This window comes from Rattus rattus, chromosome 11 (genome assembly GCF_011064425.1).
Source record: "Rattus rattus isolate New Zealand chromosome 11, Rrattus_CSIRO_v1, whole genome shotgun sequence".
Taxonomy (NCBI): Eukaryota; Metazoa; Chordata; class Mammalia; order Rodentia; family Muridae; genus Rattus; species Rattus rattus.
This window is the reverse complement of record NC_046164.1, coordinates 12,484,244-12,556,332: the sequence shown is the minus strand read 5'-3', so window position 1 is coordinate 12,556,332 and position 72,089 is coordinate 12,484,244. Positions and strand designations below refer to the sequence as shown.

General features: G+C 43.0%; 1 non-coding gene across 1 annotated transcript; it reads left to right on the top strand.

Moving 5' to 3' along the window:
* Nucleotides 1–37,365: 37,365 nt before the first annotated feature.
* Nucleotides 37,366–37,484, top strand: LOC116912919. Its single transcript, XR_004389492.1, has one exon. It is a non-coding gene; the product is annotated as a 5S ribosomal RNA (ribosomal RNA).
* The last annotated feature ends 34,605 nt before the right edge of the window (nucleotides 37,485–72,089 follow it).

Genomic DNA, 72,089 nt, shown 5'->3' with positions numbered 1-72,089 from the left:
TCACTTCTCATTAGAGCCTCCCCCACCATTCGAGGCTTCTGCCTCTGTTCTGCCCACCTGTTGATTCTGATGGCAGTGGCCAGTCATTTTCCGGAATGAGCTGGAAAGCAGGTACTTGGAGATATTCTTTTACCGATCTTCCATTACCTCGTTACTTCTTCAGGGCCTCTGGGCTGTGGTGCCCATGAGAACTGAATTGTCCTGCCTCCATTTTCTTTTAGTCATTAAACGATCTCCAATATGCTACAAAATATGTTACTTTTTCGTTCTGCGTCAAGTTGGTAAGTGGAGCTTTTGTTGTTGCTTTTCTATGCACTTATCGCTGCTTCAGAGGGTTACAGAGCCAGATATCTGAGTGCCGGCTGAGTGTACGTTATTTTTATTTGATTCAATTTCATTCATTTTACTAATGTGTGTTTCTCTTTCAAAATATTTGACACTAACTGCATTTAAGCAACTGTAACTATTCTCAGTATGTCAGTATTTCTCTATTCTCATTTGTGTGTGTATGTAAACATGTGTGCGTATAAGTGTGTATATATTATGTGTAATGTATGTACACACACACACACATATATATATACATACATATATATATGTAAATATATATATATATATATGACATTCAATTCTGAAGCTTCAAATCTGACCAGTTAAAAACTACTAATTTTGTCCCTTCTCACGGAGTATTGGCCTAAGAATATGTATTTAATCTTACATACAATCTTAGACTAATATCATGTGGGATTGAAGGACATCATTGATAATTCCCTCTTTGTGGTCTTCCCAAGAGGCCGCCTGCCCCTCTGTCTGATTAAACAGCTGACTAGATGTTTATAGTGATTTTAGGAACTTAGAGGCTGGCATCCGACCTTCTTTTTGTAGCTGTAACAGTTTAAGTCCCAGCCTAGAGACAGACAGAAGACAACTCAAAAGGTTCAGACTTGAGACAGTCAAGAAACAGAGAGGTTGAGTAGAGAGCTGGGAGAATCACAAAGGAATCTGAAAGCTTGGATACTAGCAGCAATGGCAGACATCACACTCCAATAGTCAAGCCCTGGGGTGCAGCTACACGCACAACCATAGAACAGAAACCTCATGAAAATAGAAGTTTGAGCTGAAAAGTCGAGACCCAGCCATGGGGAGGATAAGAAGCAGTTCTCTACCTTCTCCGCCCTCAGCCTCAATCCTGCCATATCTCTCAGTGGAATCTGGGCAATGACTTCTCGGAGAACAGAGAGAGGACAATGAGCAGGGAAAATGGATCTTTCAGAGCCTGGCTTAGCGGACACCGGCCAGCGAGCTAGTCATTGGTTGGACGAGAGTTGAATCTGCAGACCGTGCAGCTGTCCAACTTCCCCCCCACTCAATGCTGGCTGGCCCAGAACTTAGACCCAAGGTTTCCATGTCCTGACCTTTCCAGGTAGACATCACAAGAGTCAGCCTGTACTCTCTGACCCTCAAACCTTGGCTCACAGGGAAAACATTTTCCCAAGGCCGCTTTCACATCTGTTATTTTTGGCAATCTTAGTGGCCTTGGTAACCAAGCATCAGTGCTATAGCATCTGGTAAGGATGCGAGTAAGGTACCACCTCAAACTGATCTGCATGCTTCCCAGAACTTCCAGATACTTAGGATCAAGACTTTCAATAATGACTGGTGCAGGACGCACGCCTACGGGCAGGTTATGCATGCAGGAGTTTTGCTAGCATTTATATCTGCACAACACATGCACCAGGAGTTCTGATGGTGTTGGATTCCCTGGGACTAGAGCCTCCATGTGGGTGCAGTGAACTGAACCTGGATCCTGTGGAAGAACAACGAATGCTCCCAACCATCTCTCCAGCCACATCAAATTCAAAAATATATTTTTAAATACTCTATCTTTACTTATTCATTACTTATTTGTTTTATTGTTATTTTAATGTGTTTTATTTGCATATTTTATTTATTTATTTGCCATTGTTATTTATCTTAAATAAAGCGTTAAAAGTATAAGAGAAATTTTTTAAAAAATAAGGTATCTTGAATTTCCAAGTATAAAAGCCCATATACAACTTCATGACTGAGATAGTCCATCAGTTTCGCACATTACAGCATGTCCAGCATGCCACATTCTTCACACACACACACACACACACACACACACACACACACACATATGCAAATCTACAAACATATAAACCATACAAATACACAAGTATACACTGTCTACAAGACTAAATGGATTGTATCCTAGAATCAGCTAGGGCCTTGTGCATGTCAGACAGGCGGCTTCTGTTTTGTGATAGCATCTCTCTACATGTGAGCAAGGCTATTTGTGAATGTGTTTATTGTATGCTGGCCTCCAATTCCTTGTTCTCTCCGCACCACTGCTTCCTGTGTGCTATGATAACAGGCGTGCACCATCATGCCCGGCTACCGATTTCACTTTTTAATTAGAAAGCCTCACAGAGCAGCAGTGAATGTGCCATCTCTCAGAACGTCCCTAGCTGTGAGAAGCCCTGGTGCGAACACAAGCTGCAGGTTCCATACCCACGCCGTGTGGTCTGACGTGGTTTATTGCTCCGCCGGTAGCACCACTCTGCCTTTCTCACGCCCATCACATCAGCAGCCCGTGTGACATCTAGTGCTTAGCACTCTGAGGGAGTGTTTACACACAGGAGTTTCTGGGTTTTAAACAATCGGATTCAGCAGATTCAACTTGAAGGCGAGGCAGCAGGCTGTGTTAAAGCAAGAGGGTTTCTGCTTTCCAATTCAGTCTGTTCCCTGAATCACCCTCGTGTGAAAGAAGTCAGAGGCAAGAGTTAGAGGGTTTCCAGAAGAACATCAACTCCTCCTACACCAAAGCTAGCAATGGAGAGTCTAAATATATTTCAGTATTTATACAAGCACTCGCATATCCCTTATTCTTTTATACAATTATGGTCAATATTCCCATCTTTAAAGAAAAATTAAGATAATAACTTTACATATGAATGGGCCTGTTGTACCCTGAAATACTATATTCTTATGGCTAAAGAGAAGAAGAAATAAAAAATAGGCATATAGAAATGCAGAAAATAAAACCAGTGGACTGAAGACCCAAGCCTCTTTGAGGCCAAAATGGTATTGTTTAGGAGCCAGAGAGACAGCTTTGCAGTTAAGAAGACAGACTTTCTTGCAGAAGACAGGACTTGGTACCCAGACTGCACATTGAAGTGTGTGGATCCTAAGACTCTGTGGGAGTTGATGCTCTCTTTTGCTTTCAGTGGGCACCGGAGCACACATGGTACATACCTCCACATACATACACATAAACATACTCACAGAAACACAGAAACACACATATACACACACATATACACACACACACACACATACTAAACATATACACACACATACACCCACAAAGACACACATACATTCACACAGAAACACACACAAATACACATACAAAGCAACATACACATATACATACACACAAAAACACACATTCATACATACATATACACAAAAACACATATATGCAGAAACACAGACATACACAGACACCACAGAAACACAGCCATAAACAAACACACACACAGACACATTTATTCCCAGAGAAACACACACACATACACACACACAAAGACACAGACACATTCACACAGGAACACTTACATGTACACACACAAAGGCAAACAAACACAGGTACACATGAGAGAGAGAGAGAGAGAGAGAGAGAGAGAGAGAGAGAGAGAGAGAGAGAGATCCACACAAACACAAATTAAAAACAAATCTTAAAAGAACGAAGTGGCCTCTCCTTTCCTTCTGTGTCCATAGACATTGTAACCAGGAAAGTAGCAAAGGCTTTGGACCTGGCAGTGAGCCAAGCAGTTTCCTCCTCCTCCTTAAAACTTCCGTCACCTGAAGTAACTCAGTCTGTCTGGGTTCTAGAATCTCGGTCCATAAAACAAAACATCTCTGAAGGCAAATGGTGTAAATACTACTAAAAATATAAGATGACCAACTGTTGGGCAGCAAATGTCTTCATTGCCACATGTGGGTTGCATCACTAACTATTATGCCTTATTATCTGTGTTACTCAAACAAATACCTCTGTTTCCACTTGAATTAAATGTGGCTGTCTTGGTTAGTTTCTGTTAACTTGACACAAGCTAGAGTCATTTGAAAAAAGAGAACCTCAACTGAGAGAATGTGCCTACTAGGTTAGCCTATGGGGCAGTTTCTAGAATGATTGATGTGAGTGAGCTCAGCCCACTGTGGGCGGGGCCACACTCAGGTAGGTAGTGCTGGGGTGTATAAGAAAGCAGTCTGAATCGACAAATGGGATCTCCAAAACTACAAAGCTTGTAAGGCAAAGGACACTGTGGTCAGGACAAACGGCAACCAACAGATTGGGAAAAGATCTTTACCAATCCTACAACAGATAGAGGCCTTATATCCAAAAATATACAAAGAACTCAAAAAGTTAGACCAAGAGGGAGACAAATAACCCTATTAAAAATGGGGTTCAGAGCTAAACAAAGAATTCACAGCTGAGGAATGCCGAATGGCTGAGAAACACCTAAAGAAATGTTCAACATCTTTAGTCATCAGGGAAATGCAAATCAAAACAACCCTGAGATTTCACCTCACACCAGTGAGAATGGCTAAGATCAAAAACTCAGGTGACAGCAAATGCTGGCGAGGATGCGGAGAAAGAGGAACACTCCTCCATTGTTGGTGGGGTTGCAGACTGGTACAACCATTCTGGAAATCAGTCTGGAGGTTCCTCAGAAAATTGGACATTGAACTGCCTGAGGATCCAGCTATACCTCTCTTGGGCATATACCCAAAAGATGCCCCAACATATAAAAAAGACACGTGCTCCACTATGTTCATCGCAGCCTTATTTATAATAGCCAGAAGCTGGAAAGAACCCAGATGCCCTTCAACAGAGGAATGGATACAGAAAATGTGGTACATCTACACAATGGAATATTACTCAGCTATCAAAAACAACGACTTTATGAAATTGTGAGGCAAATGGTTGGACCTGGAAAATATCATCCTGAGTGAGCTAACCCAATCACAGAAAGACATACATGGTATGCACTCACTGATAAGTGGCTATTAGCCCAAATGCTTGAATTACCCTAGTTGCCTAGAACAAATGAAACTCAAGACGGATGATCAAAATGAATGCTTCACTCCTTCTTTAAAAGGGGAACAAGAATACCCTTGGCAGGGAAGAGAGAGGCAAAGATTAAAACAGAGACTGAAGGAACACCCATTCAGAGCCTGCCCCACATGTGGCCCATACATATACAGCCACCCAATTAGACAAGATGGATGAAGCAAAGAAGTGCAGACCGACAGGAGCCGGATGTAGATCGATCCTGAGAGACACAGCCAGAATACAGCAAATACAGAGGCGAATGCCAGCAGCAAACCACTGAACTGAGAACGGGACCCCTGTTGAAGGAATCAGAGAAAGAACTGGAAGAGCTTGAAGGGGCTTGAGACCCCATATGTACAACAATGCCAAGCAACCAGAGCTTCCAGGGACTAAGCCACTACCTAAAGACTATATATGGACTGACCCTGGACTCTGACCTCAGAGGGTAGCAATGAATATCCTAGTAAGAGCACCAGTGGAAGGGGAAGCCCTGGGTCCTGCTAAGACTGAACCCCAGTGAACTAGACTGTCGGGGAGGGGCGGCAATGGGGGAGGGGTGGGGAGGGAAACACCCATAAGGAAGGGGGGAGGGAAGGGGTGGTTGCCCGGAAACCGGGAAAGGGAATAACACTCGAAATATATATAAGAAATACTCAAGTTAATAAAAAAAAATAAATAAAAATAAATAAATAAATAAATAAATAAATAAAAAAAAGAAGGCAGTCTGAGGCAGCCATGTGGAGCACACAGTAAGTAGTGTTTCTCCACAGTCTATGCTTCAGTTCCTGCCCTGACTTCCCGAGATTGGAGACTATAATGTGTAATTGTAAAATAAACTCTTTTTTCCAATTTGTTTTTTGGTCATCGTGCTTTATCACAGCATTAGAAACCCTAAATAAGAAACCCAGAGATCCTCTGCACTTGAGTATTTAATCCCAGCCAACAAATCGATCGTGCAGGAAGCCCCTTCATGTGGTTATTCAAATATGAGAGAGAATATGTGTACGACAGTATGGTTAACATGTTTATTATTTTAAAGACCAGTCACATGCCATTAAAGTCTGACACAATTATCTTATAGGATGACAGCCTGTAATAGATAAAGATAAAGGGATGAACAGTCCAGTATATACTGAAAAAAAAATGGAAGCTGAGGGGTTGGAGAGATGGCTCAATGGTTAGGAGCCCTTGCTGCTCTTGCAAAAGACCCAGGTATGGTTCCCAGCACCCGCATGGCAACTCCAAGCATCTGTAACTCCAGTTCCAGCAGAACTAACACTCTCTGACCTACAGGAGCACCAGTAACAGGTGTGGTGAATGTGCACACATTCAGGCATTCATTACACACACACACACACACACACACACACACACACACACGGAATAGATTCTAAAATTATCAAAAAATGGAAGCTTAAAGAATACGTACAAGCCTTAGAATATTGAATCAGCAGGCCTTTATTTCTACTATTGGAAAACACAAGGAAGCGGCCTGCTGTCTATATCTGTTCTCTACTTTATCTCAAACGACTAGCTCAGGCTAGCCCTTCTTCAAACATGAAGTAGCACACATATTTTATAGGTCCCAGTCAATTTCCAGATGTGGAGATCACTTCCGGACAAAGCCCCTGGAGAAGACACCCTCCCATATGGATCTAGCTCTTAGCTGGCTTTGTGTAAATTTTCCTGGCCTGGCCAACTCCTCTCTCGCTTCACAGAACCTTAGGGAACTTTATGAATTAATTGAAAAAAAGCCATCAGCAGGGATTTGAGAAGATGGCCGATCTCTGATTCGCAGGTGGCAGGCCATTACTCCCCAGTGGGGGCTTCTGGAATAGAAGTCAGCCTGTTCACGTTTTCACTGTGTCCACTGCTGTCACTAATGAGACAGGTATCTTCGGGGCAATGCCAGTGAGCTCACATACAAGCACGACCTTACTCATCTTTAAAGCACATTTGTACATTTCTCTGATGGCTCCAAGACGCTGAGTTTTAAGCACAATTCCTTCGTGCTTAATATATTTCTGGTGGCTCCCAAATTAGCTTTTAAGCCAACCATTGGGGGCTATTTTTGGTTCGCTGGACCATTAATTTCCAAATCCAAAACGAAATCCTCTGAGAGAAGAGATCAAAAAATGTGTCCTTTAAGTTACACAAAGAACCGGAAATTCCCTACAGGAAATTAATACTCTAATTATAAACTTTCTGGTTGAGAAAGTTTTCAAAAGCTTTGTCTCTTTTGTGAAGTCGAAGCCACTGGTTTGGCTTCGTTTCATTTTTCCTCCATTCAAAACATATGGGAATATTCCCAAAACATCGGAGCAGCTGGCCCCCTCAAAACCAACTGTTCTCATGCTCCTGGCACTGCAGAAGAGCTCCAGCCTGCTGCCCAACAGTCATGGCCGCTTCCGAATGGTGTGGCAGTGTTCAGGGTGGCGTGTTCTCCTGCCTAAATTACAGCTTTGAGGCCGTACTGGAAAGAGGGGTCAACCACAGTTGATAGCTAAGTGTAGCAGTACCTCTCCCCTTTTCTTTCCAATTTAGCCCATTTAAATGTTTAAAAGACATCGAGGAGATTATCTCGTGGCCATGGGTATTCACCTTGTCACGACCGACGTTCTCAGTTTACCTTTAAGACTGACATCCTATTAAAGGCACAGCCTTTCTGGAAGCTACTTCGTGTATTTTCTCCTAGTACTTCTGGCAGAACACGGTAAGGTAAGCACACGGTAAGGAGGGAAAGGAGATAACTGAGGCTGCCGTCAAATGCAGCCAGAGTTCATAATCCTAAATCCGGTTTGACCCCGGGAGGAAAGCTGTGGTTTGACATTCGAGTCTAAGGTATCTTGGTCTCGTAGCTACAGGACCACGTCAAATGTCAAATGTTCTCTTGATCACTCAACTTTCCTGCACAAAGTTGACAAACTTCCCAGGCACGGTGTCCACAGTTCGACACAGAGGCTACAAGAGCAACTAAAGATTTAAGGGTAATGAATCTACACGGTGAGTCCTGTTCCATAATGCTGGCAGGAGTGTTAGCCAGAATAAGACAGTACATAAACTGTCCATGGTCACCTAATTAGTACAATCCACAGGATGCCAAAATGCTTACTACTGATCAGAAAGTTTCTTTATCAGATTCACCAGTCTAATTTGGCAATAAACCTTACTCCATTTTCTTTGGTGAGCCGTGTAAGCCAACTTGCAAAGAAGGTAATTTTCAGTTCCTATTGTGTAGCTGAAAGAATTGAGTACTTCACAGGTGCGACTTGCTTTAATACGATGTATTCTTCTATTCCTCTCTCTAGGGCCCTCATGACCCTCCTTTACTTTCTTGATCTCTGTAGTTTCTCCTTGCCGAAGACAGCCTGTACTGCAGGCACAGGACTTGGAATATTCAAGCTGGATCTGACCTGAATGCCTCACCTCTGGGGAGCTTTTCTTATATTAGCATTCAGAATACCAAAAGGTTCTATTCAGGCTGCAATAGGAGGGAAACAATCAATAGTGCTACCCTACCCATGATACCTGTGGTCCACAGCCATGACTGTCACGGCAAAACAGCCTTAATTGTACAACAGTGGCGCCCGTGTCTTGGCAATAACCAACGGCTCTCTGGTTGGGCTTAGGGTTCATTCAACAGTAGGGAAATCATGCTTGCTACTTGAAACCTAGCCAATGACCAACTACCAAGGCTAGTGAGGTCATGAATCTTAGAGGAGAGCCTCCAACCACAGGTTTACTAGATCAATATAATTGCTAACTGCATTCTAAATACTTATCCTTATATTTGTGCTGTAAATAAAGTCCGTCTTCGCCTCTCACTAAAGAAGCGTCTCTTTGCAGCAGAGACTACCACAGAAAACCACAGCTGTCACAACGCAGAGAGCAATGTATTGCTGAGGCTCAGCCCCACTAGAGGCGTCTACAGCATACGTTTCTGCAGCTGAGGCTCAGGATGTCAAGGACGAAGAGAAGGAAAGATTGTCATAGCCAGTGGAATGGGAAGTCTGCTGCGTGTCCTAGAAAGGACACAGAAGCCACACCCACAAAGCCCAGATAGCGTCAACACTAAGAGAAGGAGGAACTCTCCAGGGACCCCAGCCCTAGACAGAGAAGAACAGGCAATGAAAACTGCCTCTGAAAGAGGGAGAATTATTCTTCCCCAAGGATAAAGCCCCTAATTGTCTAGCCAATACCAGTGGCTGGCTGTGAAGCCTACAGTCGACTCTAGACAGTTCAGGGGTTGCGCTTATATGGATATATGTGGGTAACAACAATAATGAAAGAGAAAGAGACCATGAACTTGAGAAGGAGCTAGGGGAGGGAATGAGAGGAACTGGAGGAAGAGGATGTCAGAGGGTTTGAGGGAGGAGAAGGAAGCAAAAATGATGTAATTGTATTTTAGTTAAAATTTAAAAGTTATTTTGAAACGTTCACATTCTTATGTGAATGTACAAATGTCCCCAGGTCTTGTGTGTTAATCAATCATGTGCCTTGTGCCAACAGAGCACAGAGGACAATGTCCGATCACCCTCAAGTGGAGTGACAGATCCAAGCTGGCATTTGGATGATGGGTACTGAACCCAGGTCCTCTGCAAGAGCAGTATACACGCCTGTGCCCTCTCTCCACCCCAGTGACCCACTTCTGACTGGCAAGTGGATGATAGACAAGAGGAGCAGGAAGGAGAAGGCTTCTCCTTCCAGGATCACACATCTAACTCCGGAAGACACAGATCTCACCCTGGTGAGCCCAGCTCTCTACTCCTTTCCATTTCTCCCAAGTGTTAGTGTCCTAGGACTACAGCAAGAAACACCACACGGTGGGTTCCTTAAATGACTGAAATTTATTCCTTCACAGCTCTGAGTGAGAGACCCAAGATGAAGATATCAGCTGGTGTATCTTCCCCTGGGGCTCACAAGCTGGCTTGCAGATGGCCACCTCTAGCTGTGTGCTTGCACGGCCATGTGCCTTGGTGTCTTTCAAGTGTCCTTTTGTCTTCGTGTAACAAGGCAATGGCCTGGACTATGGCACCCATGAATGGCCCCCTTTAACTTAATTACTTACAAATATCGTCACACTCTGAAGATGTGGGGGTAAGTTTACCTAACCCAATGGAAGAATCTCACAGGACACAGGACATTTTGGTGTCCTCCTTCTCCAATGACATGTAAATCTTCAATATGTCCCAACACTCAGAATAACAGACACCCCACATCCTGTTAGAGTCCAAAAGTGTTGTTGTTGTTGATGATGATGGTGATGATGATGATAATGATGATGATATGGTGGTTATTACTGATATTATAATACAATTACAGTATTTCTCACTTTCCACTCCTCCATCCGAACCTTTCCTGACAGCTTTTCAAAAAAGGTCTCATGTAGATCAGACTGACCTCAAACTCCTAATGTAACCCTGAACTTCTCATCCTCCTACCCCTACCCTCCCAAATGCTGGGATATTTTGATCATGCTGCCTCTCTTTTTAAACTTCTTTAGAAATGTCCTCAGATTAAAAATAATTATGTTTTTAAAAATAAGCATTTAGAATTTCTATTATTGAATCAAATATTTCTGTATCCATCTTTCTCGGGGTTTCTATTCCTGCACAAACATCATGACCAAGAAGCAAGTTGGGGAGGAAAGGGTTTATTCAGCTTACACTTCCATGTTGCTGCTCATCACCAAAGAAAGTCAGGACAGGAACTCAAACAGGGCAGGAATCTGGAGGCAGGAACTGATGCAGAGGCCATGGAGGGGTGCTGCTTACTGGCTTACTTCCCCTGGCTTGCTCAGCTTGCTTTCCTATAGAACCCAGGACCACCTGCTCAGGGATGGCCCCACCCACAATGGGCTGGGCCCTCCCCCCTTGATCACTAATTGAGAAAATGCCTTACAGCTGGGTCTCATGGAGGCATTTCCTCAAGGAAGGCTCCTTTCTCTGTGATAACTCCAGCTTGAGTCAAGTTGGCACACAGAACCAGCCAGTCCAGCCTCCTAATGTAATGCTCCACCGAGTTGGGTACTAAACAGGACTCACTTAGTTTGTTCAGCATGCTGAAGGCTGAGAATCATAAGAGCATAAAAGCTCTGTCTAGATTTCAAGAAGAGCTGTTTAATCACATAAAAGAATGGACTAGGAGATGGGAAACAGTTTATTCCAGCGCTAGGAAGGTTTACTCCTTGTTGCAGAAATGCTTAAATCTGCCAGTTTGGAAAGATGATAGAATTGCCCTCACTCCAAGAAGAGATGTGTCCCAACCCATAGCAACTGAGACCAGCCTGTCGATACCTTTAGAGAGCTCACAGATGGCCCTTGAGTGGCAGGAACATGAAAACCAACATGAATTAAAGTTAGAACAACTTAAGCAACAGGAGGAGGGAGGGAGGGAGGGAGGAAGGGAGGGAGGGAAGAGGGAGGAAGGGAGGGAGGGAGGGGAGAGAGAGAGAGAGAGAGAGAGAGAGAGAGAGAGAGAGAGAGAGAGAGAGAGGTGTTGGGGGCTTCTGTTCTGTACGCAGCCAATGTTTCCATTTAAGGAGATAAAATCTGATGTTCCTGTTGTCCAGACAGACAACAAAGGGAGAGAGATAAGCCAATGCTAAGAGGGTTAAAAGAAACAGGGCAGAGGAAAACAGAAGGACTAAGGCAAGGTACTCTGAGTGAACAGCTGAGAGAGGAAAGGCAGACAGCAGTCCCGTCACCCAAAGAGTCCGGATTGCTCTTGTGAACTGAGAGGACAGACTTCCAAGAACGTCTCCAAAGCACTCCATGAGTAAGTCTCCACAGAGCATTTCTTCCACAGTCTTGGTTTTGGTTATTTATTTTAAACCCTTGAATAAGAAAAAAAAAAGTTCCTTTTGTTGTTTGGTTCCCTTTTAAGACAAAATTTTCCCAGCAAAATTGCCCTGAAGACAAGGCTTGCTTTGAGACGCACTGTCTGTGAGGTGGTCTATTTTAAGCCATGATATTATGATATTAGCAGGTTGTTACTCAGAGCTCCATTGATGAATGTGTCTGTGTCATGGCAGACACAAAGCAACAGTGTTTCCCCCTCATCCTCTCTCTCTGCCCTCTTTCTGCTCAGGAAGTCTGAGCACACAGCCTACTACAAAGACGGGATGCAACATTATTTCAGTCTCCCAAATGCTGCACTGATCCCAGGCCTTTGTAGCTCAGTGTGGAAAACACTCACAGACTGTTTCAGCAGTTGGTCTGGAGGACAAAGCCCTTGGTAGCCACGGTTAGGTTGAAAGTGGACTCTCAACGGCAAAGAACTGACCAGGTTTAGTATCTTCTGAAGAAAAAAACCTGCCTATGTGACCTTGAACTTCTCTCTCCAAAGGCAGCCTCTGCTTTCCAAATGAATATGTATCACTCACAATAGATTTTGTTTCATCTTTTTACAAGTGTGACAAAAGTAATCAAAATGTTGTTTTATGAGAGAAACAACCCATTGTAACTAAGTATAGTGTTGAATGATGATGATGATGTTCAGAGGAAGGATTTTAAAACATACGGCCCCAAGGACCGTAAGATGCTAATATTTTTTGACACGAGAACTATACCTTTAGAAACCTGACATAATAGAATAAATATTTATTCATTTCAGTACCATTTATAATATACATAAACCAAAGAATGACTAAGTTGGGGTAAATACATATGGTATCATATCTAGTTATTAAAGTGTTTGAAGACTATTAACTAAAGCAAACCTCAGGGCCTATGTACAGCACAGCTTCAAGTGTTTAGCATCTTCGGACTCCTTTATTCCTTAAACCAATGTCATTCCACAAAAGCATTATTATTTTCTATTTTATGAGTCTGTTGGTTATGACCCCGACAACCTCTTAGAGAAAAGCTGAACCCAGATCCCCGGATGGGTCCATTTCTATCTGAAGAATTTAAAATAGAAATCACACCCATGCCTTTGCACTGACTTCTGGATGTTTTCTCCTGGCCTTTGGCATCTTGTAGCTTATCCAAGTGTTATCTCCATATTCATTTCCACATAATATCTTCTGTCCGAACCACCCCACCCCCTTTAAAGGATAGCAGTCTCACTGGATGGAAGCCTACCTTTACCAGGATTGCCTCGTCCTAACTAACGACCCCTTCAGGAGTCCCTACTACTGCTCCAGCAGGTGGCAGAAATTAGCATCGTGTACACAGTGCTGGTTTCTCGGGCACGTAGGATAGAAGCAGTTATGGGATCGCAGAGACTTCTACCCAGATTCTACAGGAAAGCATGTGATGTCCAGGCAAATACCCACATATACCCTGCTACCAGGGTCAAAACTCCTGCAGAGCCTCTAAGAATACTCCTCCAGAAACGGTGAAGGTGGCCCCTAAGTTGAAATGCAGACTCTAGGATGTCAAAGATGAAGAACTTAGGACGCCCACCAAGAAACTCTGCAGGTACCAAGCAGAGCTAGCCCCAGAGAAAGCCCTTCAGGAAGCCTATAAAGCAAACAGACATAAATGTGTGCATCTTAGTTTATAGGATCAAATGGGGGTCATAGGTAAGTGTTACAAGAACCACACTCGTGTGTGTGTGTGTGTGTGTGTGTGTGTGCATGTATGTGTGTGTTAGAGAGAGAGAGAGAGAGAGAGAGAGAGAGAGATGTGTTTCCTTTGTTTAACATCTCCTTATTATGTAATAAAAGCAAGAAATCAAGTATCAAAAGTAAAGCAGGGGGTTGGGGATTTAGCTCAGCGGTAGAGCGCTTGCCTAGCGAGCGCAAGGCCCTGGGTTCGGTCCCCAGCTCCGATAAAAAAAAAAAAAAAAAAGTAAATCAGATCCAGAAGGCTCCATGAAAAGGCAGTAATCAGGAGTTTAAAAATGATGACACGTTTAGCCGCATGGCCCAAATTATTATCACATCAGTGAGAAAAGGTAATACTCTATACTCATTCTATAGCAAACCACAAATAAAATGCAGCTTACGTCTATTCAGGCTGCCTCGTCTCGTGGCGCGGGTGGCAGGCACCGCTACAATGAGTAAGTATGAGATGGAGAAGGGAGAAAATGGAGCGGTGTGTGCACTGTGCACTGGGGACAGACAGCAGAGCCCGGTGAGAGAGGACTGGGTCTACATATTGTCATTGCCCGGTAGGGTTGCAGGGGTGATGTGAAGCAGCCTGTAGCTTACAGAAATGCAGACTCAGCACCAGAAAACACCGATGCACACTGGCTGCAGGATCATTCTGACTCTGGGGAAGAGGACTGAGATGAGGGGTTGTTCACTTCCTGGATTGGACCTCCTCAAAGGACTACTGTGGTCCTTGATGCCACCAGAGGCCACCTTAGTGTCTGTGGTCTAAGCTGCTAGCCCAGACTACCATGGAGTCTAAGATCCACGTGGGCATACTCGGTCTGTGCTGCTGACGGAAGCCGTGGGGTGTCCTTGGGCTTGGCTGCCTCAGAGGCCATGTTGAAGTGATTGGCCTGTGCCACACCATCTGGGGCTGTACTGGTGTCCCTGGAGCATGCTGCCACTGAGAGCCACAAGTGGGTCAGTGGTCCTGGTACTACCTGGTGTTACAGTGTACTTGATCACACTAGGAGAATGTGCACTAGAAAAACCTGTTTCTCCTTGAGGTGTCTCAGCCCTAGAACACATCTTTCATCCAAGAGCTTTCTGTTTGCTGTAAATAAGATTAAATAAAGCCAACCATATGTCAGGAGGCAGAGCAGGCAACCAGTTGACCAGGAATGAACATAGAAAGAAAATCATAGAGCGAGAGGAAGTCAGGAGGATGGATAGAGAGACCCACAGGAAGTAGAAAGGAGGGTCAATCAGTTGGAAGGGTTTTTAAGACAGCATGGAGGAGGGGAAACGGCTCTTCCTTCTAGAATGTCGGTTGAGAAGGAAGGTCAGCTGGGTGGTTTCTCTACCTCTCTGAACTAGTAGGCTTGTACCCCAGCATCTGGCCCCTGAGCCTTCATTTGGTAAAATCAAACGATTAGAATAAAAAAAAAATGGTGGTCTGTAATGGTGTCTGTGGCCCATGGTATTGCCTAAGGCCATGCATATATCCATGCACAGTGCCTCAGCCAAAATCCATGTTGATGACTGAGAGCTGAGCTGCAGACCAGGAGCCATATTGAAATGAGTGGTCCATGTGGTCACCTGGGGCTGGCTGATGTCCCTGGGCCACACTGCTACTGAGGACCATGTGTGGGTCAGTGGACCTGATTTGGCCAGAGGGCTGGGTTGATATCCGTGGCCTATGATACTACCTAAGGCCATGTGGATGTCTATATTCTATGCCACGGCCTGACTGTGGTCTGTTATGACATAGAACACAGACATCCACATGGCCTGAAGCCTGTTGGTGCCTATGAGCTGTGCTGCTGCTGAGGACCAGGATGACGAGAGTGGCCGTGCTGTGATGTGGCCCACACACATGTTCACTCTGCCGTTCTGTGATTGGACACATGGGAGACAATGAGAAGAAAAAAGAAGCATCATGAGGACGATTTCACCCCCACAGGACCCCACAGGAGATGGGTGCTTGGAGCCAACCATCAGACACAGCTCAGTGAACCTGGTGGGGGAGCAGGCAGAAGGACTGAAAGATTGGAGGAGGATTGCAACCACATTAGAAGAACAACATAGGCTGGCCTGAGCACCCAGTTCTCCCTGAGTCTAAACCACCAACCAAGGAGGGTACCTGGAGGGATCCATGGCTCCAGATACATATGTAGCCGAGGATAGCCTTGCCTGACAACAAAGGGAGGGGAGACCCTTGGTCCCAGGGAGGCTTGATGCTCCAGCTTAGGGAGATGCTGGAGTGGTGGGGCAGAAGAGTATGGGTGGGTGGGGGAGCACTCTCATACAGGCAAAGAGGGAGGGCAGATATGGGATGGGGGGTTGATGGAGGGGGTAACTGGGAAGTAGGATATTATTTGAGATATAAACAAATGGAATAATTAATAAGAAATTTTTAATTAAAAATAAAAATAAAAAAGGGTTTCAGGAACCACTGGACACTATTTGAAAACTGTTGATCTAGGGCGTTGACCGTGGAGTGAGAACCAGTATCAGTCGCTTTTCTATTGCAGTGATAAAATACCCCGACCAAGGCAACTCCCAGAAGAAGGAGCTTACGTGCGCTTACAGTCCCGAATGTCATTCAGAGAAGCATGACAGACTTGTGGAGCCACAGGCTTGGTGGCTGAAGGGGGAAGCTGAGAGCTCACATCCTGAGCTGTAGCCACGAAGCAGAGAGCAAGCTAAAAACAACAGAGGTCTTCAAACTTTCAAAGCCCGAGGCCATCTCTCCCAAACCTTCCCATATAGCACTGACTAGGAACCGAGTACTGAAGTGCCCCCAGACTGTAGGGGGCGCTTTATCCAAACCCCTACAGCACCTAAATTAGAAAAGAGGAGAAAAATCACTGGAGGGCAGAATTTCAAGACGCTGAGATCTGAGAGCAACAGAAGTCCCAACAGTGGCAGCAGGAACTGCACCAGTGTTTAAAAAGCTTCAGGGTGGGGGGAAGCAAGCCACGGGCAGCACAAAGAGCAAGGAAGGATAAAGCCTTCCTTTTGAAGTCGTGAAACTTGAACAAGTCCAGTAGTATCCTGATTAATAAAAGTCAGGAGAACTGGTTAACCACTCTTCACAGAGCCTTCAATACCATTTCAAGAGAGAACTTAACCACTCCTGCTCCCTCCTTGGTACGATTTCAGCTCCTCTGCAGTTAATGTATTCATTGTTAAGTAATTCATTGCAACTATGTTACCACCAGCCAATCCAGACCACAATAGCTACCCCAGCATCCATTGCTTTGAGACTCTGTAAACCCTGTCCTGTGGTACAACAAACCAGCGATGCAGGCTTTAGAACCCTGAAGAAACAGCCAATAGTTTATGACATCTAGAAAGTGATTGACTCGTCTGGTTTTATTCTTTGCCAGCTATTAGTAGCAAAGGTCAGAAAACAACAATAAGTCAGTGGAAACCTCAAATGGTCTTACATCTCTCTTTTATAGACAAACGAGACCCAGTGTCCCCAGGAATGTGCTGACCAGAAATCAAAGTGACATCTTTGGCTGAGCTACAGAGACAGAAAACCGGGAACTTCGACTCTACCCGTAGGGGCCACGTTTAGGAAGGTTTAAAAAATAAATCACATCTAAGTCCCAGGTCTAAAACCTCAAAAGCAATTACCCTTGCTCAGTCCTGGCATTTCGGAAAAGAGCTAAGGGCAGCATGGGGAGGAAGAGACTGGGACAAACTAGAGGTATCCAGAGGCCCCCTGCCTTTGCCAGTGAGAACATTACTTAGCAACGAGGAGAACGATTTGTCAAGCTGATGTTCACATTCCCAGAGTAATTAATTTTCGTCCACACCATTGAGCATGAAGAATTAGAAGGTACATGAAGCAGAGCGCTGTAAATGTTCTTAGGTGAGAACTAAGGAGCCCTTGACAATGTAGGTATTACTTAACACTCACTGACTAGCCAGGGATGGGCAGGGTGTTAACCATAGCAATGTGGTTATGTGCCACAGAGCCCCAGCCAAGGTAGGGTAAGCAGGAGCCCCGTGCTCTGCCCCTGCAACTTAAATTCTGGCGGTCGTTTGGGAGATGCTTTATTTTGGCAGCTGCTGTTCTGCCATAAGAGCAAACTCAGCAGATGTTTGACGGATCGCATGCCTCTGGGATATCTTCACTGACTCACGATGCCTGTGAGAGGGTGTTAGAGCTCAGGTGAGAATATGATGATTTCAAAATGTGCAAACCCCACCTCTATCCCCCCCACCCCACCCCAGCTCCGAGCTTGTTGCCCTCACTGCAGAATTCGGAAGGGATGAGAAGATGTCATTTCTTTTACCCCAACAGGAGGAAGAAAACGTACCAAGATGTCTGTGGGTAACAGGAAGCTAAGGATAGTGCCAGCTATTAAATCCATGCTCTGCATGAACTCCTGTGGGCTCCCAAGTGCGCCGTGTGGTGCCAGTTCCTCTCTGCTGGCAGTGTCATAGTGTGCACGGAATTTCTGCTTCCGACTTTGGTATAACAGACGTGTCTCACAGATGCATGGCACCGAGAGTACCACATGCTGATGCCCCGTCAGGAGGGGGAAACAGTATCAAAACACAAACACAGCCATGTGCAAAATCAACCCAAAGGAGCAAGGCCGATGCTCTGTGCTTCAGACCTCTCTCTAGAACTTCAAAGAAAGCAACCCCCATGTGTGCTTGCTACTCGGTATGACCACAGAATCTAATGACAGATGTGGAAAGTTCTTTTTATCTATGCTAACTATCTCTGCTTTTGAGACTGGTGTTTCAGCCAAAGTATGTCTAGACGGCCCACTGGTAGAGTGTGCATAGCTGTGCCCTTTCAAACGGATTCAAAGGGTGCACTCTGAAAGTCCTCCAGCTGTCAAGCCCATCCCACTCCCTCTACCTAACTTCAAATATATCATCCTCTTAGGGCTTTCAGGTCGATCTCTCTTGATTCGTAAGATGAAGAATTGCAGTTCAATTGATGGCTTAAGACTTCCTCTACGAAGGTAGTACGCTATGGCCACTGAACTAGGTTCGCTTTGAGCTCTTGACTCCACTGGTTCTCTGATAGAAGAGAGTGAAGGTTTGAATATGGAATGTCCCGAAGGATCCATGTGCTCACAGCTTGTTCCCCATCTGGTGACAGTGTTGAGTGGTGAACAGACTGAGCAGTGCCAACTTCATTGATGGGTTCATGGGTGGATAGGCACTTAGGAGGCAGGACATAGAGTGAGTCCCAGGGAGTGGACATTTGAAAGACATATTCTGGTCCTGAAGACCAATTCTTCCCTCTCCTCTCCTCCCCATTCCCTTCTCCTTTTTCTTCTCAATCCCCCTTTTCCTTTTTTCCCTTTAATCTCTCTCCTCCCCTTTAACCTCCTTCCCCTTTAATCTCTCTCCTCCCCTTTAATCTCCTCCCCTTTAATCTCCTCCCCTTTAATCTCCTCCCCTTTAATCTCCTCCCCCTTTTCCTCCTCCTATTTATTCCTTTCTCTCCCCACTCCCCCATTTCCCCAGGTCTCCATGAGGGGTATATGCTCTCTCTCCACACATTTCTGCCCTAGGATGTTGAGCCTCACTACAGGCCCAAAGCAATGGAGTTAGCCAAGTATGGATTACAACCTCTGAAACCACAAGTCACAGAAACCTGCTCACAAGTCATTTCCTCATATTGTGTCACAGTTACAGAGCACTGTCTGGCACAGGTCTACTTGTGGGAACTTTTCCATGCAATATTTGGACGGTTAATTGTTAAACAAGTTATTTTATCTATTTTATTTATATCAAGTTCACAACCCCGTAGATTTGGTTCTGATGCTAGCCGTAGTTAAATGATGGTGCTTTAGATGGTCTTACTAATTCAGAATAACTCTTTTAACTTTTTTATTTTTTGCGGGAGAAAATAGGTCGTGTCAATGTGGACCCAAAAAGTAGTGATGAGTAATGCAGCAGACCATGAGACCCTTGAACATCAAAGGTGACCCCTTATGGCATTTATCCACGGAAATGGTTTATTCTAGATTTAAATAAGATGAGTAATCTGGATCTTTGCTGCTTAGGAGAGGAATAGGAAGAGAGATTCAGCCCCCATCAGCCAGAATGTTTTGTCCAGCCTGGTAGAGAAGCCTCAGCACTGGTGATTTTTATGACTGTTCCACTTTCTTTCCATATTTGTTATCTCGTTCCTTTTTCACCACAGACACGTGACATCAGGACAGGGCAGACAGCTGTTTCCATCACCTATGACAAACGAAACTGAGGCAAAGATTCGTAGGGAGCCACGGCTTTGCCGTGAAAAATTGGAACGCAGACAGACACTGACTGACTACAGCACAGTCAGGACCAATGCATTTGCTACCCTAGAGGACAGCTCGTAACTCGTCAATCTTGCCACTATTGACGTCTGGACCATGAGTGCCTTTCCTTAGGGCTGCCCCGTGTATGAAAGGATCCCTACCAGCACTGCTGTCCTCCGTCCACCAGCCAGAACAACTGCTCTCTCTTCTCCTAACAACCTGAATTACCTCCTCACACTGTCAAGTATCCCTTGTGGAGTGTATCTGCCCCCGGCTGAGTCTCTGATCCTGATGCCATTTTGGAAACGTCGTATGACTTCCCTGCTCTCAGTAGCCAGAAAAGCATTTGGTGAGGCAGTCTTTTACCATCTCCAGCATAAGGGAGGGACGCCCTTTGACATACGAAATGATTAGAGCATCAATATTTTGTTTGCCTTCTTTTCTTATGGTGGGACTAAAATGCTCATTACTTCTTCCTATAAGGTTGCTGGGACACAGATAATTCTTGTCCAAGGTGACTCTGTTACTGAAATACATTGCCATCCTTGCCTCTCATTTTCCTGAGCTGGTCTAGCAGGCTAAGGAACAAAACTTGGGTCTGTCATGCATGGTTGCAGAAGAAGTACAAAAGCACTCACCTGAGTCTACAAACAATCAATGAAGTTCAATTCATGCCCCAAACCTACGGTCCCTGAACTGGCATATGGTCACATTGATCAACAAAGAATTGCTCCCCAAAGTCACCTAAAGATACCATTTGGGTGGGAAGTGCTTTTGGATTATGTTCAAAGGAGGAGAGAGAAATGGCGAGCAAAAGTGGAGATGCTGGAGGGATAGAAACGCCATGCCAGTCTGGCACGGACAACACCATCCATCCGGCGGTGTCCCTGACATAATCAGTTCACAGACAGCCGTGCTTTGTACATGTGAGTGCAACTCAGTCACCAAGAGGCTTCAGCTCCTCAGAAAGGAAGGAGGGTGGGAGAAAGAACTACAACTTGTCCAACCCAGATCCAAAAGAAGACTTGAAGAACACTGACACGTTCTATAGATGCTACATCTACACACAAGAGGGACAGAAACCTTGTCACAGCCAAGAACCAGGTAACTGGGAGTCCACAGGGAATACTCGGCCGCCTCCTTACCTCAAGATCAACGACTCCACACACAGGACAAGGACAGTTCCCCTTATGTCCACACACTGCAGCCAGAGACAGGATTACACATCAAACTGCAGATAAACCTGTTTTCCGTCTTAGACTTCACTAACCGTGGTAGATAAAAAGCCTTGGGGGTCCCTATCCCAAAGAAAGGGGAATGTTAACAGGATACTGTTCCCAACCATTCTGGAGAAAGTCAGAACACTTCCTGTCTTTATTCCATATGCTGTGCCACTGGACAACTGACACCCATGAATCAATTCTTAAGCTCTTACATTTTTAAAAATTATGAGTTAAAACTACATAAATGGGCATAAGCCCCTTTCCTTCCTTCTTTCCTTCCTTCCTTCCTTTTCTTTCTTTTTTCCTTCTTCTTCTTCTCCCTGCCCCTCCTCCTTCCTCCTCCTGATCCCCTCCTCTCTCTCTCCCCCTCCCCCTTTCCTTCCTCCCCCCTCCCCCTTTTCTTCCTCCCCTGCCCCTGCCCCTTTCCCTCCTCTCCTCCCCTATCCCTTTGTCCTCCTCCTCCTCTCCTCCTCCTCTTCTTCTTCTCCTCCTCCCATCATCCTCCTCCTCCTCTTCTCCTCCTCCTCCTCCTCCTCCTCCTCTTCCTCCTCCTCCTCCTCCTCCTCCTCCTCCTCCTCCTCCTCCTCCTCCTCCTCCTCCCCTCCTCCTCCTCCTCCTCCTCCTCCTCTTCTTCTTCTTCTTCTTCTTCTTCTTCTTCTTCTTCTTCTTCTTCTTCTTCTTCTTCTCTTTTTCCCCACTAAATGGCTATGCATTCCTCCTAAGGGCTTCTAATTGTGAGCATTTACTATTTTATCAGAATTTGGGGAGTTGGGACTAGTAAGCCTTTGTTACTAGGGTATGGTAACCAATTCTTTGACATGTAATCATTAGAATAATCCTCCAAATTAGAACCTTATTCAGACTGAAACAATTCAAAATTCCCTTAAAATTGCCCTCCTGTTTTATCTCAATGTACCTTCTTCCAGGCTGCAGGGGAAAATCCAGATATTTTATGCAGAGCCAACCAAGCTATCTTTTAAATTTCTTTTGCAGAGGGCTTTTTCATTATCCACAAGAAAACAGGAGCTTGCAGAACACGTTTCCTATATTTTTAATGAGGCTCGGCCTTAGCAACCCCCTGACAAGGAAGCTGATTTCCTGTGTGCCCTGCTGCTGCTGGCTAATCCCATCTGATTCTTCTGAGAAAGAACCCCTAATGACCCGCAAAGCAATGCTCACACGTACCAACCCTACAGCTCACCGCTGTCCTCACCATCTGCAGCAGGTGTCTGCCGCACAGCGCAGAGGGGAGGGCATTCTCTTCGTTTCAGGGAAATTCTCCATATCTTAAAAATGTAAAAGAGAGATAGAAATCTACACTCTTATGTTTCTGTTACCTTAGCCTATTCATGCCTCTGTAAAGGCCAGAGACTCACTAAATTATTTAGTAGCCCAAATGAAAAGAAAAAAGACACAGGTAAGAGGTTCAGTCAAAAGCTTTGGGGTATAAAATAATTCAGTCCCCTGAGCTCCGTAGTCTGAGAATATTTCTGTTCTCAACTGAGACTCTCAATGGCTGCTTTTCTATTTACTCGTGCTGACTTCAACAAATCATTTACTTATCCACTCATCTGTTTACATCTGAATACACAGGTTGCTAATTGTCTACGTAATCTATTGTTTGTGTAAAAGAGAATTCCAGTTTTGTTGGGGAGGGGGGGAAGCTAGGCATTTGACTAGAAACTACAATTCCCAACATGCCCTTGTGGTCGGTGTGAACTGTTATCATATGATTAGGTTCTGACCAATGAGATTCAATCATGAGCAGCTGGGTTGCCAGGCAGCTGTTGCCAGCTTCCTGTTTATGCTAATTTCACTGAAAGTTTTGAATAGTGGTGATTCGAAGAGAGGAGTTGATGTCAAAGTTGAAAAACCAGAGAGGGAAAAAGAAAAGTACGTGTCTGAAAACTGTATAAATCATATCATTTCTACTAACTTTTCAGACGTGTTTATATAAAATTTAACCGTCAACAAGATGACATTAGAGAAAGAGGCTAACTCTCCATCGTGGTTTCAGTGACACTCCTCCGAGGTATGGAGAGCAAAAGCTGGAGACCAAGACATTAGAAAGACAAAGGTCAGCTGATGGTTAATGTAATGGCGAGTCTCAGGAGAGGAAAGAATGGTGCGCTGGAATTTGCTAAGGAAGCTATCAACACTGAAGGGTAACGTTCGTTAGGTGCTGTACGCACAAATGAGACCATCCACGCGACTTTTTCACACATTTAAAACTACTCAAATGAAAAATTGACAATTACACAGTTTTAGTGACCCTTTCAATTATGAGATACAAATTAATAGACTAATCAAAGGTAAGAGGGGGAAGGGCAATACTGTGTGTTCAGCAGAAGGGAGGTTGATACCCCAGTTAAAGGGTGAGCTCCTCTAGTCAGTTTCCTCCTTGTTATACCCAGCGCTTCACAAGATATTTTTCCACTGTGAGTGAGTGTGTGTGTGTGTACACGTGCGTGTGTGTACACTATCCGGTCTTTCTGCTCCTAGCTCCTCATTTAAGTAGGATTTCCAGTTCCAAGAACTGGGCAACTCCAGGCTTCAGAAACTGCCCAGCCACCTGGTCTGAGGCAAAGACTATGGGTCAGCAGCAGTTTCTAGACTTCCCCAGCAGCAGTTTCCAGCCCCCCCCATACCCTCCGTAATGGAATGTCCCTAGAGATGGAGCAAGATAAAGGTCACCTACCCCCAGAATCCCCTAATGTGCTTTAAATCAGGTTGCAAGCTCACTTGGTTATCTCTCTATATCGGTAATGGGAGACCCCAGCATGCTGGACTTCTGCAGAATAAAACACTCTTTGTGTTTATGTACTATCTGAGTCTGGGGTGTCATTGTTCCATAAATCGTGGGCCCATTCAATATAAGTAAATAAAACTAAGTTAAATTCAAAATATATGTCTCATGAATGTGGAAGGAAGGGTGAATATGTAAATACTGACAACTACATGAACAACAAAACATTATGCGGGATTTCTTAGCTGAATCACATTCCAATTTTATGTGCTCACTGTAGATACAGATAGGGCTAAAACTGTCCTACACAACATTTACTACTCCTGCACGGAGAACTAGAAATGTACTACTCCGGCAAGGTGTCTTCTAGGTCGGTCTCTCACCAACTGCTGTTTCTAGAAAGTCTTTGTCAAATGCTCCCGACACTCGACACAGCAGACACCTGGCCCACATTCCCACGTGGGAAAGGGCAGAATCTATTCATCCTCATCTTGCGTTAGTGACAGACAGTCTTGTGGGCTTATAGGCATCCCAAAGGAGCTGGGAAATACCATCCTGGCTGAGCACTTGTTCGACAAGCACACTAGAAGGGAGACCACAACTCCGTTTTTGTTCTCCCTAAGGTAAGTTGGGAGTTTTGTTCGGTTTATCTCAGGTTAGAATAACTCCATTGGCTTAAAGTGTTGCTGGACCCATAAGAGACAAAAAGGGGAGAGGGAGACCAGTGAGAGACGTTAAAGCAGGACAGAAGGTAGCTGGGGGTCTGAGGCTGAGCAAAGTGTAAGAGAATCTCACGGGAAACTGATTACCTTGTATACAATGACAAGATTATTTTAAATCTTTTTTTTTTTAAAAAAGATTTTATAGATTCAAAAAATACTCAAATATGGATTACATTCTAGAGACTGGATTTACAGCTCTTCCAAAGGTCCCCAGTTCAGGTCATGTGTCGGGATGCTCACGACGGCCTGTAATTGCAGTTTCAAGGGGTCTGGTTCCTTCCCGGGCATGTGAGGAAATACACATGAGTGCAGCATACACTGCACAGATACAGGGATAGATACAGGAATAAAATAGCATTAAAAAATTACATTCCGTCCCAGTCATACCAATTAAAAGGCACAGCATCTAACAGTTCGTTAGCCTCTTCTTTCTGTGTTAGTGAAGTGAAATTCTTAAGAAACAGTTGCGGATCTGGGTGAACAAAAGTAACACTTTGGAGTCGTTACTTTACTAAGCTGCCAAAGTGGTTGTTTCTTACGCTAATTGGGCGTGAATGTTTATCAAGGGATGAGAGGTAATTATCAGCCTATTCATTTTGGTATTTCAGGTAGAAGCTTCCAGAAACAGAACACTAAAGTACAAAGAGCGGCGACTACTTAAAGTCTCCCAATAGAAAAGCAAGGCTTGCTGGGTGAAAGGGTATATGAAATAAAACTTTGCTTGAACTTCTGAGTTAAGTTCAGCTATGGCACTCATCCAAGGTTACTGCTCAGTCAATTGAAAACGAAACCCAATGTTTATATATTGGCAAACCACTATTCCAAACTCAAGGGGTGGGGGAATCCCTAGGCATTGCGTTCTTAGAGCCAATGAAATAAACTGAGGGAAAACTGGGAGTGGCTTTGTGCCAAAATCCCTCTTGGGCTGGGTATCACAGAGAGAACGGCTTGATGTTCTCAGATAAAATGAGAAGAAGGTTTGTTAACAAACACACCCACAGCTTTAAATACATTAATGACATTTGGAAAATCATCTTTATAAAGTTTAGGGAATTTTTTTATAAAATTCAGAAATTTTAGGAATTAGGTTTAGAAGTTAGAAAAATGTTTAATAGTTCAAGGAAATTTATAGATAATAGTTTCCATCCTGTGTCAGATAAAAAAAAAATCAAAGAAAATTTAAGAACCCTTTAACAATGGAATGGTGACTCTGGGAAGAAAATTCCCCTTCTAGTCATCAAAATGGTAGGCAGACACAGGTCATGAACTGTATGCCTATCAATAAATTCCTTTCTTATGGAACTGAATGTTTGTTTCTTTGATTTTCCTGTCTTTCTCTTACCAAATTATGTTCCTCCCTAAATCTTGGAGTAGTGTCTTCATCAAACATAGCATTGTTTAGTGAGCATACAAGAATTCTAAGCAGAGGGGGAAAAAAACCAAATACACAAGCAAGAACCTAGCAAAAAATAAACATTGTCACCGTTTGCTTTATTGTAGCTTAGAAATAAAGCAATGAGCGTTCTGCGTGAAGTTTGTACTTTCACAGTCAACAGGCAGAATTAATGTTTGTATTCTGTAGTCAGACTTGACTCCCACATATTCTGTCTGTTTGGATAATAGTTTAATGCCTTCATAATTGGATTTCCACAGCTGTAAAGTGTGGCTCATAGCAACAATAGTAGCTGTCTCACAGGAACTTCAAAATGTATAGATGAAGTAAAATATACATGAACTCAACATACAAATAGTATAAGTAAAGAATACTGTCTTGTCCTTAGGTTTACTGAGATCTAGGAATTGTGCTTCAGAAACTCTAGTACCTGAAGTATTGCCTAATATTTGCCATTACAAGGACAGAAAATGTCAAGCCAACACTTTCCTTAAGCATTACTTGGGAGAAACTTCCTGCTTATGATGTCATTTGGTCTATGTATGTTGTGTGGCTCTGATCCTGGGGAGATGTGAATAAACGTCTACACATCCCATCCTGAAGAGATGTCTACACTCCCAGAGAGAGAACTGATGACAGAACCAAGCAAGGATACCACTAAAATCCAACATGGCAGACAGAAATATGGGTGAGGGGTTACTTAAAGAAGCAGAAATTACTCAAAGACAGCTGCATCCCCAAATACCACCCCGGCATGGGTGATACTACATAAAAGAGCTCAGTTGGTCTGAATATATTCCGGGAAGCTCAGCTGGGCTTTGTTTCTTCCAGGCTGTTTGGCTCCTCTGAGCCTCTTCTAGGCATCTCAGCTTGTTAAAAGTGTCTCTCTGCAGTATTTACTCCTTATCTGTAGCTAGGCAATCTGTTCAACTTCAGGAACTTCCTGGAATCCTCGAGTTGTCTGGTTCCTGACTTAATGAGCTTCCCAGCAGGATGGAATGTTTCACCTGTGTCTTAAAAAGGACACCCTCTGATAAGCTGTGCATCTCAGAGGAGACTGCTACACAGAGCTTAGAACCATTGTTTAAGTCATTCAACAATGGAAGCTTAATTGAAAAACACATTGACAAACAACACACCAAAAGCAATCTGTGTAATTTGGAAAGGCCTTGGTGAATGTTCCTGTTCGTTTTTTAAAAAGATATCAAGCCAAGACTCTTCATTTGTGACTTTTTTTTTCCATGAAATTTATAACACTGTCCTATCTACATGACACCATCTTTTCCGGCTCAAAACAGCTTATGTGCTTTGCAATATCTAAGACATGAGCTGTTGAATATTATCTTGCGGTTTTTGTGCTGAGGACTAGCAGGGCTCCTGGTTTAAAACCTGCCTGGCTGTCTCTGGGCTACTACAAGTGTGAGAAAGTGTTGGTGGTCTGCTGCTGCTGTCTTGTTATTTTGTTTTGTTTGTCTTTTCACTTATTTGTCCTGACAATTACAGAGTAATGATTTCTTTTTTTTTTTTTTTTTCTTTTTTTCGGAGCTGGGGACCGAACCCAGGGCCTTGCGGTTGCTAGGCAAGCGCTCTACCACTGAGCTAAATCCCCAACCCCGAGTAATAACTTCTTAACCTTGGGATTTTTGTGAGCCTTTGCCTTATGAATTTGACAGATTTTTTAAAATTTTTTTTTCATCTTATATGGAATAAAGTACCTGAGGGCTGTGCTGCTGATGGTACTGGGTCTTTAGACCAGCACTTTGAAGGCACCCTGGCAGGGACTAATGCTGAACCTACAACCATACCGAGTATGCAGTAAACTTAAACCAGCAGGACTTAACACCTCGCATAATAACCGGAAGCAGGTTGCAGAACTCCATCTTACCCTAGAGCTCAAAAGGCTCTGAATGGGCCTTTCTGAGACAATAATATCAGAAAATGGCTAGGGTTAACCCACTGGCAAACTGCAATTGGGCAGTGGTTCTTGTTAGCATCAGAAGCTGTTTACAGCTAGCCTCTGAATCCAGCGATGACATCATCCCTTCTGTGTTTGCTGCCATGGCAACTGCCACACACTCCCTGTGCTTGCCTCACCTGCATCACCTGTGTGCTTCATCACCTAGGATACCTACACATCACCGTCCAGATAAAAGACAGAGACCCTGACCCATCTCCCTCTTTTTCTCGTCCTTGCTTTTTCCCCTCTCAATAAAGGACCTCTCTCGTGGGAACTGTGCTGGCTTGGCGTGATCTGTCCAGAACAAGCCATTTTCAACTAACAGTTCTTGTAGCACTGTGCCTTCCTCCCAGGTCTCCCTCTTGACTCTTCTATTCCCAGAAGCCTCCGTCACAAACTGAAGACAACTGTTAATGCAAATTCAGTAAAAGTTCAGAGAGAGGCAATTATTCTGAGACGTTTGGAAGCCAATGCTAAAAAAAGTTTCGGAGATATTCAGGCATGGGCTCTATCTTCTCAGCTGACCGCCATCACTGGAAGTCAACAGCACTAGTTCCCAGTTCGGTACAGGAGCCTAGGATACCTGCCGTGATAAAATAAATGTATACAGAAGCACAGAGATAGCCCCATGTGCAATGGAAGGCAAGTGTGGACTGAAGGAGAAGACGCCAGCATCCGTCTTCCACCCAGCTAGATTCTCATTGTTCTAGAGTGCTCCAAAGAGAAAGAACCCAGGGCAAAGGAGGACCCATTAAAAGTGTCCTTGTGTTCTCTTCTTTATAATTATCCCATTATATTTAGTTCCTTATTCTTCAAAGGGGAGAAAAAGGAAAAATGAGAGTGAAAAGAGGGCCTGTGTGTGTGTGTGTGTGTGTGTGTGTGTGCATGTATGTGCATGCATCTGTGTGAGCATGTATGTGTGCTCACGGGGACACAATACATATACACACATGCATATAATGCATATATGCACACACATGTACGTGCATGTGTCTGCATATGTGTGCATGTGTGTGTATGTGAGTTCATGTGCATGTATGTGTGTGCGTGTGTGTGTGTGAGTACATGTGCTTGTGATTGGGTTGTGTGAGTGTGTATGAATGTGCATGTGTGTGCACATGTGTGCATGTGTGTGCACTGGTCTCTCACCTACTTTGTTGGTTCTGTTATGAACAGACTGCTACATGTGCTGCCAGATTCACGTGTTCTACGCTCATTCTGAAAAGCTCTCAGGAAGGACACTTGACCCCATATGCGCACAGGTGTTCACAATCCACGGGTTTTCATTTCCAGCAGGAAAGCTGATTAGGAGGAGCTATGTCACCACATTAATTATGCTCTGAGCTGAACACTTTTATTCATTTCACCTGTCCGTCACCCCACACTGCCCTGAGGGTGAGAAGAAGTGTGAAGCCACAAAAGAACGGCTGAACTCGGGTTTCTCTGACAGGACTGTGTTCTCAGGGCTTCCTGGATGAATCGTTCTCTCTCTAAATCCCTTACCCATATTCACAGAGGATAACGAGACACAGCATCTGTGACACAAAGGCTCTAGAGCATGCCATCCTCTTAACTCTTGAGAGAAACTGTATTCTGTATGTTGGGTTGTAAGGTCAAGCTTATAGATGTGTAGGTGTTACATTTATCTAAGACTGTGACATTTGAATCAAGTTCTCTTGGTTTTGTGATCACTTACAGGATCATTTATTTTTAAACAACCATTTCTGAATTTTAATGTAGTAGGGATTAGAAGGATATGACACAGAGTGGAATTGAAAGGCAAGATTATCGGTAAGAAAATCATCTATGCATGCATCCTTGTAGGCCGGGGCAATTGCTCAGGTGATTTGGTACAAGGGTGTGGTCCTAAATTCAAATCTCTGGAGCTCAAGTAAATGCTGGGCAAGAGGACCCATGTCTGTAATCACAGCGCCCCTGTTGGGAGAAGGAAAATGGAACCAGGATCCACGGAAACCTGTGCTTGGTCTGCAGAACACAGCAGAGGTGAGAAAATTCATCAAGGTAAGAGCTGCAGGTGAGGCTATGCGTGACCTTCACACGTGCACCCTGCTCACACATACATGAACATACACATGCCACATACACAAAGAGAGACGTTTTTAAAGGAAGTTCATTAGTCAACAGAGATGAAATGTAACGATGTATAGAAAGGAATAGGGCTAGGGTACAGCGTTGAGCTATGTCTGGCTGGGGACTCATTGTCTTGTGAGCTGTTTCCTTTATCTCTCAAAATCGCTATGCTTTGGGTAGGATACGGCTGTCCACATTGGTATGGATCAATAAATGGTCTCATGGAATCAGAGTTACTTATTGAAGCTTGCACGGTAAGCGGCAGACTGAAGTTTTGCTCTTGAACGTGTACTCGTTTTACAGTGCATACTCGACTCGGTCTAATGTACTTGGGAGTTTGAATTCCAGACAGGAGATCAGGGTGTTTTTCCTGTTTTCTCTCCACCTTCCCAAATGCATTGGTGCTCGGCAGAGCATCTGCGACACAAACTTTCTTGCTCCTCTGGGTCTCTGCTTTCTCTTCCTTTTGGGAAGTCTCATAGCCTCACTTACATACAATCCCACACCTCCCATCACGGGCTTGCTGGCTTACTAGTCACCTTCTATTCAGAGCACATCGTCTTAGTCAAGCTGAGCATCTGAGAGCAGAAACAATTCAAAGGGACATTTGTTTCACAGGGATGACAAAATGTTTCTTTTCCTTAAGTTGACTTTGTTTAATATACCATGCTGAAAGGCTGGTAAAACTCTTCTCTCTCAATAAAATATAATATGCTGAATACATATTGAGAACACCTAACTGGGGTATTTGCAAAACACGGTGGGAGCTCTCGGGTAAGGGAGCCACAGCAAATGACAGCACCTATGCTACGAGCCATGCTTACCGTACAGCAGGGCATGGCTGCATATGTGTCTTCAGTCACGCCAGTTCAGAAGAGTATAGTTTACGTAAACTTTCTCTTTACATCAAAAGCCAGGGATTTAAACTGCCTGTCTTCATTCAGAAGAAACATACACAGGAAGTGAAGCTGCTTGATTTTTTTTCCCCCAACTCCTCTCCTCAAATCATTGATGGGTACACAAAAGAACAAAGTGCGAAGTGAATAGATGGGTATAGGGGGTGGAGGGAGGGGAAGAGGGGAACATAGGCTTTAAAAGAAGACTCACGGATGGTCAATGAATACATTTGGAAAGGTTCAGTGTCTTCAACTATAAAGTAAACACAAGTCAAACATACACTGGAATTCTGTCTCGCCACAGTCGGAATAGCCCACGTTAAGAAAGCCAACGACAGTAAATACATCTGAAATCTGGAGGGTGGGGAACATGTGTATGCTGGTGGTGGGAATGCAGATAGGTTCAGCTACTACTGGAATCAGAACGAGCACTCCTCAAAATGTCCGACAGATCTGTCATGTGATTCCGCTATAACGTGCTTGGGTTCATTCAGACAAAACAAAGGTCCTCATACAATAGAGATACTTATGTGCCAGTGTTTATTACAGCCCTAGTCACAATGCCAAGCTATGGAATCAGCCAAATGCCTATCAGTGGGGAAATGGATAAACGAAATACTTACACGATAGAGGATTCCTTGTTAGACTAAAGAGATTCATGTTGCCATTTTCAGGAAACTGGATGGAATCATGACCCGTCGTGGTAAGTGAAATGAGCCAGACTCAGAAAGACACTTGCTTTATGATGCCTGTCACGTGTGGGATCGAGCAATGGAGTAGATATGAAAGTAGAGACCATGATGACTTAAGAAGGCCAAGGGAACCATGGGAGAGGAGAGTGTACTAGTTACTTTCTGTTGCTCTGATAAAACGCCATGACCCAGGAGGGAACTCATAGGTTTATTTAGGTGTGTGGTTCTAGAGGGACAAGAGTTAATCAGGGGAAAGAGGCTTGGCTGGAAATGACAAGTTAAATAGGCAGCAGCAAGAAGCTGAGAGTTCTTCTCAACCATGAGCACGAAGCAAAGACAGGAAACTGGAGTGAAGCAAGGATCTTGATTCCCTAAGCCACCTCCAGCAAGGTCTACCTACCTAGACCTCCCAAACAGGAACCAACTCCAAGGACCAAGTGTCCAAATGCCTGAGACCATGCGAGACGTTGGGGCCTTGTTTACAGTTTCAGAGTTTAGTCCATTAGCATCATGGCGGGGAGCATGGTGGCACGCAGGAAAACACAGGCTGGAGAAGGAGCTGAGAGCTACATCCTGATCTGTTGACAGAGAGAGAGAGAGAGAGAGAGAGAGAGAGAGAGAGAGAGAGAGAGAGAGAGAGAGAGACTCTGGGTTTGGCATGGGCTTTTGAAACCTCAAAGCTCACACACCTCTGAATCTCTTAACCCTTTCAAAGGGTGCCACTCCCTGGTGACTTAGCCTTCAAATAGGCAACTGTGGGAGCCATTCTTATTCAGACCGCTACTGATATGATTATGACCAAAGTATATTATAGCTAAGTACAAAACATGTCCCAATAAAATTCATATGTCGTTTTGCATGAATAACGTATGCTACCTAAAATGTTTAGAAATAATAATGTGTTTGACTCCCACTCCCTCCCCCGCCATGATCAAAGAACAAATATTTATCTAGTCCAGATTAAAGATGCATCCTCTATGAGCAGGGTCCAGTGTCTCCGAATAAAAACACTCTCCATCCATACAATTCCCTATCCCTTAAGGTTTCCCTATGACATAGGTATTAGTAGAAAAGGATAAAGCATGTGTCCTGGAGGCCTTGCAGGGCATTGCTATCCTCCCTCACCGACGGGAAGGGTGTCGTGCTAACCTTCAGATATGTATGCTATGTTGCAAGTACAACATAAACAAGCACCATACATTGTATCAACATAAGCGAGTAGCTTTTGTTGAGCTGCTCACTGTGCCTCCTGCTGACATTTCCTCCTTTACTCTAGCTGAGAGCTAAGAATTCACAGTGCAGATTTTTGACCCGGAAGTCCTCCCGGGAACCATTGAGCTACCTGCCCTATTGCCACCTCTACCTATTTGCATCTCCTGCTGAGTCTGTACCTCCCCTGCACCTGGCCCTCATTGACCTGTCCTCTCCAGCACGTGCCCTCTGCTATCCCTCCAGACTCTCAGCTCTGCAGTGCGAGCATGAAGGTCCCCATCTGATCCACAGTAGTCTCTTCTAAAAGATCCGCTAAGTCAAGAGCCCCAACTTTAGGTAGCGCCCAAATCCATGGACCTTTAGTTCATCCATAAACGATGCCTCCAGAGGGAACGGGAACACATTCAGCCAAATGCTTCACTGTCTTCTTCTCACCACAACCTCATCACTGGCACTGCCATGGTAGGAAGGAAGGAAGCATACGTCTATGTCCCTGTCACTTCCCCCTTCAATTAGAGAAAGCCTATCCTACAGGGATGAGTTTGTTGCCATGAAGAAAACTGTGAATAGAGTTCTTCAAGCTCTGCTTTAGCAGGCTAATGGAAGGAGGGAAGGAACTGACATCTCTGGCCTGAGACAACAATAACGTCTTAAAAGCTAACACTGGGCACAATTTGATTTTCCTATCAGAAGCTGAATACTATGTAATTCTTTCTCATTAATTCTACACTGTCAGTTCCCAATACAGTCCCATGTAATGTCTATTCTTGGAAAGTAGGATAGAAGTCTTATACAATAAAAGGCAAAAGAGAAAAGTGCCTTAATAATTCTCAAACTATGCTCTAATTATACCTTGGTGTAGAGGCTATTATAAAGTGACTGTGGTTGGTATACTCTGTGGACCAGAGGCAGGACTCAGCTGTCTGAAACCATGAGTAACTACTTTACACCAGTGGCTGTTTATAGCCTAAACCAATTCTTAGAACGAAAAAAAAAGCCAACAAATTATCGCTACATAGTAGTATGACTAACACTAAAATATTGATAATTGAAATATTGTGAAAAAAATGAAACTAGAAAATTACACATTGCTGGAAGTGTAAAGCCATACAACTCGTTAAAAAACAATTTGCAGCTCCCTACAAAAATTAAACAAATGCTTGCCAGATGATGCCGCAACTCCATTCCTAGATATTTGCTCAAGAAAAATGAAACCACGTGCATACACATTCCCAGATGCTTTATGTGTGTGTGTTTTACCCATGCAGAAAGCTTGAAATAACCCACAGGTCCTTGCTTCAGCAAAGAGTGAAACAAACTGTGGGCTATCCGTAATGGGATGTACCGCCCAACACAAAACAGAGTGTGGGTGACTCAGACACACTGTGCTGAGTGAGAAGTATAGATATAAATCAGCCAGCACACTGATAATCTGCAACTATAATCAAGCCATTGTTCAGTCTTCACTAAGGTACCCTAATAGTCTATAACTTGGAGACTTTCTTAGTTAGGGTTTTATTGCTGTGAGCAGACACCATGACCAAAGCAACTCTTATAAAGGACAACATTTAATTGGGGCTGGCTTAGAGGTTCAGAGGTTCAGTCCATTATCATCAAGGCAGGAACATGGCGGCATCCAGGCAGGCATGGTGCAGGAGGAGCTTGAGAGATCTATATCTTCATCTGAAGGCTGCTAGCAGAATACTGGCTTCCAGGCAGCTAGGATAAGGGTATTGAAGCCCATTCCCATAGTGACCTACTCCAACAAGGCCACACCTACTCGAATAGGGCCACACCTTCTAATTGTACCACTCCCTGGGTTGAGCATACACAAACCCCAACAGAGACGTTTGTGCAGTCTTGCTATTCCAGAGGGCAGTTCTTTTAGATATGTGCTGTGTATCTCTAGGTCATCCTGTCCATAGGGCCTCACTCCTCCATCAAGTTAGCCACCTTCTGCATTGAGGGGAGAGTGCTTTAAAATGCCAACATAGGCATAGATAGATGAGAAAATAAAACAAAACCAGATGCAGTCATGTGCCCCACTGACAAGAGGGTAAGGGGACATAAAGGGATGTGCTGAGGGATGTGCTGACCCACGATGAGTACAGTCTAGGGAAAGGGAAGGAGGGAGGAAACAAGAAAGTCAAACTCTCTACTGTTGAACCCAAATTTATAGCTCCATGTTGCAGGGATATTTACTGAGCATGGATTGCTAGCACAGTGTCAAGCATGCTGCACAGAAGACATGACCCATTATCTTGTGTCACAGTTATAGGAGAGTCAAAAAGCTTTCTTTCTCTAGAGCAGTGGCTCTCAAATGTCTCAGTGCCATGACCCTTTAATATAGTTTGTGTTGTGGTGATCCCCAACCACAAAACTATTTTTATTGTTCCTTCATAACTGTAATTTTGCTATTGTTGTGAAGAGTAATGTAATATTTGGGTTTTCTGATGGTCCTGGTGATCCCTGAGAAAGGATCATGTGACCTCCCAAAAGGGTTGCGACCAACAGAATAAGAACTACTGCTCTAGAGGGAACCAAACTTGTAAATGCATTAGAGCTTAGAAAAGGATAATTACCTTCACATTTAATTAAAATAATTTTTCGAGTCAACTATTATCAATGTTATTTTCATTACTCTTAAGGTGGGGAGAGGAAAAAGATTATACTGGAAAATATGTAAACATTAGTTTGGGTAATCATTTAAAAATATAGTTGGCAAAGTCACCCTGTCACAAACTTTGGCTATGGAAATGAAACGGAAGCAGTGTGCAGACACGGCAGCTTTATGTGGCTGAGAAACATGGTATGAACGGTGGCAATTATGCTTCTACGTCTAGAATTGTTCTAAACCCTACATCCTCATTTGCACTGACGACTCTTGGCCTTCCCGCTGCCTGCAGTGTAAGCTCCTCCCTCTTAGTGGAACAAAGCAGCCGCATAGACTCTACTCTACTCTTCCTTGGGTACCAGCCGCATTCCTATCGCTTGTCAAAACCTCAGTCACACTCAGTCACTTTGCTCTTTCCTTTGTGTGGACGTCAATCATCCTATATAATCCAACTCAATCCTGTTTCCTGCCAGATAAATCTGGTTACTTTTCTTCTCCATGTCCAGTGCTAGCCTGGCAAGGTTACACTGTCTCACGAGTGGTAACATTCTTGCCAAGGTCTCTAAAGTACACTAGGTTTGTTTCAGTTTGGTTTGGTTTGGTTGTGTTTTCAGGAACAGAACAATATTCTAGTAATTCTGGCTTTGTTTTCTGATTTTTATTCTTCTAGCTCTTCTCTGATATCTGGAATAGCGGAATGTGATAAATTGAATTTTACTGGTCCCCAGCTGCCTTCTATTGGTAACATTCTTTTTCTCTCTCGTTTTTCCTTTCTGACTTTACTTATTTTTTTTACAGTGTGGGGTATGAGGTTGATTGAATAGGCGTTATATTTGGTGGGACTCTTCGGGCCTTGGCAAAGAAAAACAAGTCTCTCCATTTGCACAGTAGTAACAGAAGAGTTGACATCATCGATGCAAAATGGAAATGTCCTTGAAAGCCACGAAGCTTTGTTCTTCCCAGTGTAATAGGAAGGGCAGTGCTGTGTGGCGGTGTCTGCAGCTTCCCAGCAGCCTCCCTTGTACTTCAGACTTGTAGCTCCCACTTGCCTTCATCCTATCCCTATCTTACTGAAACGTTATATTTTTATTGTTGATCAAAATAATTATATATTATGCAACACCCACCCATGAAAGCCAATACTCTGGGGTCCCAGAGAGATTTAATGTTGGATCAATGATAACCCAATCTCCCAGATTCCTGCTGCCCACCTCACTCAAATCTCCCAGTCAATTCAGTTATTTCATTTAGTCACATGACCACTTCAAATCATCACTTGGCTATTGCTATCCCTCCAATAGTAGACGCTGGGCTATTTTACTTTGAGATACAATAAGCATTTAATGACCATGGACTAAATGGATTGCTTCCACTTGACCTCTGCTTTTTCTTAGAAGTTCTATGAGACGCCAGGTGGCACTTTATCACAGGTAATATCACAGAGCTAAGTTGCATTATAATATCGCTTACGATTCTTCAAATACAAAATGGGGTGGGGAAGCATTTCTGATCATAGGAATGACCCAGATAATTATAGAGAAATCCTTTCTAAACAGAAAAAAAAAGTCATGATTCTAACCATTGAGTTGATTTAACACATGCTCATGTAAGGCTAATTGTAATCAATACCCTGCGACTTACAAATATTGTTTCATGCGTTCTTCGTATCAGATCGTGATTAGATGAGGACTGTTACTAGCCGTTCGTTCCTGATGAGATCCTTCTCCATTTAGCACCTGATAGCCAAGGTACCATTCATTATTGGAGTCACAAGGCTGCCATAACCTTACACGGTCTTTCAGTCACTGTACGTATTCAGCCTGAGTCAGTAAACTTCTTATTTAAGAGTAGTCTATGGCCATACCACCCTGAACGTGCCCGATCTTGTCTGATCTTGGAAGCTAAGCAGGGTCGGGCCTGGTTAGTACTTGGATGGGAGACCGCCTGGGAATACTGGGTGCTGTAGGCTTTTTGGAAAAGAGTAGTACACAAGGTTACTATGGCAATGACAAGCACATAACACTGAGCTGAGAGCAAGTGATTCTCAACTTTTCATTTTTGAGAATGCAAATTTGCGCTTTTCATTAACCCTTTAATCATTTTTAAATTTTCAGCGCTTTGAGCTATCATTGACCTCAATGCTTGATTGGAAATGATGGTCTGCCTTTACCCACATCGCCACCTACGTTACTCTAAAAGAGGCCCCGTGTCTCACATGTGTCATTTCCCCTTTAAAGAGTTGTGAAGTACAGATATGTCTGAAAATTCTAATGATGTAAAAAGAATAGTAAGACTGAAAGGAGGGCTCAACCCTACCGGATGGGCAGTCTTCACAGAATGAAGCAGTTATTTATGTCTGGGTCTTTAACGCCTGTGTTCTCCACATCTGCAGGAGTGCATATGATACAAGCACGCTTTTGTCTCATCTGTAAAATTCTGCTGTTTTTCAGCTTAACTCAGGTTAGACAATGACGTTGTTGGGCTATTGTTAGTCCTCAGGCAAGCCAGCAGATCCCACAGGACTAGAATGGGACTTTAATAGACTGACGTAGACACACAGGCATCCAAAAGAAGAAGCATTTCCTGTTTCTACTGTAAAAGAGAAGGAAAGGCTACCGGGGTGACAAATGTAGACACGGGCTGGGCAGGAGAGTGGGAGAGGGAACCAGGAGCTAGGGATGGGTGAAGGAGACACGGCAACCGACAGCGTCATAAGCTAGGCTGTGGCTTCATAAGCTGATTTAAAAACATGATATTAAAGAGTGTGAACACAGGTACCCTGTGTGAGACCAAAACCGGACTAATACTAACCTCACAAGTTAAGGTTTCTGTCTGCAAGTAAGATACTGGAGAACAAAGCTCCCATTTGTCCTGTGAAGGTTAAAGTTTCTGTTTGTAGTTAAAGAGAAGGTTCCAGTTCGTCCCATGTTAACTCCATGCCAGTCAAGAATCCTGGCCCATAGATATACAGCCACCAAAACTAGATAAGATTGATGAAGATAGAAAATGCATGCTGAAAGGGATAGGATATAGATCTCTCCTGAGAGACACATCCAGAGCATGTCCAATCCAGAGGTCAATGCTAGCAGCAAACCACTGAACTGAGAAGAGGACCCCCTTTGGGGGAATTAGAGGAAGGACTGAAAGAGCTGAAGGGGCTTGCAACCCCATAAGAACAACAATGCCAATCAACCAGAGCTTCCAGGGACTAAACCACTACCCAAAGACTATACATGGACTGACCCAGGGCTCCAACTGCATATGTAACAGAGAATAGCCTTGTTGGGGCACCAGTGGAAGGGGAAGCCCTTGGTCTTGCCAAGATTGGACCCCCCCAATGCAGTAAGGGGGGTGGGTGGGGGGGAACACCCGTATGGTGGAGGGGGAGGGGATGGGGGGTTTATGGACAGGAAATCTGGAAAGGAAATAACATTTGAAATGTAAATAAGGAAATATATCTAATAAAAAATATAAAATTTCAAAAAAAGAATTATGTTTGTAATTAAGAATAAGTTCTTGTTTCTTAGGTCTGATACAAACTGCAAAACAGGTTCTTCAACCTAAACTGAACTTGTGGCCCCATTCTGTCCTCACCCTGTTCCTTCCCTTTCACTGTGTCTTTCTAACAGTGTGTTAACAGTCCACTCTCTGGCTCCTGATAGCACTTATCTCTCTGAGACAAGGGACGGTGAGAGAGCTGCTCTCTAAAGGCCTGACTTAGGGAAAGGCACCTAGAATGGCCATGACCTGTGCACTCCAATCTAAAGCTTGCATCCATTGACTAGTGGTGGATTTGGTCTTTCTCCTTGCATGTGTCAGGATTAACCCCTGTGTCAGTGGCCAGTGCTGATCTCAGCAGCCATGAGTTATTAAATGATATTCCTGGTGCCAGCTGTTGAATACTTCATTATGCACTGCTGGATAGGACGGCCCCAGAGGCCCCCAAGTCAGTACTAGCTATTGTCATTGCTCTTTGCCCTGGGTTAACCACAGGGACTATGTGGTAAGGATCTATTTTTGAAGATGCCATTCCTTGAAGATGCTACTTCTTGGTTGCAGAACACCAAGAAATAACATTGGGCCTGAACTAGAAGCGTCCTCCATGTTGGCTCATGCCCACAGAGGGTAACAAAGCAAGAAGAAACACAAAGGGGAAAGACACGAGAATGAGAATGGGATGGAGACTTGGTGTGGGGTGCAGTTGTTAAGGGAGGGAGAGGGCATAGAGAAGACAATGCGCAGGACGAGCAGTGTGTGCATGGTATGAGAAATGAGTTTAAGGAAATATGAAGCAATAGTACCATACGGGCCGGTCAATGATGCTCTTCTCAAACAGATGAATGGCCATTATCTTAGATGAGAATTAGACCTATTTTATGTAGCTCCAAGGAGCATGACCAGGGTCAAAAAGCAGGAATTAAAAGGAAACAAATGTTACCCACATAAAGGGAATGAAATTGAGTATAATACTCTGGCCTATAATTTTCCTCCAAGAACTTACCCATAGCCTCACTAAACCTTTTCTTCTTTATGTACAGCTATTAACCTGCTTTATTTCTTATTACCTGAATTCCCCAGAAACTAATTTAGCAATACAAAAAAAAAAAGAGAGAGAGAGAGAGAAAGAGAAAGACCTCTCAGACTCTCTAGATGATCGAAATGCCTTCCAAAGGATTATCTGTGATTAAAGGGTCTGATGAATTCTATACTGACTTTTATAATGGGTGTCCTGCTGAATAAACTCACTCGTCATCTTCTGAGGAGATATGAATCATTGTGCTTAGTGAGTACTTAACAGACTCCCCATATAAGGAATACTCTCTGCCCTTATCTCCTAGCGGGCATGATATATTTTTATTAAGAACAAAAGCCTAGACTTCCAGCTGGTCCTCCTGGGTCAGAGTACCCGGCCCCAGCACCTGAGTTTTCATGACTATTGGACCGCAGTAGAGATCCAGCATGAACATACCACATTATACTCTTCAGAAAGACCCCGTTCCAGAGACTTACAGAGAAATAAGAAACCGTGAAATGAGGGTGGAAAAAGAGAACTTCCTTAAGTAACGCATTGCATCCTAATTCTATTCTATTGTCTGTTTAGGTCACAAATGCTTTATTGTGTAGCACTAAATTGGGAAATCTTTTATTTCAAGGGCAAATGGCTCTTTAAAAAGTGGTGTGTGGAGAAGCCCCACTACTGGACTATGCACTTCAACGTGAACGCCAAAGCCCTTACGACTGAACCCAGTTGATATTGATTTCAACACAAACTCTCCTCCAGTCTGAAAAGGCTGGAGCAGCCTTCTAATGTCTTCACCTTATGTCTCCCTGTGTCCGATGAGCCCAAGAACATTGAGACTGTTGTTTGTTCTCCAGCTTCCCACGGGCTCCATTTTAAAGGACAGTTATGTTAGCAGGACAGCCCCCACGGCTCAGCTGCTTGCAAAAACCAGTTTCATGCCACTTGATGATGCTCAATCAAGGTTTGATGCAGCCTCGTGTTGTTTGGGTAGAAAAATCAGTGCTTTGTTTGAGCATGGACCATTTCTGCCCTTAGGAAATGCTTTAAACATCATAGAACCAATACTTCATAAAAAAACCTGTCTGGCAAGCACTGTTTTGTCAACACACACACACCACACACACACACACACACACACACACACCACACACACCACACACACACACCTACACACACACACCACACACTCACATACTCACTCACACACTCACACACACCACATTCACACACACACACACACACACACATACACACACACACACACACACACATACACACACACATACACACACATGTACACACACACACACACACACCACACACACACACACACACACACACACATGCACACACACCACACACATACCACACACACACACACACACACACACCACACCACACACACACACACACACCACACCACACACACATACATACATGCACACACACTCACACTCACACACACCGCACACACACTCACACACACACCACACACACACCTCTCTAAATAGCACCAGTGATCTACCTTATATCTACAAACTACAATGACGTTTGAGACACAAAAATTCTTCTACTAACAATGGCTAAATCAAAAAGACAAGTAAAAAAGCTGTGTGTTGAGCTTGAATAATAAATATTTACCAGAATGGCTTAAATATTTATACTCTTCGAGCCAGTAATTCAGAAATCTGCCATAAGAAAAAAATAACACAAAACTCTGGCAAATATTTATGCCCCCCAATTTTTTATTGCAATGTTATTTATAATGGCAAAAAATATAGGTGTAGCATAAATTTCCAGCAATGGGGGTTAAAGAAAGATACAACCATTGGGCTGGAATGTTGCTAACTAAAACATTATGGTTGCTAAATGTAATGTAGAAAGATGTTTAAGATGCAGTGTTCAATGAATAAGTCAGCAAATTGCAATCAGTACAGACAATAAAATCTCAACATGTGAAGTATAGCCACACAGAAAAGGCCTATTACACCTGGGTGATGGCTCAGTGGGTACATCGCTTGTTGCACAGTTACGAGGACCTGAGTTGGAAGACTCAGAATGAATGTAAAGCCAGACGGGTAGTATATATCTGCAACCCAGTCCCAGTCCTCTAAAACAGGAGACAGAGACATTGGAGGCCCTGGCCTGATGCGGCACAGAACGAAACAGCCGGCCTCAACGAAGGCGGAAGGAAGGGACAGAGACCATGTGCTGTCTTCTGACCTCCATGTGTGCGCCATGCCCACACCCTGACACCTCCACATCCCCATCGCCCCCATGTCCTCACACCCTTACCACCCGCACAGAGCGCCGGGGAGGGGGTGGAGGGCGGGGAAGGGCAGCTATAGCCTGACTATGCGGAAAGACACCAAAACATTGTCAATTGTTTCCCAAGAGTGAGTTACTATGTGACTGCACTTGTTTCAATTTTCCTCCATATACGTTATGTCTTGACATATTTTCTACATTTGATGTATATTGCAAGGAAGCAATAATAAACCTCCTACAAATACTTCTAGTGCCCGGGAGCCCCCGCCTCTGTGTAGCTCTGCTCTGTCCTGCATAGTCCTGAAGGCTACGTGGGGACTCACCTCTGCTCTGTGTGGGTAAATTCCCAGCACCAGATAGTAACAGGCAACGCTGTTGGAACCAAGGGAGCAAGGAACTGCGTGCGCGCACGGTATGGCTATGGTCAGTGATCTCGGAGAATAGCTGGAATTAATGAAGTACTCGCAGAGAATTCAGGGCTCGATGACAAAATCATTATCTACATTCATTAAATAAATAAATTTTTAAAAATTAAGGATGTATTGAAGATACACATAACCAAATGAGTGAAGAAGCATAGGAGGATTGTGACCAATCAGGTGAGAGAGAAGTGAAAACGGAATCTAAAATAAAGCGCGTGTGGCAAAAATATGAATGAATACATAAATGGTAAATATATAAATCTTCATTTTTCATGAAATTTTCGGTTTCTTCCCCCTCCAGTGCTTTTTGTTTTTAGTTTTATTATTTTTGGTCAGGGCTGATATTGAACCCAGGGCCATGTGCTTGCTAAGCGAGTGCTCTGCCACTGACCTAACCGCCCCCAACCCTCTCCAGACTTTTATTGAATCTCAGAGTGTAATTCTAATCACAGTTCTCCAAAATATAATTGGTATCTGTGAAAAACAGAGAAAAGACAGCTAATAGCATTGCAGACCTCCTCCTGTTAAAGGAGATTCTGATTCTGGGACAGCTGAAGTGGAGAGGAGAAATCCTCTCTCCAGGGCAGCAGTCAGCAAGCCCAGTCTCCCTCTTGGGGGTCTCTGTCTTCTTCTTACCTTCCTGAAGTCATTCAAGTCCATCCCAGCCACCCCAGGAAAACCTCGCCTGGAGCAAAGGAAGCATTGCTTGTCCTAACTTCTGCAAGTGTCATGTTGAGTTCTGGGGGATTTGAGAGCAAACTATTTCCAGAATGCTGACCTGAGCTGTGACTCTGTAACAACTGTCATCACAGCTAGAAGCCACCTGGAAGGAGGAGGGGTCATTTAAAATGTCATCACTGAACACGAACCTCCTAGGGAACAACTAGGAATAATATGCAGTTTTAAATATTAAAGAGATTAATAAACAGGGCCATCCACCCCATGGGCTACAATTCAGTGATTGGGTGTTTTTGAAATGAAGAATAATTTGTGAAAAATTTCAGCTTCATTTTTTTTTTCCGACACTACCACTTCAAAAGGAGCATTTGTTTAAAACACTCCTTGACAGCTCTCTATCTGGACATTACCACAGGAACGGAGGGATGGAAAAGCCAGGGACGAACTATTGAGTTCCACACAGAGAAGATGACTAAGCCCTCTTCTGATCAAAAGAGCAGCCTGGAAGCCTCACATGACACAAGATGAAGTCACAACTGTTAAGGGCATGACATTTGGAGAAGCGGGGGCAGGGGTCTGCTAAGGACTCTAGGCTCACAATGCCAAAACCAAAACCAACCGAATGAAAAAAAAATAAAAATAAAACCAGAAATATAGAAGAAAACACTGCCAGAGTCAAAAAACGGACATGCAAGCTGGCGTGAGTCTGCACCATGACACAAGTAGACATTTATCTGCGTTAGGATAGAGACCTGGGAATCTGGTATAAAATCGGATGAAATTTAACAACTGGAGAATATCTTTAAGGGAAGTCACTATAGCAGCTCAAGTTGAAAAGGCAACATAAGTATCCATCGAAAGGGAAAGAAGGAAGAGGCAGGAACCTGGCAGTTGGTCCCTCTTTTGTTACTCTCTGCAGTGGGAATGGGAGTGAATTAAATAGTCAAAGAAATTCATTAATGGGTATGCAAAGATTTCTATACTATAGTCAGGAAGACACTTAAAACTTAAAAAAAATCTTTTTTATAAGGGAAATATTTATCAGTTTTTTTCTTTAGATGGTTCAGAATCCCTTTCCATTTTGAAGGAGCTTACCATTGTTAAGTGCAGCTAAAATGAAATATAATGCATATAAAATATGTATATAAACCAATCCACTGGATTTCCTGAAAGTATTTTTAACAAAGCCCATCTGTATATATGAGCAATAATAGTTTTTAAATAATGCTATCAATTTTTGACTATTCCTTGGTCATAAATCTAAACATATCACTTTTTATTCTTCATAGACGTTTATATTATCTACATTTTAGAGGATGTTTTCAAGAAACCAATAATTATGTATCAACAAACAAATGGCAATCTTGACTACTGCCTGGGTCCTTTGGTGATGGCTGAAACCGTGTTTGAAATGCTTTCACAGGCCTGAGTAAATGGTGCATATACTTAGTGCTTTTTGTACGAGAGTTTCATCAATACCTCCTGTCAAGTGTGATACACCCAGTAACTGACCAGGGAGTTCCTTATAAAAAATGTCATAATGAGAGGCCAAACCTACTCCATTTTGGGACCAGACTCTTTCTTAAAGGGAGAGAAAAAGGCCTGAGAACTTGACCTACAGCTGAACCGGAGCTGCACCCACGTATCAGGAAGGACCCCAAGGCTTGTCCTGGATGGGAGTTAGCAACTTCATAGCAACAGTTAGTCAAAAATTAGTCTGATTGTTTCGGATGTCCTTTCAGACTGCACCTGGTTGTAACTATCTTGCTTCAGAGCACCCACCTGCCCAAGTACAATAGTTATTCAATTACATACTTGCCAGACTAAACTGTCCTCAGTCACTACCATTTCCTATAAAGTCTTGTCCCCACAGCTGAGGCTGCGTTCTTCCATTCTGCTGTCAGAGATGGCCCTGTGGCCCAAGCCAGAGCTTGTAATAAAGAGACCCTAGTGCTATTACATTGGAAATGGCTCCTTGATGGTCTTTTGGGGTGCAGGAACACTTCCTCGCACAACAGTAACAGGTGAAGGAAACACAGATGCCTCAATGTAACAGTCGGTTGACACAGGATTAGAGATACTGGCTACATCACTGGGCTCCACCACAGTCCTCCACAATTGCTGACTCCACCATGCTCTCTAGGCAGCACGATGTTTGTCTTTAACAAGGAAACTTTCCTATCAGCGAACTCACGTTTCCCTTCACACAGTCACACGCCAAATGTCGATCACTGAAGGGCTCAGAGAGTAGGTTAAAAGTCATGTGGGTTATGATGGCTGCCAGGATTCGATAGCTGTATCATCGATTCACCAAGCAGAATGTTGGATGGAAATCTCTTACTTTCAGGAACTCTGTTCTTTCTGCAGGATCCCACCCTACTGATAGGCTATTCCAGTGATCTTTCCGAAAGTTCAACATGGCTCTCTTAGCTCCATTCTTAAAGTTCCTTAGTACATACTTTTTTTAGCTCCTTCCTAATGTGTCATGGATGGTCTGAGATGATCTGGCCTCACCCTCCTTTTATAACCCAGTCTTAGAGAGTATCTCCCCACCCAGACTCTGTGTAAGAGTTATTTCTTGATACAGGCCTGGCCCCTCCACCCTTTTGTGGTCCCTGGGGAGGCAGTGGTCTGATCTGTAGGCTGAGAGGAGTAAATGTCATGTAGCCTGGGCATGGAATCCTTTTTTCCCTAAGAAGCTTTAGGGTTTCTATTCCTCCAGATTTAATTTCCTTACTGTTCCAGTCCATCAAGTCTATCCTGGGCTACATCAAGTTTATCCTGGGCTACATCAAGCTACTCTGGATGCCAGTCAAAAGTCCATGTTTTTTTTTTCAACCTGGCCTCATCTAGTAAAAAGCACCTAATGCTCTTTCCCCATTTGCTAATTTTAAATTTCATTTCTTGACTGCTGTTATAGAACAGAGATGAAAGATGGCACTCACTGAGATCTGCCTGGAGGATGCAATAGGAATTCACATTTTAGTTTTCTTTTAAGTTTATATCATTTAGTCAATACAGCCCTTCCCCCCTTGCCTTGGTGAAGTTCCTTGAGCCTACTCCCAAACTCCACCTATGTGCTTGGAAAGGGTATACTTGGGGTTTGGGGGGTGGGTGCTTGGTTTTGTTCTTTTTTTCTCTTTGTCTCTGCTATGTGGTTGCTTGGGTATTTTTGCTGTAAACCTAAGAGACCTAGGGAAAGAGTTGATTTGTCCAATCCTGGTTACTGCATGCTGGCTGCTCTGACAGAATGCTGAAGAACAATAGAAAAATGGCTTGAATCGAGAGCTAAAGTCAACATGCCCAGAAGATACTGAAGTGGTAGTCACAGCCATGGACCACAAATGGACAGAGGCACCGCCCCTCCAGGGGAAGGTACTTGCTATGCAGTTCTGGACTCCATCAGCACCACATGCTGAGCATGGCAGAGTGCATCCGTGACCCCAGCACCGGTGAGTCTGACCAGAAAGGCATACTACTGGCTCAGTGAGAACCCACCCCAAAGCTGAAGGGGAACTTGTACAAGAGAGATGGACAGTGGTGGCTTGGAGATCAGACAAAGTGAATCAGGGTAACGACAACATAGCATATACATGTAAGGAATCGCCATAGAACAAATGTAATAAAATAATGATAAAAGTAAGAAGGTAAGTGATACAGGCAGACACACTGTGAACCTGCACACGGGCACACATGGGCAAGTGCCCTGTACACACATGCACATAGGTGCACATACTACACAGATGCACACAGACATGTAGAGGCATGCTTACAGACACATAACATGTGAAGAAGTAGCATCTAACAGTATCATCTCTAGAGTGAGTAAATGGCTCACTAACCAGGTCTACCTATCAAGGCACTGCAGCATTGTCAACTGTACCCACAGCAGAGATGATAGCAAAGGTGACCACTACCTCCAAATGACAAATAGCAGACAGAATAAGAGAATATAAACCACATATGACCAGTTAAGAATAATTTATCTATCAAGCACCTCCAATGTACCAGACTGTGGTGGTTTGAATGGCCCTCATAGATTTTCATGTGTTTCCATGCTTGGACCATATGGAGCGGCACTCTTAGGAGGTGTGGCCTTCTTAGAGGAGGTGCAACATGGTGGGGAAGGGCTTTGAGGTCTTGTATGTTCAAGCTATGCCTGGTGTAGCTCACAGTCCCTTCTGCCTGCAAATCAGGATGTAGAACGCTCAGTTTCTTCTCCCGCACCATGTCTTCCTGCAAGCCGCCATCTCTCCTACCACGAGGATAATGGACTAAGCCTCTTAAACTGTAAGCCAGACCCAGTTAAACATTTTTCTTTATGAATTGCTGTGGTCATGCTATCTCTTCATAGCAATAGATGTCCAAACTAAGATACAGCTGTTTTTCTATGGGGCTGGAAAGACAATTTCTGTACTATGAGGCTCAGGGAATAGAAACTGATAGCACAAAAGAGAAAAAAGAATTTGGCATCCCGAGTGGAAATACGCATTTTTATCAATATATACCTTTTGAAAGTCTGTCTAAATTGCCAGACACCAGTAATTGACTTTATGCCTTAATTTGACAAAAGTTATCAAATATCTTTTAAAATGCCAGCACTGTCCTGGGATTTAAGCTGAATCTATAATTATTTAGTCGCGGTTCTAATTTACACTGTTCCTTCAGAAAAGCGACTGCACTGTGGGCTTACTTCATAATTGCCCTTGTCAGTGACTTCAATAGGCATAATCATCCTATCCTGGGGTTTCAGATACGTGACAGATATCACACTGCTCTTCCCTACTCTGCCCATAACAAACGTCACCAATGAGTTCGAGGGCTTTTTCCCCCTGAACATAAGGATGGCCTTTGAAACCTGCTAAGATTAAGTTACACTCTCTTATGATCAATCCTATAATTGACTAATGAGGCAAAACCCATTTGCCATTTTTCACAGGGCTTAGACTTCAAAACCGTCAGATGACTCCTAAGTGTGGTATTTAGGAAGAATGACTGTCTATTAGCCTCCTGCACTGCTCAGGGTAATTAATACCCATGGCAGTTCCAATGTCTCCTAAGCTTAGCACTACAAGCACCTATTTGCTTTTAACCTCACTGACCCAGAGGGCTGGGGCTCCACCCTATACAGACAAGAAAATCAGGCTTTGGTTCACTCGTTTTATTACTGTTTTAGTTTCTCAATTTATTTGCCTCTGGATGTGAACTAAGTAACTTATAAGTGGTAATATATAGCAACAAATAATACTGGAAATTTTGTATCCATGACCAGTATCTGTAAACACTGCTCAATATGTATGAAATCTCCATTGCTGTGCATGTGTAATTAAACTAATGATACTCAATAAACAATTTTTATTTATAATCCTATCACAGTTTTGATATAATACACATGGCTATTTTTCATTGTAGTTTTTCATGTGAATCCTGAAGTCTTTGGTAGATATCTTAATTAGGGTTTTACTGCTATGAACACACACCATGACCAATGCAAGTCTTATAAGGATAACATTTAATTGTGGCTGGCTTACAGGTTCAGAGGTTCAGTCCATTATCATCAAAGCAGGAACATGGCAGCATCCAGACAGGCATAGTGCAGGAGGAGCTGAGAGTTCTACATCTTCCTCTGAAGGCTGCTAGCAGAAGACTTACTTCTTTGCAGCTATGGTGAGGGTCTTATAACCCACCCCCACAGTGACACACCTACTCCAACAGGGCCACACCTTCTAACCATGCCACGCCCTTGTCTGAGTATATGCAAACTATCACAGTAGATTTTTACCAATCAACATTTGAGTCCTAAGAAAGCTGCATAGTTTCTAGGCCAAGTTAGTTTTCAGTTAGAACATGGGACCTAGTTGGTATTCTGTTTATAGAATTAACTCAACCTGTCAATCAATGACCAAGCAGACTTCTGCATAGCCCAAACAACCATTTTTCAAGTTTCTCATTGGACACCTCCAAGGTGGTACCCAACGGGAGTGGATCCCAGGGTAAGATGAGTCTCAAAGGTTTGTTGTATGAGATTCTGTTAGAAATTAATGGATATTAAGCACGCGCACACACACACACACACACACACACACACACACACACACATGCACGATATACCATGTGCGATATTCAATAAAGTAAGAAATGTTCAAGCTGGATAGAATCCTAGAGATGTGTGAAATGTACATTCTAGAATCCTGAATAACATTAGGCCCTTCTGACTTTGGTGTGGCTAGAAATCTAGCGTCAGGAATGGGACCTAGAGAGGAAAAAATTCTACTGTTTTCCAGACTTAAGCTATTGAAGAGTTGGGTGTGGCGACAGGGAGTGACTTGACACACATCGCTGGACACTGAGAATGAGCCATGGTTGGGACAGTGTGAGTGAGTGTGTGTTACAGGGAGAGAGGGCCAGCCGAAAGGTGGCAGATGGCTGCAAGATGCTCTGTGGCTATGAGCAGGAGGGGAAAACCAGCTGCTGAAACCATACTTTGTAACAGCAGGGCCTGGAGAAAGATACTTTTTAAAATTGAAAACATTGATGAATTTTTTTGTTGTTGTTGCAGTGAAAAAAAAAATCTTGTAGAGACTCCAATATTAAGAGGTCCCATGAAATAAAATACATTTCCAACCACCTAGCGTAAAAGACTAGCAGGAGGAAAATACATCAATTTAAAAACAAAATTTAGTCGGTTTCCACACTGCATCATGATAGCAATTTATTGTAGACTCTGAAAATCAGTTCAGAAAAGAAACTATTCCCAGAGAAATAAAGTAAATCTCACATATGCTTGTAAACATTCAAGTTCTCGATAAAATATGTGCATAATTTAAAAGTTATGTTTTATTTGTTTTCAAAGAATCTTTTCCCAAATTGACATTTGTGCCAAATTGTGAGTCTACAATATACAGCCATAGCACTGCCATTAGTATGAGGACAAAAAATAGATAGAAGACCATTTTGCCATAGCATGACACCCCCATTAATAACCAGAAAGCAGCATGTAGATTACAGACACGTGAGTCCACAGTCCTTACAACTGGAAACTGACCCCACACGAGAGAGGCTTTAGGGCACAGTTTCTGTCTGTACAACATGCACTGTTTGTAACTTTATGTATCTTAATGTGTGAATTATTTACGTTAAATCTTGTTATAGGAACTGTAGATACAAGCATATAATATAGAGTTATAAGTGTCAGTCAACCGTCTGTGCTAGAATTTTATACATCATTGTCCAGATACCTCTGGAAATGGGGGAGTGGGCAGATCGTGACCATGTATCGTTTGTACCTATAGCCATCTTCAGTATTCAGAGATGTGACCTTAAAGGTTTGAAGGCTGATATTCAGAATAAATAATTACAAGTAATAATCGGGGCTAAAGGCAAAAATCAATACAGTGGCTCCTAAGATTAAGGAAACCAATATGAATCTTAGAAAGTAAATCACCTTTGCATCCCATCAGGGCGTCATCACTCAAAACCACACACGCTTAAGAAATAAAACTGTGTAGGATGCAATGATGGAGCGTCCTGTGAAGTAGATCACAAGACGTCGACAGATTCGCAGGGGCAAACCATCCCCAGTGTTTATGGAAGTGTGTTCCTATCCTTATAGAGGGATGGTCCAGTGGGAGAGGTAAGCACATAATTTTAGTTTACCATTTGTATATTCCTTTCTTGTTAAAACGAAGTTTTGGTATATAACCAGACTAACCTTTACCCCACTAAACAGGCCCGGTTATCCCTAATGCACATGCTGCGCATGCGCTCCATACAGCCAACGCTACCCGGAAGGTCAAGTCCTCCCGACTCACCCTCCCAATGGCAGGTGTGTACCAACACGTCCCACAGAGATCAGCAAAGTGAAATAGCAATAGTACTTTCCCTCTACTCCAGCGTGTCCGCATCTTCCTTCCATTCACGAAAAATCTGATCTCTTTGCATACGATCCACAAGTAAGAAGAAGATGTCCTCGAGCTTGAAACCCCGAGCCTCAGAGGAAGTCCGAAGGAGATAGAAACCCAGTGAATTAGCTACGCTCTTTGTTATTTTTTTTATGGAGTTTGTTCTTCGGCAATTTTGTGCATGTTTACGGTGCGTTGTGATTTCTGACTTCCCTTCCTCCTCTCTTACACCTTCTTCCTGTGCCTGTTACCCACTCCTCCATAAAGTCCCTCCCCACACTTATCTCCTTTAGGTGGTTTTTGTGATCCACTGAGTTAAACCGGACCCACCTCTGTGACCATGGGTCACCCATTGCAATATGTGCTGTCTTCAGTAAGTACAAAATTGAAGACAATCTGCCTGCCCTTTAGAACAAAGGTTCTCAACCTTCCTCATGCTATGATCCTTTAACACAGTTCCTCATGACGTGATGATCACAAACCATTAAATACTTTTCATTACTATTTCACAATGGTAATTTCTCTACTGTTAAGAATCCTAACGTAAATATCTAATATGCAGGGTATCCCAAAAGGGGTCCCAACCCACAGATTGAGAACCACTGCTCTAGAATCCACCTGTCACTCATAGATCCAAATAAACATTCTCCCTGGCCCTAGGAGGGTTAGTGAGTAGGCAGAAATCGAGGAACGGCTGAGGTTGGAAAAGAGAGGTTTACAAAGCCTGCCATGAGGTTATCAGACCCAATGCTGGAAAAATTAATCACAGAGGCCTCCGACAGAGCTTCAGGTAAATCATCTGAATCTACAACCAGCCTAGTAGTGACATTAAGAACTGTATGTCCTGGTCAGGGTGACAGTTGTTGACTGTAAAATTCTAGACAGTTATATTTCATATAAATTTCTATGAATTGTAGTCCCTGGGCAGTGCCACTGTATGGGACAGTATTGGAGGCTCTGTGTAGCGAACACGGTTCTTGGTCCTTGCTAGCACCTGACTGAGCATCTCTCATACAGTCCCCACGCTGGGAGTCATGGTATCTGTGCATTCATGGCATCCGATGAACGGCTGTTGGCAGCAGCCTGGCACATTTTACCCACTGACCGCCCAGCAGGCTGAGATTTTACCTCACCTCCCACCCAACATGCAAAGACAAAAGTACAGTCACAGAATTCTCCAGCGCTCTTTAAAAAGAAAAAGACAGAAGAAACGTGTGGATTAAAGCTTCATCCTAGAGGGTCATAAGATGCCAGATGAAGTTGCAAGAAAAATTACGGTATATTTAAGAAAAACATTTAGGAGTTGTCTGAGCTGAATTTCAATCAAGATAAAACTTTTCACCTTGCCCACATTGTACTACAGAATTTACTGAGTACATCCTTTTCATGTGACAATTACACATCTAAATGCTTTAGAAAAGACTCATGGAGACGAGTACGCTATTAAATATGAGAATGCAACTTGTAAGAACAACAGCTCTGGAGTCCGGCTCTCTGGTAGCAGTGCCTGTTGTTCCTCATGAGTCCGAAAGCCTGAGCAAGCATCTGGTCTTCTGTTTGTCAGTTTCCTCATCTGTGAAATATAATGACACTGAGAAATAAAAAGACAAACCAGCTTCTAGAGATGAACAGAGGTAGATGTGAGGCAAAAATCTCAAGAGGATAAACAGCGTGGACCACAGTTCTAGGGAGTTGATATTCACCACATTCCAAAGCCGGGTCTCTCCCAGGGTTCTACCATGAGGCACAGCCTTGGGAGTCTCATGGCCGTGAATATGTTTCCCACCACATTTCATAAACATTGTTTTGTGAACATGAACACAAGAAATTGTGTATGCAAAAAATAAATCAGAATCACAAAGAAATATAGCTGAAAGGAGATCATCAGCATCTGTGAGGGAACTTCATGAGACACAGACGAATTTAGGTCACTCAAATCAACAGGAGAAGAAGCCCTTGGTCCTGTGAAGGCTCATTTCCCCAGTGTAGAGAAATACCAGGATGTTGAGGTGGGAGAGGGTGGCTGGGAGGGGGAGCATCCTCACAGAAGCAGGGAGAGGGGGCATGGGAGACGAGGGAAACTGAGAAAGGGGATAACACTTGAAATGTAAATACATAAAATATTCAATAAAAATAACAAAGTAATTTGAGGAAAAGGGGGAAGACGAAAAAGAAAGCATGACATGATAGGAAGCATAAGCCTATGGATTCAATGCTCTCTAATATCATGCACATACACACTCACACACCACAGTCACCCACCCACACGTACACTCATGCACACACATACTCACTCAACACATGCATGCACACACACTCATACATTCACTCACATGCCTATGTGCACATGCACACATGTACACACACATTCATATACACATTCACACATGTATACACACATGCACATACATGCAAACATTCATACACACTCATTCACATAAATGTATGCACACACATTTATATACACACATACACATGCATACTTACACATTCATACACACACATGTACACACATGCATTCATATACACTCATTCATATAAATGTATGCACACATATGCACACACATTTATACACACAAACACTCACATACATGTACACATGCATGTGCACACGCACACAAATACAAACACACACACACACACACACACACGCATGAGGTAAGGGAGGGTGGCTCAGATAAACAAGCACCAGCTTCATAAGTAAGCAGACAAGTGATAAACTTTGCATTGGTTCATAAAACCCAGTAGAAGAGTTTCATCACTTTTAGCAAACCTGGAGGATCCCGTCCACCATCAAATCACTTACACAACAAAGAAGAATAAGGTGCTGGTGTTCTTCAAATAGAACATTACAAAGTCACAGTAGAAGAACTACATAGAGGCAAAAGTACCAAAAACCATGAAACTAGGAAACACTGTTGAAATAAGTTAAAGACATGCTAAGTAATGGGATTCAGTGTTCACTTCAATTCAATTTCCAATGATGGAAATCCAAGGAAAAGTATTACAAATCCTTGAGAAGAAGCTGATAAACTGATTCTAAATTTCATGTGCAAATTCAGGCATGTAAAATGGTGAGGGCAATTCTGAGATGAAGATGATGCTGGAGGACTTAGTTTTGGTGTTCATAGACCTGGCTGTAAGAGACGGTAGCAAGGGCCAGGGAGGTCATCGGGGGTGAAGGCACTTGGTGCCAGGTCTCACCGCCTGCCTTTGATTCCCTAAAGCTGTGTGGTGAAAGGAGAGAACTGGTCCCCATAGTTCTCCTCTGACCACCACAAGCATACTGTAGCACATGTGAAAACACACATAAACCTATACAAACACACATACATATATGTACACACATGTGAAAACACATATACACATACAAATACATACATGCACAAACATGTGAAACACACATTTACACATACATGCACGCATATGTGAAAACATACACATGCATACAAATGCACATAAACATAAACAAACACACATACATATATGTAAACACATGTGAAAACACATATATACATACAAACACATACATGCGCACACATGTGAAAACATACATATACACATATATGCACACACATGGAAAGACACACATATATGTACACACAGATAGTCATACATACATACATACATACATACATACACACACACAGAAATAATTCTTTAAAAGATAATAACAAAAAGAGGAAAACTAAAACCTTGTACTTTGGCTCATGCCTGAAGAAAACAAACTTTAATGTACCATAAATATAAATTTAACCTCCAGAATTACACAACTTCTATAAGAAACATAGTTATGACTTTTAAATGATATTTGAAACCTGACACAAATAATATAATATATAATTTTTAATGTATAAACTGCTTCTAATTGCAGTTTGTAAAATGGAATTAAAATATCTGTTCTTTCAAATACAGTCTGGAAAAAGAAAGAATGGAAAACCACAACTGGAAAAGGCATTGCCTGTTCACCAAAGACATTGAAGACAAGTCTATCATATGTAAAGAACTCTTAGAACACAATAATTATGAAAATCATCTGAAAATGGAGGGACAGTTCAACCATGGGGTGATTCACTAAGAGTTACAACAACAAGCACAAGAGAGAATGTGAAAATTTGTTATACATCGAGAAATGTGAATTTGAAACAAAAAGCACTAAACTCTTATTAAAAGAAAATTTAAAAACTGGCTAGAGTTGACAAGCTATTACTCAGCAGGAGTCCTCATATGTTACTGCTGAGGATGGGAGTGGTACAACCATCTCAAAAATGATTTGGTGATGTCTTAATAAACTAAATATGCACTCACCATGTGAGTTCCTCCTCACTCTGTTTTGGGATCTCCAAACTGGAGCCAACACATTTCTCTCAGCAAGCCCATGAGAAAGCAGCTGCACTCTGCCCATACGATAGACTAATATTCAGAAGAATGCATACACAGTTACAGTCCCACATGGTGGCTTAGGGAGGGAGGGAAGGCCCAAAAGAACTCTGATTTTCTTCATCCTCATGACAGAAAAGCTCAGTCATGTCTACAGACATGACAACTGTGAAGGAGACACATCACATACTCATCCTGAATCACCTAGGTGCTTGGATAGCAATAGAACAGAATGATGATAGCAAGCCTTCAAGAAGCAAAAAAGGATTATCCTCGCCTCTTACATCAGCCCCCTGGAAATGAAGCACACGCTGGTGGATCTGTCCTGTTTCTCATCTGACTGTTATACGGGCATCCACGACAGCAATTTACACATCATTTTGAGCATGTGGCCACAAAAGGACCAGGAAACATTGTTTTTATTCTCAGGTGCTCCAAAGATGAAGGGTGGAAGAGGGAGATACATTTAATGTATCCAAAGGGAGGACTAGGCTATAGGACAACCAGGAGGCCCTTATTTAAAATAAGTACATAATGTGGAGAGAAACACAAAATACCACAACAGACGCCTACGTATGGGAAATAGAAATGGTGACGGAGGAAGAATTATTTCTAATACAGCTTTTAAACATATTCTTGAAAGTGATCATGCTCACAGGCCATTTCCAAGAGGAAACAAAGCAGTAACATTTTGATACTTGATTGTAGCGCTGCCAGGGAGAGCCCTTCGCTTAGGTTAGTCTGGAGAGATGGGTCCAGCACTGAGGCTTTGTGCTTCCAGGCAGAATCACTATTTTCAAAAACTTAGCATTGCTTATGCGACCTGTATTTGACATTCTAACTGCTGCAGCTCTTGCGGGGATGTTTGGGAAATGGTGGCTGGCCAGTCTGCTATTAGAAATGGGGATATGATATTAATTATTGGTGTTGACAAGCTATCACACAGCTGTGGAAATACAAGTCAATCTGATCTATTTCTCGTTCATGCATAATGTAAGGCAGATCCTCTCCCCTTTAGACGCCAGGGCAAGTCTGCATCCACTTGGCATCTTTTGAAACATTTATTCACATAGCATTAATGTAAACTGCTTTGCCCAGAGAAAGATGACGTGTAGTTATCCCTCACAGATGTGTCATTCGGAGGTGTTTTCCTTCGTCATGTAGTGTCTTTGCATCCAGTTCTAAAAGCTTCTGAAATGTTAGCAGGCCTCCATTACCAGATCAAATAGCTCTTACTTGCAATTGTATAATGGTGCCAGGAGAAGAGAGGAATAGAAGTTCTTCGTGCCTGTACTTTGTCTCTTGGTATATTTTACTTAAGATCAGGGCATGGTGCGTGTTTAAGAAAACCTATTAGGCTGGTGCTCAAACCACAGGAAAAGCCGTGTCAGGGTCAAGCTGGGTCATTTAAATAAAAAGAAGGATCACAAAAAAATGTGAAAAATGTTCTTTACAGACCTGTGACTCACAATTCATGATAATAATTGTATAGTCTTTGCGATAATACTGCTACCTGTCTTACAGAATATAGCAGAGACTCTCATAACAAACCGATGTGACCAGCGTCTCTGTAATGGATCACACACCGCTATCTGTAAAATGAGTCCTCATCATGAAATAGCTCTGTAATTTGAAACAAGAAACAGGATCTCCGTGGCGCTCAGCTTTCTCACTTTTAAGGATAGCAATTTGTACAAATCCTAAATGTATGGTTTAAGTAAACGCCAAGTGCTGGGTGAGGGGTAGTTAAGAAATATTCTTTGGGGTTATAAGCAGATATCTCTTGGTCAGTTCTTTTTAGAGAAGAAAGAAGTGACAGTTAATCCAATGTTTATACAAATGATAAACATTATAGAATTATTGGCAGCTTGGTTTAATTGGTCATTACTAGAATGTTCTACAGATGAGCATTGTGATGACTATTATGGATTAGCTTGGGTCTTGAACTTTCTATAGTTGGCAACATACAACTCCAATTGACAAACTCGTGAACTGGCATGCAATTTCCTGTGTAGTAACTTGATACAGGCACACACTATGTTTTTATCTGTTTGAAAACTCTTGGACAAGTCTAGTAGTGCACATCTATAATCCCAGGGCTAAAAGGTCTGGGTCAGGAGGATCGCTCATGCCCCATAACTGTCCTGGGCTACATACAGTAAGACACTAAGTCTGAAATCAATCAATCAATCAAACAATCAAACAAACAAACAAAAATGGCGTTTTAAAGCATGGATTACCATTTCAATTGTGTAATGCTTTTAAGCCCCTTTCCCCCCACAAACTACAGCAGAGCAAAAGAGGCATCATCACAAGAACTGTTTACCAAATCCCGCTGAGAAGTACCATACTGATCATTTAGATAGTTTAGCGTCTTGGTGGTAAAGCAAGATCTACAGTGATTAAGTGACAGCAAGAAAAGTTTATAACAAACAGTTGGTTCCGCAAGAGTACACTCAGGGTCAGAATCCCAGATCCACCCTCGGGGGAGGAGGCATGAGCATCATGAGTCCTACACATTTGTTAGGTCTTGTCATTCCTCATCGTGGTGTTCTGTATGTGCTTGGCCCAGGGGATGGCATTATTTGGAGGTGTGGCCTTGTTGGAGTTGGCATACCCTTGTTGAAGCAGGTGTAGCACTGTGGGCCTGGGCTTTAATACCCTAGTCCTAGCTGCCTGGAAGTGAGTCTTCCACTAGAAGCCTTTAAATGAAGATGTAGAACTCTCAGCTCCTCCTGCACCATGCCTGCCTGGATGTTGCCATGCTCCTCCTGCCTTGATGACAATGGACTGAACCTCTGAACCTGTAAGGACTGAACCTCTGAACCTGTAAGCCAGCCCCAATTAAATGTTGTCCTTATAAGAGTTGCCTTAGTCATGGTGTCTGTTCGCAGCCATAAAACCCTAACTAAGATACTCATTAAACAAATTTGGTTTGATTTGGTTTGGTTTGGTTACCATTGACCTTATTTGGAGGACTTTAGATGAGAAAGACACATTTCCTCCCACCAAAGAATCCAGTTCCTACTGGCTGAGGCTACACTGTCAGACTCTTAAGCAGATTGACGGTTAATGGTAGAACCTGAGAGGAAGAACACTAGACAGCAGTTTGGCGAGAGAAATCTTTAGAGACAACATAGTGCCTGAACTGAGTCTGATGGAGGAGGAGTTAGCTGAGCGGAATGAACCCGAGCTTTGCAGACGGGCAATGTGAGGAGCCTGCCTCTGGATAAGAGGCTAATGAGCCGCTGGAAAACCCTACCCTTGTAGCAGTCACCGGAGAGCCTTAGGACATGATCCGATTTCACTGCGGCTTGCTAGACTGCATCTTAAAACTGCGAACCTGAGCCGCTGAACGAAATGACCGGTGCCACGTGTAATTCAACCTTTGTGAATCAAAATGGTCAGGCGGCATATTTCAAAAGCTGCATCAGCAACCGGCAACAACCGGTACAGGCTGGGAGATAGGAAGAGTTGGTTCCTGGAGAAGCGAGCTTGGCCGGCATTCCGGAAAGAAAAGTATACGAAGGAAATCATTCGCAGAACCTAGCAGCTCTGTGCTTAGTGCCCAGAGATGAATAGCCCATGGAAGTGGAACCCAGAGTGAAACGGCTAAGTGGGAAAGGGCTTGGAAATCTTCACCCCCTAAAAATCCAAAAATACATCCACTGCTATTGCCTAATTTGAAAGACTATTGCTTTCCTTAATGTGAGATTCATACAAAGTAGAGATCTAGTTTTTTCTTATTCTTTAGTATTTCCAGTTACCCAGGGTTCAGCACACTGTATATTGTTTCTTATTCAGTGTACATTTAGAAATGGAGCCATCTGTGTTCTTAAAAAGAACAAATGAATACAGGCATTTGAATTAATATTTATCCAGCATGAACATTTGTTACATAGAGAATCATAGTATTAGAATGAAAAAGGAGACTTTCCCTCACATTTCAAAGAAATCAGCACTGCCACTTACAGATTTCTGTCACAAAACCGCAAGTGTGCTGACGTGTGACAGTCCCAACTCTCCATGAATATTGGCAGATTCCTTCCTCACCGACAGATCGAACTCATTAAAATGGAGATCTGCTTTTAGACAATCAAATCAGTGATGGGCTCGAGCAGTCACCTTGTCATGTTTTATAATGTGTCATGTTACCTTGACAAAATTGTCTTCAATATGCAAGCACACACCATTCACCAACCACGTAAGGAGAAACACTGCCACGGTTTCTAACACAGCTGTAAATTTATCCCCCAAATATAATTTCCATATCAATAGCCCAGAGCATTGTGAAAATAATTTATATGCACATTGGTCTGAGCTGAAGAACAGGTTATAAATGAGATTATTAGAGAAAGGCTAGGCATATGGTGAAAAGTCATCCTTTGAGCAAGGTCCTGCCTACATGTTGGGGACAAAGGGAGGTTGAATGTCTAGCTGGACAGTCTACAGGGCTCAGAGTTTATAGTCCGTGGAGTTCTACAAGCCAACTTTGGGCACCAGGAGTCTCTACAAACAAAATTGTTAATGATAGAAATCATCTGCACAATCAGAAAAAAAAGTGTGTTGACTGCATCAAAATCAGGAAAAATATCTCCATTCATGGAACTTGTGAGTTTTCAGTTCTCTCAGATCCTTGGGTCCTGACTCCATGAATGGGTGTTTAAACATGATCACGGTGGGCGTCTCTTTCCTTTCTAAGGCCTCCCAGCATCTCACGTGCTCTTTCTAGTTTGTAAGTGGTCCCTACAATCATTAGCGGTGTCAGTGAAACATTTCTCATTTCCCAGAGAACAGAGAACCACCTCAGGAAGAGTCAGATGTTGGCAGGAGCCCAGCTTGCTCAAGGAAGGGCTTTCAGCTGTCATTCACTCTGGTAGAACCTAACATTGACTCATGGGTGTCTCTGTTAACTCAGTCACAGAGAAAAAGCATTGTTTGGGGGTTTTATTACCTTTCCCAGGCTATTTGAGAGTTATGCCAAAGGCCCATGGTATATCCAGCTGTGTTTTTTTTCCAAAACATGACTTCCGTGTCTTTGAACTGTGACAGGCCTTCTGAGAACTGAGTTGGGCCTAGATGCTCTTGGTTCTCACTGGAAGTATTTGCGATTGGGACTCTTACCCAAGCATTAAAATGCAGTCCCCACTTTTTTTAAAATTTTATTCTTCTTGGATATTTTATGCATTTACATTTCAAATACCCTTCCCCCCCTTTCAATACCCCCTTCCCCTTCTTCTATGAGGATGTTCCCACTCCTACCCACCCACTCCCACCTCAATGCCCTGGCATTCCCCTACATTGGGGAAACTAGCCTTCACAGGACCAAGGGCTTTCCCCCCTATTGATGCTGGACAAGGCCATCTTCTGCTGGAGTGGCTGGAGACATGGGTCCCTCCATGTGTACTCTTTGGTTGGTGGTTTAGTCCCTGGGAGCTCTGGGGGATCTGATTGGTTGATATTGTTGTTCTTCCTATGGGGTTGCAAACCCCTTCAGCTCCTTCAGTCCTTTCTCTAACTCCTCCATTGGGGTCCCCTTGTTCAGACCAATGGTTAGCTGCACGAATCCTCATCTGATCAGTCAGGCTCTGGCAGAGCCTCTCAGGAGACATCCATATCTGGCTCCAGTCAGCCCCACTTTTATCTCCTCCTTACTTCACAGGGCCATCTCCCATCTACAGCGCATGCACAGAACCAGTCCTCAGCCATTCCCCGTTCTCCCAACATGGTCCGCATGTATTTATAATGAGAGTCGTTGCTGGAACTCAGACGCAGACAGAGCAACTAAAACTCTGCCTTGAGAAAGTAGTTTCTAATCAGGTCCGGACGCTATCAGGCTAGGAAATCCCAAGAGACAGAAAACACAGTGAGGAAGCTCAGTGTCTAAACCACATTTACAGCTGGTCCTGGATCTAGGAGGGGGAAGCCATGTCTGCTACACTCATGGGTAAGGAAAAACTTCTACTCCTGAGACGCCAAGGCAGCTGCAGTCCAGCGGGCAAAAGGAGCTTTGAGCAGAGAGAGCCGAAATTTGAAAAAAAAAAGCCCCTTCAAGTCTTTACCCAAATGTTGATCAGAGCCCAAATGGGACAAAGCAACTCAAGACAATAAGAAATGCCTCAAAGGGTTACAGAGGGGATGCTTATGTGGCCACCAATTAGACTATCAAAGTCCAGAATCCGAAAGACATTACTAATCACCATCAGATCTTTTGAGTTTTGCCCTGGACTGTGTGATCATAGTTCCAGCTAGCAATGATCAAGAACAAGCCTCAAAATGACTCGTGCCCAGTCCATTTGTCATAACAAATTCGGCAACAGCTTTAGAAATACTAACAAGTATATCACCTAATACAGTAAAAATCAGAGTAACCTAGAAACTTTTTTTTTAATTTAGAAATAGCAGAATATGGTGCATATTCCTTTAAGCCAAAGAAAACAGAAGAAGGTAGATCTCAGTGAGTTCAAGGCCAGCTTAGTTTACATAGAGAGTTTCAAGCCAGCCATGGATGGTTGGATGGATGGATGATGGATGGATGGATTGGGTGAATGGATGTATGGATGATGGATGGATGGATGGATGGATGGATGGACGGATGGATGAATGGATAGATGGATAATGCATGGGTGGGTGGGTGGATGGAAGGATAGATGGATAGATAGTAAGATAAATGAATGAATAAACAAAGAAGCCCACTTCACTCACAATGACCAGGGGGACAGTTAATCACTTGACCTAGAAGTTACTTATTTGATAGAATTGGTAGAAAAAGACATTAAAATTTAAAAAAAAAAATTTTTTGCTGTGAGCACACTCCATATGTTCTAAAGATAATAAAAGAATTGACATGCAAACTAGAGATATGAGTGATTTGAAAGTGTACTTGGACTGTTAGTAACTAAACACTGCATAGTGTGTCAGAAATCAGAACTATTATAACTATGACATATCCACAAAACAAAACAGTCGGTGATCTCAAAAGACATTAAGGTTAAGTTCATAATTTTTCCGTGATAAGAAATAATTTTCTGAAAAGTGTAGACACTGTGGGAACATGCCTACCCCATTGGCAGCCACACAAAAACAAACACATGTATCACGCATGATACTTAATAATGGCAAAGGTGACTGTTAATGACCGACGCATTTACTACACATACACTGCTCTTCATAAGTATCTTTAGAGTATATTCCTGTAATCTACATAAAATGCTCAGTGTAAGGTGGACCTTGTTCTATCAGCACAAGCCATGTGTAACTCGTGCTCGCCAAGTCTCTTCAACGTCAAGATGCTATTTTGAGCAGCTGACCTTATCTCCTAGGTGTACGTGAGGGCACTCTGATGTCCACATGAAGCAACACTAATACCCCTCATTAAGGGATATGTGACTACAGCAGGATTTCACTCCTGTGATTTTTTTTTAACTTTCAGTGTTTCAAAGCCAGTGAAAGAGAAGCAAACTCATTATCCTGGAATCCTAGTCTTCCTTGTTTTATGACAGATTGGCAAATTAAGCATCTGTTGGCAGCCATGAAAACTTTCAGCCTGAGAACCCATGGTGCCTGTGAGGCTCATATTTATTCAAGATGAGTCGAGTGAAACACTCTGGCAGATGCTTTACAGACTGAACGTACACAAGTGAGTGCCTCCCTTCTTAGCCACAGTCTAGTACAAAGCCAGCCGTGTATTATTTACCAGCCTCCACTTGTAATTTTATACAAAGAAAATGATACGCATAACCATAAGTTATGCAACTAAAAATTATTAGGCAAAGTTATTAAATGTCATTATAAGAAAGACAAAATTAACATTAATCTCTCCGGTAAGGATGATGGTATAAGAAAAAAGATTACTTTTGATCAGACACTGATGTGTGCAGACTTGGAGTGATAGGCACAACACATCAGTTTAATTTATGAATTTGAATATAGTTACATATACTTTATGTGATATTTATAATTGTATTTCCTTTAAAAGCTTCTTAGCGCCTTTTCACTATAAGAACCTCAATTTGGAGGTGACTGGATAGTTTTAAATATAGGAAAACATAGAATACAAATAATTAATTTGCGCAGCATCTCACAGTGTGAGCACTGGGCCATGCGTGCTTCTTCAACTCCTCACAAATCCTAACAACTGCATAGAAAGAATTTTACTAACAAAGAGAAACACAAATGAGTAAAAAAATCATCTTCTCCTCGAAGAGTTGATGTTCAAGTAAATAAATTAAGGTAAATATGAATTCAATCTCACAGACTTTTATGTATTAGTATTTTTATCCCCCTTGATAACATCTCCAAAAACTGTGTTATATTGACTCTGCTGGTTAATCATAGATAAAACTTAACTTCTTTTTTAAAAGCAAAGCCTTGATTAATGCTTACATGTTAATAAAAGAGGTTTTATTCCAAAGCTTTATGGGAATAAAGCTAGCCATTAAACATTGTGCATTTCTGTTTTAGTCCATTCGATCTGCTGCAGCAAAATACAGTAAGTCGGAAGATGTAGGCTATCAAACCCAACAATAAGACCCCACAGACCAGAGGTGACATTTTCTGGTTCATATGAAACTTTCCACCCAGTCCTGGATGCAAAACCACCCTCTGGAAGCCTATCTCCAAATGACTAGTTCCTGATCGCCTCATGTGCCTTACCTTCTCCAGCGGTCAACTTGATAACAAGGTTCTGATAGATTAAGGAGGGATTGCCTACATCCCATTTAACAACATGATGGACTGATGTCTGCAGAGCTATTTCTACACAGTCCCCAAGTAACACGCTCAACACTTGAAATAGTTAACAGAGCGTGTGTGCGTTGTTGTGTGTGTGCATGTGTGCATTTGTGTGTGTGTGCATGTGTGTGTGCATGTGTGTATGTGTGTATGTGTGTGTATGTGTGTGTTCGTGTATGTGTGTGTGTGTTTGTGTATGTGTCTATGTGTGTGTGTGTGCATGTATGTGTGTGTGTGTGTGTGTGTGTGTGTGTGTGTGTGTGTGGTATTTAGCATTAATCTCTTAGTAGGATATAAACAAATGGTCTATCTTAGATTTCAGGCATTGTTCATCTTGCACAAATAAAAATGTTTCAGTGTCTCCCAAGTCTCTCTTCACCTTGACCCCTACAACCACTTTATTACTCTCTGTGTCCAAGAGTTCAATATTTTTACTTGTTGTTCATTTTAGTTCCCTACACAAATAAAACCACATAGTATCTGATTTTCAATGTCTAGTTTATGTCATCAATTTCTTTCAAAATGAGAAGATTTACCTATTGTTAAGGCTAAATAGTAGTAAGCTAGGTGAATAGAAAGACAGACAACATAGATGATTAGATAGATAGATAGATAGATAGATAGATAGATAGATAGATAGAGATAGACAGACAGATAGATAGATAGGTAATAGATGATGGATGGATGGATATAAGTAGACGGATGGATAAGTGAGTGGGTGGATGGATGGATGGATAGATAGATAGACAGACAGACAGAAGATAGATGATAAATAGATGATAGATAGATAGATAGATAGATAGATAGATAGATAGATAGATAGATAGATGCCAGATAGAATATACTTCTTCTCATTCATTCCTTGACAGACACTTGGATTGTCTTAAACCATGGATATTGTTGAATAATGCATAGTAAACAGAGAGTGCAGATATCTTAGAAATGCTGTTTTCATTTCTTTTGGATATATTCTCATATGTGACATTGCTGGACCATACAGCAGTTCTGTTTTTAATTTTAAAAGATTCTCCATACTGTGTTGCCATGATGCTATACCAAGTTATGCTTCCATTAATCACATACGATTGCCTTCTTAGACTTTGTTTGTTCATATAACTGGGAATTGGGGTCAGAGTGCACATGCTTATGCAAATGATCTGCCTCCGAGCTGCAACCACAACCCTCACGTGCATATTTTATCAGGTTTTTTTTTCTTCTCCTTAATAAGAAGCTTCCTAACAGGTGGCCATCTTATGGTGGTGGTGATTTTACGTGGCTGTAATACAATACTTAAGTAAACCATGAGCTACTTTTATCTACGGTCATACAGTAAAATGATTGCCTCAGATAGGCAAATGAATCTATCAGTTTCCAAAGGGGTGTGTGTGTGTGTGTGTGTGTGTGTGTGTGTGTGTGTGTGTGTGTGTGTGTGTGTGTATGCGCGCAAACATGCTAAGAACAGATAAAACTCTTTTAGTAAAATATCAGTATATGAAGTCATTAACTGCAGCTCTCGCCCTCCACATCCAGTCCAGACTCACTATGATGTCATTAACTGCAGCTCTCGCCCTCCGCATCCAGACTCACTATGATGTCATTAACTGCAGCTCTCGCCTTCCGCATCCAGACTCACTATGATGTCATTAACTGCAGCTCTTGCCCTCCGCATCCAGACTCACTATGATGTCATTAACTGCAGCTCTCGCCCTCCGCATCCAGACTCACTATGATGTCATTAACTGCAGCTCTCGCCCTCCGCATCCAGACTCACTATGATGTCATTAACTGCAGCTCTCGCCTTCCGCATCCAGACTGGCAATGATGTCATTCACTCCAGCTCTCACCCTCCGCATCCAGACTCACTCCTAGTGATCACGACTCGTGCTTCTCTAATAAGCTGCGATGCTGGGTGTCGTTTTATGTTCTAACTGATCACCTGTATGGGTTCTTTGAACTATTGTCTATTCTGGTTTTGAACATTGTTTAATTGGATGGTTTGAAGCTTTCGTTATAGTGTGTACAGTTTAGGCACTAACCTCTAATATGTTTTAAAAGCCTATTTTTTTGTTATTCTGGAGTTTTTCTTTGATTTAATTGAAGGCTTCCTTGACTATACAGAAGATTTCAGTGTGATATCATCCCACCTATTCATCTTTTGTGACTGAGAAACAAGCATTCATTGTCAAGGACTTTTCCCCATACCCTCTCGCCCTAAGATTTATGTCTCATTTGTAAATCTTTACCGGGTTTGATTTGTGTTGAAAACGGGCTTACGTTCATGGATGTGTAGGTTCAAGCTCATCGGTTTGTACTCAGACAACTGGTTGTCTCAGCCTCTGTTACTAATGAGATAAAAAGGATTATCTCCACTTAGGATCCTCATTATCTCTGAGACAGCCTTCCAACAGCTCCTCTTTCTTTTCTGATTTTCTTTATCGGAAACTCGACCTTGTCTTAACGCGTTCATCTGAGACCTCATTCCTTCTATCTCTCACCCTAACAGCTAAGGTGTTTGGCTCAGGTTGGCATTGTTTCCTGGCCTTTTGGGTTTTTTTGTTTGTTTGTTTGTTTGTTTGTTTTCATTTATTTATGCTCTGATATTTATTACTCTTTTCTATCCTCTGCCAGCTTTGGCATTTGTTCTTGGCTTTCTAGCTTCCTGGGCTGTGGTGTTACTCCTTGTAGGTTTTCTTCCTGTTTATAATGTGGTGTTCACTAGAAGTTTCTCTTAGACTGCTTTTGCTGCAACCACTGAGATTTTCTTTCTCAGCTTGTTCAGGGAATTGAAGCTGAGGGAGGGGTCGCACCTGCTAAGTGAGTGCTTTATTCCTGAGCTACATTCTCAGCTCATGTCTTGTAAGTATTAATGCTGTAGGATTTTTTTTTCTTTCAAAACACTTTTAAAATTCTGTTTTCTGAGAGCTCTGTGTGTGCGTGCACATGTGCACACGCATTTGTTTTCTGTTTTCTGTTATTAATTTCCAAACTCATCACATTATGGCCAAAAAAATATACTTGGTTTTGATCAACTTCAAAGAAGATGTTTTGGGGCTGGAGAGATGGCTCAGCGGTTAAGAGCACTGTCTGCTCTCCCAGAGGTCCTGAGTTCAATTCCCAGCAACCACATGGTGGTTCCCAACCATCTGTAATGGCCTCCGATGACTTCCTCTGGTGTGTCTGAAGACAGCTACAGTGTACTCATAAACACAAAATAAACAAATAATTGTTTTAGAAAGAAGAAGATGTTTTATCCCCAGAAGAATGCTGCGTCTGTTGAGAACACTGTACACTAGGCTGCAGGGTGAGCAGTCGCTATCATGCTCAGTTACGCGACAATCTTGCTTATATTCACGTTACCAGGAGCTGAGCCCACGGTGCTGGGTGGGCACTCAAGTAGGCCTAGCGCCTTGACCTTCTGGAGTTAACCTAGAACATGTGTGCATGGGGTCCATCCTGGTACTGGGTGGGCTCAAAGCATGACTGCACAAGAATTGCCCTTGAGATTGGGTTTATGGGTGAGTTGGTCTGGATCGGAACCATGAAGGCTCATCTCAAGGTTCATGGGCATTTTATCGTTGGCTTGCTGTCAAGGCTCATAGCAAAAATGTTATAAATTTATCTCGCTTATCTGACATAAAATTACTTCTCTCTCTCTGTGATGCATTAACGAGTCTCGGGGAAGGGATGATACGCTAACAGAAACCTGTCCACGCCCTCTTCAATGTAGCTTTTCTAGTTTCTGTACTCTACCCAGACACTGTAACCTCTTACCTTGACTCCACAGCTCTCAAAATATGTTTTTGTGCATTGATGGTCAATATTGGGGGAGGGGTAAATTTTATTAAGGGCTGGAGAGAGAGATCAGCATTTAAGAGTACTTACTGCTTTTAGAGAAAACCCAGGGTTTGGTTCTCAGCAGCCCTGGGGCCCACAACCATTCATAACTCCGGTTCCAGGGAATCTAGCGCCCTCTTCTGACCTCATTGGGCACTGCAAGTATATGGTGCACATACGTACATGTAGACAGAACACTCACGCACATAAAATAAAATAAATTATCCTAAATGTTTTAAAAATTAGTTCCCTCATTTCTAAAATATTAAACCTATGTATTTTAAATTACTGTTGCACACATGAATACTTAGAATGCTTAAGAATGTGCTGGTGGTTAGTTTCCACACAGATTCCTCATAATATGCCTATTAATTTCATTTCATAATAATTTCCTGGGCACTCTTCTCCCATATCTGTTGCATGAAATTGCAGAGAAAATGGGATTTTCACTTAGACCTGGGCATATTTAAATTATTTCACTGGTCTGTATTGTCTTCATGTTCTTGTTATCACATTAAATAAATAAACAATTTACTTAGGGACTAACTATACATTTGAGGTTAGTCCAATGACACACATAATTCTTAGGAAGTAATTGCTTTAAGCTTAGGTTAGAGATGCACTCATGTCTTTGGGGATTGTTTTTGTTTTAATTGTATCAAAATGTGAACAGCATCAAATGTGCTACTTCAACCACCTTAAATGCACAGTTTCTCATGCATTTGGGTTTTTTTTTTAAATTTTTTATTGGTTATTTTGTTTATTTACATTTCAAATGTTATCACCCTTGGTTTCCCCTCAGCAAGCCCCCATTCCAACTCCTCTTTCCCCAATTTCCACAAGGGTGCTCCCCCACCCACCCACTCCTCTGCCACTGCCCTGGCATTCCTCTACACTGGGGGATCAAGCCTTCACAGGACCAAGGGACTCTCCCCCAATTGATGCCAGACAATGCCATCCTCTGCTACATATGCAGCTAGAGCCATGGGTCCCTCCATTGTACTCTTTGCGTAGTGGTTTAGTCCCTGGGAGCTCTGGGGTGGGGGTTGGAGGTCTGGTTGATTGATATTGTTGTTCTTCCCAAGGAGTTGCAAAAGGTTTTTACCAGATAACAGAATTTTCAGGGGAGGAGGTTGATTTCCCTTTAGCATTTGAAATACATTATCCTGATGTCTTGGGGGACACTAGGAAGCAGCTGAAGATTCTTTTTATCTGTAAATCACTTATTTCTTGATGGCTTTTGTTGTGTTCCATTTGTTTTGTTTCAGTTTGTTTTAAAGTCTCTCAGTTTGGGTCTATCGCGATTTGCCAAGGGCTCTCCGGATTTCCTGCATTTGTAACCTCAACCGTCAGAGTTGGAATGTTTTCGGTTCCCTCTGTCAGTTTTTCCCTGTTCTGATTCCGTGCCTCTTGCAGTGTTAGTCCTCAATGGTGTCACCTAAGTGTCTTGGACTGTTCACTGTTCTTTAGTCCGTTTTCCTTCCATTCTTCAGACTCAGCCAGCACAACTGAGCCCTTGAGTGTACTAACTCCTCCCTGCTCACAGCTGCCCCCACGCTCCTTTAGTAAATTATGCAGCTGAGGTACAATGCTCGCTGCCTTTACAATGCTCTCATTCCCATTTTGTTTTCTAGATACGTTATTTTCTTGACATTGATTAGCCATCGGTTGTGTTCTATTTTACACTCTTCATCTATTAAAGACCATGATTTTGTAGTCTCTGAGGACCTCAGCCTCCACAGGATTTCCTTGGTTCAAACGTAATTCATAGAGTATTAAAGCGTACTCTGCTTCTGCCTGTCTAGTCAGGGATCTGACCACCAGACTGGCCCTCCTGCAGCTCGAGGGCGCACTGGACCAGGAAGGGTCAGCAGAGCGTTTGCTCCTTGTGGAGCACACATCTGTCTGCCCTGGAGCTTTGGCTGTTACCTTCCGAGAGGGATGCTTTCCAGTTTGTTCTGAGAAAGCCAGGACTTGGAGATCACTTGCTCACTGTAGGGCTCTCGTGCCTGGGGCTCTCCACAGCGATCTCTCACTCATGAGTGGGTTCGGGCAAGGGGGAGAGAACTCAGGCAGGGAGAGGGGACTGCTTCCGCTGCCGCGCTGCCGGTCCTGCTCCACCTCCATTTCCACCGCTGTTGCTTTGGTTGCCCGGGCCAGGCTGAGCCAGCAGGAGACTGACTAGTCAGCGGGAGCTTCTGGCAGCAATGATTTCAGGAGAGCAGATCTCTTCCTCAAGCGGCAGTGTTACAGCTCTTATGACAGAAGCTCTCAGACGATGGAATAGTTCCTGCACACCTTTAATTTTGAACTCGACTCTTAAATACAATTTTTGGATGGGTCACTGTCTGACAGCAGGTACTTCCTATTGGTTTGGCCTGAGAGTTTGGGAAGACCTCATTTACTTATTTAGGGGTGTGGTCCTGCTTCTACCTCTGATCTGTCTTGAACCTACGTGACCTGTGGTCGCGTCCTCACCTGTGGTGGAGGGGGTTGGGGCATTGCCCTGTGTGCCTGGTCTGTCTCAAATCTCTCTCCATGGGTCCTTGGTGGGCGCAGCTACTCAAGGCCCTGGTATCCTAGGAGACTGGGAATGCACCTGCTGTCCCTTTTAGGGTCTTCCGGAGATTCGCCCTATCTTAACCAAAAATCACGGTACCTTTCACTGCCCGCTGCCCCACAGTTCACCAAAATACTAATACAGAGCCTCCCAAGTTCATAACACACGCTAAAAATTTTACTTACTCCTCATTATATAATCACTACTTCATAAAAATTAAGCAAGAGATTAGTGTATCTGAAACATTCATAGTGAGGGAGATATAATACTGCCTCCCATTTAAATTTCACGACAAAATGTGGAAGGCATTTAATACATCATCTGATTCCTCGGGAAGAGAAATCACTCGCTATGCTACTGCACTATGCTACTGCTAGGTCAAATTCTCATTAAAAAAAAAAAAGCCTGACCTTTTATAATCAGTGCTTAATAAAACCAATTATGAAATCTCAGCATGGCGATATGCCCCAAAAATATAAACAGCCTACATAACTAACACTCACTTCTTTCTCTTTGTTCTATTGAAAGTTCTTGTCTCTGAAAGGTCTGTTCTTCTCTTCTTGTGGGCCCACTGGATGACTTTCTTGTCCTTTGTATCACCCACAGGAACTGCAGTCTGAATTTACACACACATTGTATTGTCCAGTAAGTTAAGATGTGCTAACTTAAAACACGAAGATTGTTTTTCTGAAATCATTTAAAATGTTTCTGCTGACCCTGGCACGGCAGATCATACAGTTCAATCATGCACGATCCCCATAAGAACAGAAGGGACCGTGTCTGTGCTAGTGAACTAGTCAGCCACAAAACAAACAATAACAAACACTCGGCCCTTACGGCCTTTTCATTTCTACATCCTTTCACATCTGTTACCTCAATTACCCTGATGAAAACTACATTGAGCTGTATGGAACAGTCATTTCCAGGGGCAACACTAAACTGTCTCTCAGGCAGAATTGCTGATGCAAAGTGCTAATGGAAAGTCCATTTTCCACATCTAGACTCTGCACATGGAGGAGTCCTTGTGAGACCAGGGAAGGGAATGAACCAGCTACATGTGGGCACACATCTGGATCAGGGCAGGGAATATTTTCTACTGAATATAGGTATTCAATATTTTAATATCAGAACTATAGTAAACTGGTCAAATGTAAGATTGGGTCATTTCCATCTATATATACATTTATATGTATAGATTTAGATATGCATTAGAGAGATATGTGGCTGATGCTTCTAAGATAATCTTTCCAATGTAGAAGATGTTTGGATAAGTTCT